The sequence below is a fragment of the Triticum aestivum genome, chromosome 5B (assembly GCF_018294505.1).
Source record: "Triticum aestivum cultivar Chinese Spring chromosome 5B, IWGSC CS RefSeq v2.1, whole genome shotgun sequence".
In the NCBI taxonomy this organism is placed as follows: domain Eukaryota; kingdom Viridiplantae; phylum Streptophyta; class Magnoliopsida; order Poales; family Poaceae; genus Triticum; species Triticum aestivum.
Window position 1 is genome coordinate 443,295,315 of NC_057807.1, and position 64,406 is coordinate 443,359,720.

The 64,406-nt window shown below is 45.3% G+C and overlaps 3 protein-coding genes and 1 pseudogene across 3 annotated transcripts in view; 3 read left to right on the plus strand and 1 right to left on the minus strand.

Annotated features, from left to right (window-relative positions):
- The window catches only part of LOC123114853 (glutamate receptor 2.8-like), an 11,109-nt gene extending 8,188 nt beyond the window's left edge, over window positions 1-2,921 (plus strand). Inside the window, exon 5 of the mRNA XM_044536241.1 lies at window positions 2,490-2,921. Coding sequence (XP_044392176.1) covers window positions 2,490-2,921 — 432 coding nt within the window. The remainder of the gene's footprint in view (window positions 1-2,489) is intronic.
- A 7,977-nt stretch (window positions 2,922-10,898) lies between these two features.
- Window positions 10,899-24,720, plus strand: LOC123114854 (glutamate receptor 2.8-like). The gene is made up of 5 exons (XM_044536242.1): window positions 10,899-11,163; window positions 20,448-21,790; window positions 22,159-22,456; window positions 23,008-23,402; window positions 24,310-24,720. The coding sequence occupies exons 1-5, from the start codon at window positions 10,899-10,901 to the stop codon at window positions 24,718-24,720; spliced, it is 2,712 nt and encodes a 903-aa protein (XP_044392177.1).
- Window positions 24,721-33,512: 8,792 nt separating this feature from the next.
- LOC123114855 (glutamate receptor 2.8-like) lies at window positions 33,513-46,085 on the plus strand (annotated as a pseudogene).
- A 574-nt stretch (window positions 46,086-46,659) lies between these two features.
- Window positions 46,660-56,426, minus strand: LOC123112346 (vacuolar protein sorting-associated protein 52 A). The gene is made up of 19 exons (XM_044533303.1): window positions 56,180-56,426; window positions 56,010-56,067; window positions 55,734-55,829; window positions 55,254-55,355; window positions 54,724-54,807; window positions 54,322-54,402; window positions 53,559-53,702; window positions 52,824-52,912; window positions 52,008-52,089; window positions 50,816-51,001; window positions 50,016-50,131; window positions 49,880-49,938; window positions 48,813-48,913; window positions 48,307-48,357; window positions 47,944-48,123; window positions 47,682-47,816; window positions 47,520-47,594; window positions 47,288-47,345; window positions 46,660-47,178 (listed from the first exon to the last, which is right to left on the minus strand). The coding sequence occupies exons 1-19, from the start codon at window positions 56,284-56,286 to the stop codon at window positions 46,877-46,879; spliced, it is 2,106 nt and encodes a 701-aa protein (XP_044389238.1). The 5' UTR covers window positions 56,287-56,426; the 3' UTR covers window positions 46,660-46,876.
- Window positions 56,427-64,406: the final 7,980 nt, after the last annotated feature.

A 64,406-nucleotide genomic window follows, 5' to 3' on the forward strand; every position in this document is an offset into this window, starting at 1 on the left:
CTGCTGCCGCCGACCGCACCCAGCGCCTCCACGCGCGGGCTCGCGCTCGAGCCACCCCGCCGCCCCGCGCCGGACAGCCATCGGAGCGCCGCCGTCGGACTAAGGCGCCACCCTTCCCTCCTGTCCTTCCCTCCTCGCCCTCCAGTTCTATCTCTCACCTCCCTCTCTCTCTCTCTCCTTCGCAGCAAGCCATGGCTGCCGGGCCTCCATGCCTCCACGAGCTCGCCGCCGGCCTGTGACACAAAGAGAGGGAGACGACGAGAGGAGGTCGAGGCCAATGCGGGAGATGCTCCTGCTGACACGCACATGCAGAATCGCGATGGCGGGCGTCGGTGAAGATTCTGACGAATGACGCGGGCATGACGACGGGAGTTTTGAGATCTGGGCAGCGCCATTGTTGTGGTGCTGACACGCACATGCAGGATCGCGACGGCGGGTTTCGGTGAAGGTTCTGAATGATGCGGGCGTGACAGCGGCAGTTCTGAGATCCATGGGCGGCGCCATTATTGTGCCGGAGTTGCTACGTCCTGCTCGAGAGAGAAGAGAGGGTGAGAAGAGAGAGAGGAGACCGGGGAGAAGCGCGGGAAGGAGCTGGCTCACCAGCGGGGTGCTACTGCAGATCGCCGGCGGGAGGGTTGGCTCGACCCATTGGGCATTGGGTTCGCTGCGGGGGAAAAGGGCCCTTGAGAGCTGCCTCCTTCATGGACGAGGGTGCGAGGAGGCGCTCGATCAACTCACTCAGGTTCGAGCTGCGGGAGAGGGGCGCCTGCTCGTGCCTGCTTCTTGGACGAGGGAGCGAGGAGGCGCTCGCGCTCGAGCACGGCGGGCGATCTGTGGGAGGGATTCGGTTGAGATGGGGAAATTTGCTCTAATCCAGCTGACTATAAACAGCCGGGCCACGCGTCCACTATAGGGTCCCACTCCCACACACCGCTACCTCACCTCTTTTCTGGTCCAGTCGTTTCCTGCAACCGATCCCTTTCCACACATGACCTTATCTCCCCCACCATAGCACCCCGTACACATCAAGTGACACACAATTTTTTTTTCTTTTTACAGGGAAAGGGCCCCAAACGCCCTGGAAGCTGCATTAGATAAGACTATGGTGATACAGGTTACATGGAGGTACTAAAAAAAGAAAAATATGGCAGAACCATCAGATTTTACTAGAAAGACTCTATCATAAAAGTGGGAAAAGTAACTAGGTCCTCTACCACCAATCTTGAACTGCAGCTCCTGAACACGGACGACCCCGATGCTGCGAGGAGCACCACCCTGCAGGCCTATTCAAAAACTATTTGTGAGTTACAAAATAGTTTATATGTTCATAAAATATTTTCTTATTCAAAAAATGATCATGCATTTCAAAAAATGTTCGCTAAATCAAAAAAGTTAGTGGATTTCAAAAATTGTTCCACCAATTTCCAATTAAATACTCGTCGAATGTAGAAATGTTTGCCCATTCAAGAAAATTGTTTAAAAAATGTTCACAACTTTAAACAAATGTTTGCAAATAGTATAAAATGTTCATGTATTCAAAAAATGTTCAAAAATTTGTAAAAGTGTTCATGAACTTTACGATGTTTTTTCTCCCGTTGCAACGCACGGGCCCTTTTGCTAGTAATAGTAATTCGCTTATAGGAAGTAGTAACGAAGTTACCATCACTATTATAGGAGTAGTAACTAAGAAGTACCAGGTAGTGTAATTGGGCCTTTTTTTAGGAAAAGTAGTAATTGGGCCTAGTCGTAACACAATTACGATCACTATAATGAAGTTACCGTCACTTTTACAACTGTAGTAATTGGCCCTTTTCTAGGGAAAGTAGTAATTGGGCCTAGTCATAACACAATTACGATCTACTGTATCTTACAATTAAAATAGCACAGGTAGTAAACCGTTACTACATATCATTCTGGTTTTACTAGGTTTACCAAGCGCCAGGATTGAAGCATCTCTTTATCCGTTGGTAAATTATTTTCTTTCATTACCATACACTCTTTTCTTTCTCTGCTTACAATTAGTGAGGCGTAGTAAATTGTTACTACCTATTAGGCTGGCTTTTATTAAGTCCAAGAGCCGAGGGATCGAACAGTCCATTACTCGTTGCTTCGTAAAGATTTTTCATCCATTACCATCTTTTTTATTTCTATTACTATCAATGATTAGTGCACGCCGAGGGATTGAAAAGTCGTGGAACACGAATGATAACAGAATTAAATCCGTTACTTTTTTTCTCACCAACCTTTATGCTCAACTAATTACAGCGGTGGAGAGACTTACTTCTGCGGCACCACCTGCCCACCTAAGCAAGTATGCGACCATATAGATGAAACTAAGCCTGAAAGCATTTGTTAGGAGGAGGCGATATCTGTTTTTCAGGCTTTGATGCAGTCAGATATTCATTATTATTTTTTGAAAGGGGATATTCTTGGTGGAACATTATATGTTAACACATGCAGCTTATAACAATGATCTCTTTGCTGATTAGGCGCTTCCCAAGAATTCTACGCTACGCGCTGACATGTCGACGGCAATACTCAACATAACAGGAGGAGATACTATCATTCAATTTGAAAAAAAATGGATAAATCAGGGCAACCATCAAACTAACAGCGTGCCCGATGGTTCAGGTGCTATCAATTTCGAAAGTTGTGGGGGGTTATTCCTCATAACTGGAGTTGTGACAACCGGTTCCCTTCTTGTGGCCATGCTGATGAACCGCTACAAAAAGCATCGACAGAATGCAGGGGACAAAGAAGATGACCAGAACGAACGCGGACATGGCCAAGAGAATGAGAACATGGATGAGCAAGGCGATCAAAACAGCGATGGAGAGGGAACTGAATTGATAGAGAGCCAAACAACACTGTCGGTGCCTCACAGTTCGCACGGAGATGGTGACCAGCTTGCCAGGCAGTAGATGCTCACACCCAAAATAACAAGGCAACCATCACGGACTCATATTGGTTCACAGATCATTCATAGGGAGACAAAAGTGGTACGGTTACTTAAATGGCTCAAGTTAGTTCCAAATCGACTGCGGCCAGGCTGAACTAGGGTGTGTGGAATTTTCTATGCACACAAAATGCAGTACATTTTCAGTTCACTTATGCTTCAGTCCACCTTTCAGGCATTACTCGGCCGACAGCCCGGAAAAGCTAGCCGGTCATACCATGTACTCCCTCCATCCCATAATATAAGAAGTTTTTTGACACTACACGAATATCACAAAATGTTTTACATTGTGTGAAAAGAGCAATGCTTCGGTACACCCCCCCCTCACAAAACATATAAAAGGTAGTATGGACTTTTCACAAATTGTACTCACTTTTCTACGTATACGTTGTAGGTTCGTATAATACCCGGCGACTCAGCCCATTTAGCTATTTTAGTTTTAATCATCAAAAACGGATGTCATCGGCTGGATTCGAACTACAGCACTCACGCACTACATGTAACCACACAAACCATCTGGGCTAGCACATCTGATATGCTTACTAACCTTGTTTTCTTCTTCTTGTTCGAGAGACACAATGCCAAGAAAAAAAAAACACAGCACCTTCACTCTTTGGTTTATGTTTTTTTGCACGGTTTTTGTTACGGTTTCTAGTTTTCCTATTTTGTTCATAAAAGACTAATATTTGTTTTTTTAAAATTGTGCATAAATTTCAAAAAAAATGTTCATGCCTTTCAAACTTGCTCAGAATTTCAAAACACAAACAGTTTTTTTATAAAATAACAAAATTTTAAACATGTACATTTAAAAAAAACAGTAACGAATTTGGAATTCCAGAAGAATATGAAAAAAAATTGAATTCCGAAATTTTTTAATTTATGAGAAATAGAAACAATAAACAGAATAAACGAAAAGTCAAAGAAGACAAAAAATGAACAAGAGAGAATATAAAAAGAGAAAAAGAAAAAACACGGTTCACGACCTTCGAGAATGTCCCAAAGCCGGAAAAAAATGGCTGGGAAGCCAAGGTTCCCAAAACCGAGAAAACCTTTTGGCAAATTTCCTTAGTGAACTTTTTTTTGAAAATTTTCAGATCCATGAATATTTTGTAAAAAAATTGATGAACTTTTTTCAAATCTGTGAGCTCTTGGACCGGGCCCACACGCGCCCGACGAGAGCAATGTCGTCGCCTAGTTAGGCCAAGGCCTAAGCGTTCTATTTTCTTTTCTATCTTTTTCATTTCATTTCTTATTTTACTAATTCACTTTTCTCTCTTTTTAATACCAAAATACATGTTTTAACTAACTTTTTAAACTAATGGTTCCAAATTATTTTTTCTTTTTTTTATTAAATGCTTTTAAAAAATACTTACAGTTTTCAATTTTATCCCTTTGTATTTATTAGTTGGGGTCATTTTAAGGATGTCCAAAAAACACCATGTTTAACGGAGATTATTCGGTAAGGTCAGAATGGTTCTTCTGAGAGCACATTATTTTTCAATATCTTTGAAATGGCCCCAATTTCCCCAGCAAAAAAGAAGAAGTAATGGACCTAATTTTTCCCATGGCCTTTTATGAGCAATTCAGGGCACCATGCCAAGTTGATTTGGTTTTTGACAAGTTCTGCATTTTCTGGAGTTTTCTTAGTAAAAGAAGACCGATAAATGGTCGAACATGTCGCAACTTACATATGGTGTCGGAAATTGTTAAACCTAGCATGGTTGCCTACCATGGGCATGCCCATCCGGGTGCACCCTCCATTGAACATGGTCTAGTTTTGAAAAAAATTAAATGACCCAAACTTTTGCAGGCAGGGGGCATGCCCGTGGTAAGGATCCATGCCAGGTTTGAACGATTTCCGACAAAATATGCAAGTTGCGACACGTCCTATCATTTAGCTGCCTTTTTTAACCGAGACAAGTCCAGAAAAGATCAAATTTGTGGAAAACCAAAACAACTTGGCATGGTGCGTTTAATCGATCATATAAGATCATGAAAAGATTTAGGGTGAGTTAATGGATGCCGCAAAAGCATGCCCTCAAATGGACCCTTCTCGCTTACCTGAACACCCTCTGTTGAACATGATATATTTTTGGACATGCATGAAATGACCCCAACCTTTTCCAGTAGGCGGGCATGCCCATGGTAGGCATCCATGTCAGGTTTGAATGAATTTCCCACAATATATGCATGTTGTGTCACGTCCGGCCATTTATAAGCCAGTTTTCACCGAGAAAACTATAAAAAATGCAAGAATTATCGAAAACTTAAACAGCTTGACATGGTGCCTTGATTTAATCATAGAAGGAGGTGGGAAAAATTAGGCCATTTGAAGGATGTTGAGAAACAATGTACCCTCAGGTAGAATCTTCTAGCCAACCCGAACATCCTCCATTAAACATGGTCTACTTTTGGACATTCTAAAATGAACCCAACCTTTTCAACCTGGTGGGCATGACCATGGTAGTCATCCATGCCATGTTTGAACGATTTCTGACACAATATGCAAGTTGTGACACGTCCACCCATTTATCGGGCGTTTTTGACCGAGAAAACTCTGAAAAATGCAAAACTTGCGGAAAAGCAAAACAACTTGGCATGGTGCCTTGAATTGATCATACAAGGCATCAAAAAAATATGGGCCATTTCAAGCATGTCGGGAAACGACGTGCTCTTATATGGAGCCATCTCGCCTACTCGAACACCTCTGTTGATCATGGTCTAAGTTTTTCTTTTTCCATCTTTTGTAGTGCATCAAATATAACACTGAAAAAAGACTCTGGTTTTCCTTTTCAACCGGGCTGGTTTTTTCTTCGGTTTTTACATGGGTTTTTATATTATTTTGTTTTCCTTTTCTTTTATTGATTTTGAAAAAAGTTCATAAAAAATCAAAATAAGTTTATCGATTTTGAAGGAAAGTTCATTGATTTGGGAAAAAAATCACAAATTTGAAAAAAAAACATAGATTTAGAAACAAAGTTCGTCAATTTTATAAAAAAGTTCAACAATTTTCAAAAACAAATCGCCAATTTGCGAAATAGTTCATGAATTTGAGAAGAGACCTGATCAATTTTAGGGAAAAAAGTTCACTGATTTGGAAGAAAAATTCAAGAATTTGAAATTTTGTCGTCATTTTCGAAAAAAGAAATCACTAATTATAAAAACTTCACGCATTTAAGAAACAAAAAACAAAAAGAAAATACCAAACAGAAAATGTTCCGCTTTTCCAGTGTCCTATTTTAAGCATTCAAAAATATAAACAACATGGGACCTCCTGTTGCCGAGTTGGTTAGTGCGGGTGTGCTAATTCCTGGAGGACCTAGGTTCGAATCCTGCAGGACGCACAATTTTTTGCGGTTTCATAAAAAAAGAAGGCTGAATGGGCCAGCCCGCGGCAGGGTGTGCACGTCCGTTCTTGTACAGTGTATATGTGTTTGTCAAATAAATTATGACTATTCATGCCCTTATTTATGAAGATATTTATGAAGAGGTATCGGTTAATCTGAGTCGTCTTTGTATTTAGGGGGGTGTACCGAAGCAGAAGTGAAAAATCAAAGTTTGCTATGAACTAATGTAGGATATATTCTCCCTCATGAGCTTTTGTAACGATCTACGGCCAGGCTGAATGGGCCAGCCCGCGGCAGGGTGTGCACGTCCGTTCTTGTACAGTGTATATGTGTTTGTCAAATAAATTATGACTATTCATGCCCTTATTTATGAAGATATTTATGAAGAGGTATCGGTTAATCTGAGTCGTCTTTGTATTTAGGGGGGTGTATCGAAGCAGAAGTGAAAAATCAAAGTTTGCTATGAACTAATGTAGGATATATTCTCCCTCATGAGCTTTTGTAACGATCTACGGCCAGCCCGCGGCAGGGTGTGCACGTCTGTTCTTGTACAGTGTATATGTGTTTGTCAAATAAATTATGACTATCATGCCCTTATTTATGAAGAGGTATCGGTTAATCTGAGTCGTCTTTGTATTTAGGGGGGTGTACCGAAGTAGAAGTGAAAAATCAAAGTTTGCTATGAACTAATGTAGGATATATTCTCCCTCATGAGCTTTTGTAACGATCTACAAAAGGTTGCGTTGCGTTGGCATTCTAACAAAAACCATGGCTGCAGTACGTACCAAACTCTAGTAGTGCTCCATGGAATTTGTTAGAATAAATTTAAGGACTCCGTCGATCATTCGAGGACCAAGCAATCACATGAGATACAATACCGAGATTTGTTAACGAGGTTCACCGATATGACTACATCCCGGGGCCTGACTATGAGCGTCCTCCCCATGACACCGCTACAATACCACATCTGGTCGCCCTGGACGCCGGCACATGCCACCGGCTTTCCCTGTGTTCGTGTGCTATTATGCTATCATATCTAAACACAATACAAGTCAGAATTCAACTGTAACGTACATTGTATACAATATTCGACACAACTCTAACAAAATTCACAATCTGTCTGCCCTGCACCAACATTCGGGGGGCATGTAGTGCAGACAGCATGGGATCAAATTCAAACCAACCCAGCGGCAGCTGGAGAAATGCACAAGTCGCCAAGCCCCATTTCACCAACAAAATCACTGACTTGAGCAAATAAATAAATGGTGATTGATTCATCGTCACCTCGTTTTCACGAAATAGGGTTTCCCCCCGCTTTAGATTATAAAGCAAACACCACAACATCATCAGGCAACAACGGCCAACAGAAAGGTCCAGCCAAGAAAAACAAAAATAAGTACCACAGTGGCATCACAAACTAGAGTGCAACACAGTACGGAGCGCTGGGGGCACAGCCAAAACAACCCCAAAATATGGATCAAAGTCTAACTAACTAATCCAGCTCAGACGCAGACGCTCAATGTCGGTTCACCTCGTTTTTGCTACTCGTCGCCGTGCACAACCTCATACCCGGACGGCTTGGAAGTGCCAATGAAATGTTAGACTCGCAAGTGCCGAGCAGAACAGGAGGATCAGTGGCGGAGACAGAAAAATCGGACAAGGAGAACCGAGTATTGTTAAACCTTGTTGGGGCGGGCCAATCGATAAAAAAACACCATTTTAGCAACAACAATCACTGTAACTATCATACTAGGCATAAATCAGTGATGTTAGGGTGGGGGACGGGGGCAGAGTATAGCTGGCCAAATGGGCCGGGCTAACCAGGCCGGCCCGTGAGCACGCCGGCACGACACGGGCTAAACGGGCCGGGCCCGGCACGCGGCACGCCCTGGGCCGTGCTTGGGCTGCTAGCCCGAGCACACGGGCTGGCACGGCACGACCCGATTACGGTTTTTTATACATATCTATATGGCCGAACAGGTAAAAATAGGCAAAAAATGCCCAGTGTGTCAAATAGCAGACGAACTAGCGGGCCTGACATGCCGGTGGGCCGGTCCGATTAGTAGCTGGGCCGTGCCTGGGCTGCGACGTCCCGCCCGTGGGTCGTGCCGTCGCGGGTCGTGTCGTGCCAGGCATGTTTACCGCGAGCCGGGCCATGCCGGCCCGTTTGGCCAGGTATGGGGCAGAGCCCTGGCCGGCCCCTGTCTCCGCCGCTAGGAGGCATATAAAACTATAATATTTGGAGCAATTTTTCGAATTGTTGAGTCTTTGTTTGATCTCTAAGTAAGAATAACCTTGAGAGTCTCTGTAGTACCAGAAGAAAATCTACGAAATTGTGAGGGCTTAGAGATATTTATACAAAAATTGGTGAAGGAGTGGATTTTGGATAACTAGGCTTTGGATCTGTTCTTGAAATTCAAACAAAAATATTTGCTTGTGCCCCTCTTCATAGTACAATTGTTCTATACTGAATTCACTAAAGAGTTATAAAGTAGATACTAGGACGTCATTTTTAAACAGCACAGACGCAGACGCTCATATACATAATTAAACATGCACACTCATCTCTATGAACGCACGCACGCACACCCTCTCTCTATGGGCATCTTTGAGAGACTGGGGAAGCACATTGTCTTAAGATTGATGAAGTCGTCATAGACGTATTCGTAGTCAACAGGAAAGTGTCCTCCCACTGAACGCACATCGTCGGGAGGCCTGAAATAAATCCAGAAAATGCTAAGTACAGAACTTAAGCCATGATCAGCCGGGAATATCACTGTGCTCCTAACCATCCAACCACAGATTGGTTCACAAGTACTCCCTCCGTTCCAAAATAGATGACCCAACTTTATACTAACTTTAGTATAAAGTTGGGTCATCTATTTTGAAACGGAGGAAGTACATACTATGACCTTGATGAAGACAACTAGAAAAGTTGTTTATTTGTAGGGGTCACCAATCATATCCCACTAGTGACCAAACCTGATACACAATGAGATCACATCTTATATTTGAAAAAGTTCTATAAAACAACTACCGATCGGTAAAGACAATAGCAAGTCACGGAGCCGTCAGATGTAAACGGACATGCCACGTGGCATCTCTTTGTCGTGTAGTGCTCTTGGCGTCTGTGCCGTTTACCGGATGTGCCTTCTTCGCCGTGTCCTCTGAGGGAGTCCTGGACTAAAGGGTCCTCTAGCATCCGGTCTATTCGATATGGGTCGGACTGATGGACCGTCAAGATACAAGGAAGAGGCCACCTCTCGTGTCCGGTTAGAGCTCCCGTATGCGTGGATGGGAAGTTGAGGTGTTCGGATATACTATTTCCTTTCTGTTGAACCGACATTGTACAACCCTAGGCCCCTCTGGTATCTATATAAACCGAAGGGTTTAGACCGAAGGCAGGATCAGAATATTGATAGGCTAGCCAAGTTAGGGTTTAGCCATTACGATCTCGAGGTAGATCAACTCTTGTAACCCTATATCCATCGAATATAATCAAGCAGGAGCAGGGTTTTACCTCCATTAAGAGGGCTCGAACCTGGGTAAACACCGTGTCCCTTTGATTATTGTTAGCATCGATCGCAGACATACAGCTTGGGCCCCCTATCCGAGATCTGCCGGTTTTGACACCGACATCTTCCTCTCAGCAACATCACCTCGTTGTCATGAACCTGTGTTTGCCTAGTACTACTCTCAGCGTATATGTGTTTGCCGAGTGCCCGTGGTTTTGTTCTTGGCAAAGAGCCAGCCACTCGGCGTATAAAAAAATTCCAGTAGTGCGAGTGGAGCCCTCTCAATGATGTTTTGTCATAAATAGTCAAAACAAACTAGGGTTATATGGAATGCACTTTCAGTCATGGATATCTCAACTGACTCTGGATATCGTATTGTATGGAGAGGCTTGTTGTGATTGATATTAGCTTAATGTTAATATATAACTTCTCCGTAAAGAAATATTAGAACGTTTAAATTATTAAAATAGTGATCTAAACATTCTTATATTTTTTCATAGAGGAAGTACCTTATACCAAAAACTGAAGAACACTAGTTTCGGTTCACGAATGACCCCCTCTTCCTCTAGAACAAGATTCCACGAGCTAAAAAAATCGTACTAGTACTCTCCTGTCTGAAAATATAAACATTCATTTTTAGTCATTTTTACGACAAGTATTTCCGGACGGAAGGAATACATTTGTACAGACAAATTAAAGGATCATAGACGCGCCGGCACGGCACGGCACCCAGGTGTCAATACGCGTCGATTCTCTGGCCGGGGATAGATTCCGTCAACACTCCATGCAGTCATGCACGCATCTTGTTTCCTCTCCGTCTCATCCGAATATTCATTTAAGCAAGCGGAGGGAACCCCGGTAGAAGTTGACTGTATTTTAGCTGCAAAACGAACACTAGCTAGATCCTAACGAGGAAGAATAAACAACTGAACCTGTCACAAACCAGCGAATCTACCCCGAAACTTCCTGGCCGACCGGCAGTATCATCAATTCATCATCACCAACCCTGGAGGCAATATATATGCCTTCGACGAGTGGAGTCCTACACAAGAGGGTGCAGACTTAATGCATCTCAGCGCTATGGAGAAAACGCGTGGAGCCATCCTCCTCCTGCTACTCGTCGCCGATTTCGGCTTCGGCGCGGCCCAAAACGCCACCACCGGCGAAGCACATGGATTCCACGTCGGGGTGATCCTCGACCTGGGATCGCCGGTGGGCAAAGGGGCGCGGACCAGCGTTCTGCTGGCCGTCCAGGATTTCTACGCCGCCCACCAGAACTACAGCACAAAGCTCGTTCTCCACATCAGGGACTCCATGGGCAGTAATGTCCGGGCTGCATCAGCAGGTACGTATGTCTGCAGAGTGCCGCACTGTCAGGATTCAGGAAAAACAATGGCGGCGGTGTCTGCAGAGTGCCATCCTAAACTTTCACCTCGTCTCCACATCATAGGTGCACATAGGTAGTCAACAAAATGTCCAAAGCATGCAAACTCGAACAAACACGGTAAGAGTTTTAGAGCAGCCAATCTGACCCCTCAAATGCCCACCGGTCACGCCTTATATTTGATGTTATAGGTCTCTCGTATTTTATGATTTTATCCTTTAGATACATACAAACCATGCAAAATAAATCTACGTAATACGATGTGGATGGGCGCATAGGAGAGCTCCTCCTCCTCCTCCTCCTCATCATCATCCATATATGCGAGCATCTCGTCGACTTTCACGGTGTGCTCCGCCTCCTCCTTCTGCTGACGATGTCGTCTGGCCACCGCCTCTGACTCCGGCCGGAGGGAATCGAGGATCGTCTGCTGCTTCCTCTGCAGATCCGCATGCCAGCGTCCCCCACATCTTCCTCCGGCTCCTCCTCATCCATATACGCGAGCATCTCGTCGACTTCCGCGACGTGCTCCGCCTCCACCTCCTGCCGACGACGACATCTGGCCTCCGCCTCCGACTCCGGCCGGAGGGAATTGAGGATCGCCTGCTGCTCCTTCTGCAGATCCGCATCCCCAGCATCCCCCACATCTTCCTCCGGCTACTCCTCATCCATATAGAGAGCATCTCGTCGACTTCCATGGCGTGCTTCGCCTCCACCTCCTGTCGACGATGGCGTCTGGCCTCCGCCTCCGACCCCAGCCGGAGGGAATCGAGGATCGCCTGCTGCTCCATCTGCAGATCCGCATCCCCAGCGTCCCCTACATCTTCCTCCGGCTCCTCCTCATCCATATGCGCGAGCATCTCGTCGACTTCCGCGGCATGCTCCGCCTCCACCTCCCGCCGACGATGGCGTCTGGACACTGCCTCCGACTCCGGCCGGAGGGAATCGAGGATCGCCTGCTGCTCCGTCTGCAGATCCGCGTCCCTAGCGTCCCCCACATTCTCCTTCTGCTCGTCCTCCTCCGACTCCTCAATCTCATCCTCCCCCAAGTCCTCTTCTGGATCCACCATGTCTGAAGGTAGCCCCGCGGTGATCCGGGCTTCGCGCCTTGCCGGGATTTTACTCAAGGAGCTATAGCTGGTGCTGCAGCGTGGCGACGTGACTATTAGTGGTGACGGACGGCGAGTGGAAAGTAGCGCCGATGGGAGGGGGAAAATATGGACGGATAGGGTTTCATGCCGACGGTTGGCTTAAATAGCCGGGGTAGGCACTACGCGGCCCGCCGGAGTGGCGCCACGTGGCGCCATCGGTCCGACGGAGGAGACGAGCTTTGGACCACTGGGTCTCAAAATGTTTTCCTGTGGGACCCCATTGTTAGTCCGACATGGCGGATGCACCCAGGTGCCCCATATCCGCCCCAGATTTGGGCTAGATATGAGGGGTGCCGGTCAGCTCGGGCGTTTGAGGCCCATTTAAAGAGCCCGTCTAGGTATCCTTTTTGTGACCGGACGACCGGTCCGTTCGCCCGGGCGTTTAAAGCGGGTTTAGGGCATCCGCCTATAGATGCTCTTAGAATGCTAAAGATAAAAATAAATCATGCTTGGATGTATGCATCATGTTATGCAGAATCCTCTTTTTTTAGAAAGAAGGAAACCACGCCACTGGAAAACTCAACATGTCAAAACGCTACGTCGCGATCCACTAAGTTTTCAGTGGTGTACTATTTTTATGCATATAATTTATATTTTATTAGTTAAATTTAAGATAAAATTTGACCTAAAATGTGAAGGACGCTAATAAACCTGAATTCTATCCGTAAAAGAGTCATCTTCACTAACTTATTTATTTCAACATTCAAGCATGTCCATCTCATCGTACAATTATGAATGGAATAAGTTCCGTCTCAATATGCAATTATGCATGGAAAAGACACACCATAACATTGAACCATGCATGGGAAAGTGTTTTTCTTATTTAATTGTTCTACTTAAATAAATATTGTTACAAATATACATTATCGAACATAATTAGTCATATGTATTTTAAATTTCAGTTCTCATGTTATCAACCTAAACTTTCATTAACTGATTTCCGCAACAGGGTATTCTCTAGTTTAGTTAATTCCTGGCGCATACCATTATCATTGATTAATTTTAACAACCAGTTTGTCAAGAGACTGGCATATCCTATTGCAAGGTCTTGGATGTCATGCACCTTGATCTGTGGGCATGTTGACACTTCAGACATTGTTATTTCCTTTTAATTATCGCTTTTGCAGTAGATTCTTTTGAAATAGGCTCTCGCGTTCCTTTATGGATAAAGAACAAACCAAAATACGCGGTTGAATGACACAAGGTAGTGAGAAAGCCTCCGTACAAAGCAGATCTCAGGATAAACGTACAACACAAATGTACGTCATTGCGTTTAGCACATGCAGGCATGAATACAATGCCACGACATGTCCTGGGATATCTAAGCTCCACATCAACGCCCTCAAGAGAGGAAGCATCGACCACTGTCAAGTCTGAGGCATACAAGGGTCTTCATCTGGAACCCTGCACGGAGAGGAGAATCACAATGAGGTCCTCAAGAGGAGAGCGGCACCCGCGAGTGTCACCGCCATAGGTGCCAAAGCATGGAGCTTTCTTTCGACAGCTCACCCGTGCCACCACAAGGCACCCAGGACACCTGTGACGAGCATAGACCTCCAGGTCTAGATGTTGCGACTGCAGGACCAGAGAGCGAGCCCGAGACACCCGCCACTACACCCCTTGCCACCCACACGGCCAAGAGGCATAATCACCACCGTCGTGATGGCCACCGAAGAGCCATCCAAGGCCACTGCCCCCGTCATCCAAGACTTGAGATGCCACCCTACCATCCACATCCCAGTTCACCAACCATGGTAGGAAGAGCAATAGGCACCTTCTTGCACTCCTAGCCCGACATCAGCCACCAAGTCGGCGTCCATGCCTCAACGGTGAGAAGCGTCCCCACCCATTCCTGGTGAACCGGTGGGAGCACTCCTCGGTGACCGCTGAAGACTTCCACTGAGCAAGCCCTGGCCATAGCCTACTAGCCTTGGCCCAGGCGAGCTCGGAAGTGCCATGCCCATAGCCATTAGCACTGATCCAAAAGACTGCACATCGGAGCCAGGACGCCTCGTGTCACTCGAGTGAGCACGCATGCCGCAACGCTGGAGTAGCATGCCCAAGCATGCTGGGATGCAAAGTCACACCGCCACCACAAAACCCGCCCGCTGCCCAGTGTCGCTCGCCATGCCCAATCTCGTCGCCGCACACCCACCCGCATGTGCTTCGGGACGCCGATGTTCGTCATCAAGCACCCGACCAAATCTAGGTTGAATCCCGGCCACCACCATGCTACCCTATCGCACCGGCGGCAAGCTCTGCACCGCTATGAGAACTACCACTATGACGCCATAGAGAATCCCAGAGCAACACCCTAGTAGGGCCACCACCGCCACCACCCTCCCGCCCAAGCGAGGACATCATGCCAGATCTGACGCGACACCACCTCTCCATGCGACCGACCCGAGCAGCCTCCGCAGCCTCGACGTCATCATCACCGCTTGGGAGGGGGGAGCCCCGCCGCTGATGTGTGTTAGGCTTTCACCAGCAGTGCCTTTTGTTGATACTGAGGGGGAGGGGGATAGGGAGTGAAGGTGGCCGGGCTGGTGGCTCGCCAGCCGCTGCTTGCGAAAGCGATGGGACGAGAGGTTTTCTTGAAGTCCAATCGTCTTTCTTAAACTAGGCTTTCACCCCGCTTTATATATAAAGCAACATAACAAAGTACACGTCTGAATGATACAATATGGTGGGGAGGCTCCCTTACAAAGCAGAACACAAGATACAACATAAACCTAGAATGAATCTAACACCTCGCCACGGCCCGGCAGTAGACTCCTGAGCTCCACGACAACGCCCCCAAGAGGGTGACAACACAAAGCGTCGCCGTTTCCGAGTCCGATTAGACAGAGGTTTCCATCTGTTACCCTGACACAAGGGTGAGCCCCACAATGACGTCTTTAGGAAGCAAGCGACACCCACAGGCGCCACCATCGCCGGCGCCAAAAATGCGAGCTTTCACTCGGACACTCGCCGCCACCACCAAGAGAAATCCCAATCACCACCTCGAGGGTCAATCCATCCCCACCAGGTCTAGGCAAAGCCAAAGCCTCTCGACACTACACCCCTTGCCGGAAAGCCACCCATGAAGCCCGCCATCCGAGACCACCGCCCCTGTTGCAAAACACCATACACCGCCTACTTCTCAGCGCAACCAACCACGGTAGGACAAGCAGAGATAACCCTCTAGTCCTATCCTGGCATCAACCACCGAGTTTGGATGAGCGCCTCCACCATAGGAGGTACTCACGCTCGAGTCCCTAGCCAATCCCGGTGTACTGGGAAGGACCCGACTCCGTGACTCCCGATGGCCGCCGCCGAGCTCGTCCATCGCAAACTCGAACGACGCCATGTCTGTGGTAATTGACACCGATCCGAGCGACGACGCACCAATGCTACGAACACCACCACAATCCACAATGCCTGCGGGAGGAGCAACGGACCCTCCGCGGGCACCACCCAGACCGGCCTACCCCATCTACCCGGAGCAGAACCTCGGACCCAAAGCTGACCTGTTCGAGCACGAGCCTCGGATCATCGCCACCCCCGCCACTCGAGCAACCCGTGTGCTGCCGATTCAGACCTAGGAGAAGACATGGCACTACCACCAACCGCATGCACCCCGCCACCGACCACAAAACATCACCGCCAGGGCAGTCACGACAGCACCGACGACTTGTGCAACCACCTACAGCCACCCCGCTGGACCTCCATGCCACCACACGAACGGCGGGCCACCATCAACTTGTCACCAATGTCCACTTCAACAGGTCGTCGGCCGCTGCTTCCTGCTAGACCTGGCAGCTCCAAATCCAGCGAGGACTTCTCAAGACAGCCATGCGCCGAGATGCGCCACGACAGCAGCCGACGCCCTCCAGATGGGCGCGCGCAAGAGCCACTAGCGCCCATGTCCGCTATCGGCCACCTGCGCACCACTGCCCGACCATGGACCCAGGGCGACGAGGACGTCCGCGCGGGCGCCGCTACGCACCCAAGGCACCCTGTGCAGCCACCGCCACACCATCGCGCACCCGAGCCGTCGTCCCAGCTGCGCGCACAGCCGCCGCCGCAGCCCCCGCTGACGACCCCATGTGGGGAGGAGTAGGGTCCTTGCCGCCGCCGCCGCCCAGGCTTTGCTCGGCAGCGCCCTCCGGCAACGGCAAGGAAGGAGGGGATGAGGGAGGAGAGGGAGACCGCGAGAGCTAGGGTTCGCCCAGCCGCCTCCAGCGGGAGCGACGGGGGCCGAGGGGGAAGCCCTCTAGCAGAACAGTCAATATGGTTGAAGTTCAAGTCCAACCGTCTTTGACGGGAGTTTCTAGTCCTGAAATAATCTATGTCGTTCTAGAATTCCTTTCAGGGTCTGAAATGGAAGAACTTTAATATCAATAACTTCCACCGAATATGAACTTCTCCACCCTCCGGTAAAAGTTACTAGTGTTTATAGTACGCCTCTCAAAATAAATTTTTAACTTGCCCCTCCCATCTTTTTTGCTGAAGCTCATGAGGAATTAGATCCCCTTCGAGAATGTTTCTACCATTCATGATGCCATTTGGGTTGGCAGAACCACGTATTCAACAACCTGATTAATTGTATTTCTTTCCACCTTAGTGAATATACTCAGAAACTCATGTTTAATCCACACATCATCTTTACATTTTGGGAAAATTTAATCACCTCAAAGTTTAGATTATACAGTGGTAGGTTAATGGTATGAAATGCATGGAACAAATCCATCAAGTTTTCTTTGATTACCTCCCAAAATACCCGGTAAAACTCTACTGAAAACCATCCAGTCCAAGTGTTTTATTACGTTCCATCAGAGGGATGGCCTACCTAGTCACTCTGTGCGTTCGGTTTATTCGGTTTGCATAATTTGGTTTATACGGTTTTCCGGTTTGTATGGTATTAATACTTTGGTTTATACGGTATGATATTAAAATATGGTTCGGTTTTGGTATATACCAAATTATTTTGGTATATTCGATATATACCATAATAACCAAAGTTGTCGCGAATTTGAAAATGACATACTATATTTTACAAACTTATAAATTCAAACAAATACTTTTTAATACAAATGGTATATAACTTTATATAAGTATATATGCATGCCTCAATTCATGCCTTGAAAGGTTATGGACGACGTGGTTAGCATTTTTGCAAGAGAAAAATTACTACGCTACAAGAAAAAATGGATGTTCTTTGCAGGAAATTTTACTCTTATACAAGAAAAATGACTACTTGTATCGTTGCTTGCCTCAAGAAATATATATATATACACACACACACATTTCAGTTTATTTGGTTAACCATTCGGTTTTTCGGTGTATACCATAAAAACCGAAATTCAAAATTGTATGAAAAGTTCATACCATATCGAAACCAGAAACCATAAAACCCGTGAATTTGGTTCGGTTTAGTTTATTTTCGGTATGGTTTTTCGGTTCGGTTTTAAAATGCACAGAGTGACTACCTAGCATCCTTTCCATGAAAGGATCCGTGAGGATTTCCTTTTCCGCTGCTAAGGAATATTTTTGGACGATTATATCTGTCACATGTGTGGCACGGAGGAGGCGCACCACAGGTCTCTAAAGAAAAAGACAGATTGCCACGTCACCGCATGCATGCATGTGGGAATCTTTTTGGATTTCTCCGTTTTAAAATGTTTTATCTCTTAAATGAAAAATCCAATTAAAATCAGTTTTCACCATTAAATCCGTCGCGACGAGATCTTCAAAACTAGATCTCATATCAATATGTTTTGATGGCTTTTTGTGGTTAAAAGTTGTCAGGTCTATTGCATATAAATTGCCATGGTGTTTACATTGAAGTTGTCATGATATGTTTCAACTACCTTTTCTTCTATGTTTAAAGTAAATTTTGACATATTATAAAAAGCAAATTAAGAAACTAAATTTGTCATGGTGAATTACTAAACTTTGCCATGATCCATGAAATAATTTTGACATGGTCCGTAATTAAAAAGAGATCTGCCATCAATTACTTTAAAAGCGCATGATCAATGACTTAAATTTTCCATGAACCATAAAATAAAATTGCCATGGTGAATTACTTAAATTTGCCATGATACATGCACTAAAATTTGACATGGGCCATTCAAAAAATAATTTTCATGGTCAAAATACTAGAATTGCCATGCTCAAAATACTAAAATTGTCATGATCTATAAACTAAAATTGCCATATAAACTAAATTTGCCATGTTGAATTACTAAAAATGACATGATCCATGAATTAAATTTGTCATGGTTAATTACTAAAAAAATCCATGATCAAAAAATTGTCATAAAAAGTAGTTGAAATACAATGGTAGCTTTAAATCTAGAATTAAAAACTAGATCAAACATGTCATGACAACTTTAGTGTAAACACTATGGCAACTTTAGTGTAAATATCATTGCAACTTTTGGCTAAAAAAAGTCATCAAAACATATAAATATTGGATCTAATTTTGAAGATCTCGTCGAGACAGATCTAATGGTAAAAATGGATTTCTAATCATATTTTGTATTTAGGGGATAAAATGTTTTTAAGCCTGAAAACCAAAAAGATTTCTGCCAATGTCATCTGTTTTGACATGGCAAAATGAATGGTAAAAGAGGCATTTAGGACATGTTGCTTCGTGCCACACGTGTGGCACTTATCATTTAGGATATTTGTTCCCGAAAGTTCTGGACATGCAGACAAATAAACCCTTATAATAGTTTGGTGATGTCCCCTAAAAAAATAGTTTGGTGATGTGCTCTTTGGATTGAGCCACACCCACTACCGGTTCATCATCCCTCCCTAATTGGATATATGTTATTTTCGATGCTTCCCATTTGTTGGGAATACCTGAGTGACCTCAAACCAAACGCAAAATGCATGAATATCACAATGCAGAAAAAGGAGGTTATTTTAGTCGAAAACACATTCCTGTGTGACATATTAATTTCCCCAAATGAGCCCAATCAAGTAATTCCCTACTATAGTATGACCCGAAAACTGAAACTAAAACATGCACGTGAAGCTTTCCCTTCTCCCAGGCCATAAGCAAAAACTACAAAGTAGTCATTCTTAATGACCATTGAAACAAGTATTTAAAACCTCCACAAGTCAATGATAAATTCCATAGGAATTAGAAAAATACTACCTCCATAGCAAAACACTAGCCATTTTTCCCTTCCCAAATACATACATACACAGACCAAAATTATATTCAAATGGAATTCATATTTATATTCAAATGTGCTTCTTGTGATTGTAATTTTGTAAGTATGAAACTATCAATGGAATATCTTATAAGAAACTTATTGTCAAAGTTCAAAATCAGAAAGTCAAAATACATGGTACCCAACATACACAACAAGCTAGAAACAGTCGTCGGATGAGACATAACAATAGATACAAATTCTTTCTATCAATTTGTTGAGGCACCATCCTTGCATTTTCCTGAAAAGGATAACTGGGCACATTTTGCAACAGAACAAGTACATTGTACTGATAATATTGCTAAGAGTTAGAATACCTCAGAAATTCAACTCCGACATTTTTGAGTGGGTGGTTAATATTTCAAGCCCTGTATCTCATATTGTGAACGCAATCACTTTCTAAGTTGTACTTCATGGATGAGCGTTATACAATATAACATAGGAAGATCCTCTATCCATACAAAGACCAAAATGGTTTTTTATTTAGTTAGGATTTTGTTGTGGCAACATTGTGGACTCAATCGGCTTAATCTCTCCATAGCATTACATTGTTACCCTTACCATTTTAATACATGTGCAGGTATGTAACAAACAGCATATGCTCTGCCTTCTGTGTTTGCTAATTGTATTTCCTTGCACATGAGTGTTGTGTCAAATATTCTTCTTGTAGCGTCACTTGGTTCTTGTAGCATCAAATATTCTAGGGAGCACAAAGGAAAGGTTGTATTAGAGTATGGATTAATAAAACAAGAAGGCGAAGGCCCAAAACTATGTTTTTCTTAACCTTTTTTGAATCATGAAAGAACCAGTTATGATGTTGAGTGCTGCGGATTATTATTTTCAAAACTATTATTTGACAAGTATTTGTTTTCCTTTTGCCCTTCTGAAGCTATTGAATTATTGAAGGATTACAAAGTTCAAGCCATCATTGGTCCCCAGAAATCATCTGAAGCTGTGTTCATATCCAATCTTGGAAATGTAACCCAAGTCCCCATAGTATCGTTCACAGCAACAAGCCCCTCTCTCACTTCTGATAGTATGCCATATTTTTTACGAGCAACATTAAATGACTCAGCTCAGGTGAAGAGCATTGCCTCACTTGTACAAGCATATGGATGGAGAGAAGTGGTGGCAGTATACGAAGACACTGACTATGGAAGAGACATTCTACCATACCTCATTTATGTACTTCAAGAAATTGATGTCCGTGTTCCATATCGCAGTGTCATCCCTTTGGCAGCAACAAGTGAAACCATTCTACAAGAACTCAATGGATTGATTGCAAGGCAAACAAGGGTGTTTATTGTTCATATGTCATCCACTATGACTACCCTTCTTTTTATGAAGGCAAAAGAGTTAGGGATGATGAACAAAGGGTTTGTGTGGATCATCACAAATGGAGTGGCAAACATCATCGACTCACTCAATCCAAGTGTCCTTCAGGCAATGAATGGTGTGCTAGGAGTAAGGTATTATGTTCCTAGATCACAAGAACTTGATGACTTATCCATAAGGTGGAATAGAATGTACCAACAGGATAACCCAGATGCATCACCATTTAATAAACTAAACATTGTTGGTCTATGGGGCTATGATACGACATGGGTATTGGCACAGGCAGCAGAAAATGTTGGGATATCAAGTGCCAGAAATAAGCAACCATGGTACATTAAAAATTCTACATGTTTGGAATCCATGGATATTTCCATTAAGGGTCATAAACTATTAACATCAATTGTACAAAATAAGTTCAGAGGTTTAAGTGGTGACTTTGATCTTACAGACGGACGACAACTTAAAGTTTCTGTGTTCCAAATAATAAATGTGGTTGGGAGAGGTTGGAGAGAAATTGGGTTTTGGAATGTGAAAAGTGGACTTTCACGGGAGTTAAAGCAAGATTACTTCAAAAAGACAGGACCAGCTTCAATGCCTGATCTAAATCCTGTAATTTGGCCGGGAGAGTCGACCGAAAAACCAATGGGCTGGGAAATTCCTACAGATGGTAAGAAGCTTAGAGTAGGTGTGTACTCAAGCGAAAATCCGGAGTTTATAAAGACATACAAAGATCCTGTCACTAAGGCAACAACAGCAAGTGGCCTTTCAGTTGACATATTTGAGGAGGCAGTAAAGAGGCTACCTTTTCCAGTTTCATATGACTACATAGAATTTGACACAGGTGATACAGCAACTTCGGGGAGCTACAATGATTTTGTTTATCAAGTCTATCTTCAGGTAAGAAATACTTCATAAAAGGAAATTTCTCTGCCATGTGCAGAAACTAGAAATTGCTTACATTTCACTGTTAAGAAAAAACTCTAGTAGCTTAACATTTCACCATGTACTATGAATGCTATTCCTCATCTCCGTACAACGTTTTGTTCTGCTTTCAGACTGCAATTATTTCATTTCGTATACATTTAAAAAAAACACAAAATGATGCCAACCAGAGAAGATCTATTTTTTTCTCAAATCAAACCAAAAGGCTATTGCTTGCTGAAATATTTTTCTTTGATAACCAACTGAGCTTATATTGTTTAATAAATCTTATATGTATCTATGTTTTTTTCTCAAATAGATAGAGCTGACTAATGCCATTGCAGGAATACGACATAGCGGTTGCAGATACTACTATAAGATACAATAGAACATTGTATGTCGACTTCACTGTACCATACACAGAATCTGGAGTAGGGATGATTGTTCCGGTCAAGGAAAACTTGAATATGGACATGTGGCTTTTCTTGAGACCATTAAGCACTGCGATGTGGTTTGGTAGCATCATATTCTTTATGTACACAGGATTTGTTGTCTGGCTTCTAGAGTATCTAAAGGACAATGAACATGATCCCTTTTCACTCGAACAACTGGCGATTACAATATTCTCCATTTTTGAAGAGAGTTGAGTAAACATTCCAGTTTCTTAGATATTTGTAAATGTTGAGCGGCATTTCAGTTGCATAGACAGAGCATATGTTGCACTATATCAAAATAAGAAGAAGCATTGAAAGATTCATGTGTCAAAGATTACTACATTGATCTGACTAAGCATCTCTAGGCAGTAGAGTCTGTTGTAGTTTTTTTTTCTGCAAAAATTCCACAAAGAATAACTTGGATCTATCTAGTTAGTAATGCATAACAAACGCAGTATGAAGAATCAAAGGGAGGAAATGGACTAATCCCATTTTCTATCTTCTGCAAAAAAAAATAAGCAATGCGTCTGTTCTTAATTGCACTTCACTACAGAGAAAATCTATCTTGGCATCTGACGTTATCCTCTGTTTTAATCAGTTAAAAACTGATGGTATGATTTGCATTTATTATCATATAAAGAAATTGATATCCTGTGCCTGGTATTCTTCTATTCCCCGAGGGGCGTATCAATCGCGTGCATTGCAGAGCTTTGAAATTTCATTGGTGTCTTAATGAAATCTTGATCTTAATTTCTGCAGAGGAGGAGCTGAAACACTTTCTGGCTAGAATTGTTCTACGTGTATGGAGGGTTGTTCTTCTGGTACTTGCAGCAAGTTATACGGCAAGCTTTGCATCAATGCTTACTGTACAACAGCTTTCACCAACAGTGACTGATGTTCATGAACTACAGAAGAATGGAGAATACGTAGGGTTCCACCAAGGTTCCTTTGTAGAAGGCCTACTGTTGGGGATTGATTTTGATGCATCAAAGATCAGGGGCTATGCTACACCTGACGATTTCTATAGTGCTCTTTCCAATGGAAGCATTGCTGCACTTGTAGACGAAGTCCCATACATCAAACTTTTTCTCGCAAAGTACAACAAAGGTTACACGATGGTGGGGCCAATTTATAAGAGTGCAGGTTTTGCATTTGTAAGTTTTAACTAAACTCATTATTCTCTTGAAAAGTTTGCTAGTGATCCATGCAAATGATGTGCATATGTGTTTCCTTTAATTTTACGTACCATGACACCCTAAGATTGTAGTTCAAAAATTCAAACTTAAAATATATAAATATACGCTATGAAATGGCGTCCCGGTGGCATGATGCAATTTTATGACAAGAAATTTCTGCAACCTAGCTTCCGTAACAACGCTAGACAAGGAAATAAATAGCAAAATGAATAGAATACACTTTTAATAAATTTATCTACCATACACGACCACATATATACAAGAGGCTTGGAGAAACCATCACATAACAACATAGATCCACACATTTAGTGTCGAATCTTTAACATGAGCTAATATTTCCAATTAATCATATTGAGGCTCCGTTGCAATGGTTTATGATGAATAGCCTCTGATGGTTGGTTTACTTTTAGATATATAGGTGTGTGGCTATCTTTCTTTTTCTAAATCAAGTACATAGCATATTTGCATTTGAGAACATATGAGATCTCATGTGGAAGGCCAGCCATCGATAATACTTCATCTAACTCGAATTTGATTTACCAAACAGACCAATAGACTTTTGACAACCTTCTTATAACAACTTTAAAAATGACTACATACATCATAACGCTGCACAACCATCACAAACTAAGGCTGAAGTCTTTACTACTAGTTCTTCTGTGCTATTTAAGCAACTTTTGGCTTAATTCTCTGTAGGGTACCCTACTGCTAAATAATAAAAAATAATTCACATTGACCATACATATGCTATTATATATAAGGAAAATAATAATCTTTTTTCATGCTATTATAAGGTCAGATATTGTTAGTGGAACATTATGTGTTAGCACGTGCAGCTTATAACAATGGTCTCTCTGCCTATTAGGCGCTTCCCAAGAATTCTCCGCTACGTGCTGAATTATCGAGGGCAATACTCAACATAACAGGAGGAGAGACCATCATTCAATTTGAAAAGAAATGGATAGGTCAAAATAGCCATGAAAATGATGGCACACTTGATGGTTCAGGCGCTATCACTTTTGAAAGTTTTGGGGGATTATTCCTCCTAACTGGAATTGTGACAACATGTTCCCCTCTTGTAGCCGTGCTGATGAGGCGCTACAAAAAACAACAAGAAAATGCAGAGAACAAAGGAGATGGCCAGAATGAATCTGGACCTGGGCAGGAAAAGGAGAAGATGGAAGAGCAAGGAGATCAAAACAGCAATGGACAGGGACTTGAATTGATGAAGAGCCAAACAACATTGTCAATGAATGCATGCACACACCCAAGATAAGAAGACCTCATTACCAACTCGTTCGTGCGCAAATCATTCATAGGTTACTCAAGTTAAAACGAACAACTGCGGGGAAACCGACCAGCTAGGCTGGACTTGGGTTCGTATAATTTGCTATGCATGCAGAATCAAGTAAATTTGCTTCAGCCTTTCAGGCATCGCTCGGCCGACAGAGCAGCTGAAAAGGCTTAGGCTATGTTTGATAGTAAAGCATTGTACTATGTACAAATCAAAGTATCAAAAAACTACAATAATTTAGTCTGACAGTTATAAAATACCGTGGTCTTTGACAAACAACAGAGTATGGTGTGAGGGCCTTTATCCCTTGCAGGCGTTGCTGTGAATGAAATCAATTTAGTCGTAGGTGTTACTTTCATCTCTTTTGCAATGGTTGGTTAGTGGTTGTCTTTGTTCTATGCTCTGCATATAATAATCAAAAACGAATTCTTGTCTAAGCCACACTGGCTGCATCAGTCCCAGCACACGGATGGCTGTCTTAAGCCAGGCCATGGGGTCCCAGAAATCTCAGGATAACTAACATAGACTGTTGTTGCAAAATCACATTACAATCAAGTAACCTTGATACATTGATACCACCCTGTAAACAAACACTTGGCAGTATACCTATAACCGCGGAAGAACACATGGCTCTGTACTTACAAAGGGGCGAAACCCGACGGATGTTCTTTTTTCAAGTAGCATGGCATGGATCAGAGTTCCATTTCAGTGTGTGTACATGGCAGGGCAGGGCCAGGGATGGAGCAGTGACTACTACTAAAAGGTCCTAGAGTATTTCTTGATCTCGTACAGGATGGAGGATATGGAGACCAGGTCCTTGTTGAGGGCAGAGCCACCATTGACCCTCTTGACGCACTCGGTCAGCCTCGTGTAGTACAGGAGCAGCTGCGTGAGGGCCGCTTTCAGGATGTTAGAATAAACCCGAGGCACTTCGTCGATCATCCGAGGACCAAGCAATCACACGAGCACGACACCGAGATTTGTTAACGAGGTTCACCGATGTGGCTAATTCCCGGGGCCTGACTATGGGCGCTCCTCCCCATGACACCGTCACAATATCGCACACCGGCCACCCGGGCGCCGGCACACGCCGCCGGCTCCCCCTTGCGTGTCTGTGCTATTATGTTGGCATAGGTTACATCGTGTGTCTACCCTCACTATATATGAGAGGCCTAGGATACAAGTGTTCTACTAGGACACGACTCCATATCCTATCTAAACACAATACAACTACAAGTCCAACTGTAACCTACCTCGTACACTATATTCGACACAACTCCAACAAACTCCACCTTGACGAATATACTTCACCATCCTGGATTTGTCCATGCGTCAAACTTCCATGTACATTGAACTTGAGCTTATCCCATGAGTACCGCTGCTACTCCAAAGACTCCATGTGACTCCACCTGCAACTTGTAGTCCCTTCTTTTCTTGACCACAGTCAACACTCGAGCAAAATTAAGTTCCTTATTACTCTAGCTTGTGCTCCCAACTTCCAGAGTATCCGTTCAATGCCATCACACACCGATCACTGACCTGCATGAAAGTGAACAACTCATAATATTGGGTGTCACACATAAGAGTTACCTGAACTCAACATCACCACTCCTTTCTTGACTGTCTGTCTGAAACTTGAAGGAATTTCACCGTTGCTTGTAATCATCCCGAGTCAAATTCGCAGTTGTCTCACCACATGTATGACCACCAGAGCCCTGGCCCGTCTCCATGTCCCGTGCATACCGCACGCCTCGCCGCTATTACCGCGTCGAGCCTCCGTTGTCCCGGTCGAGTCTCAAGGGTCGTGAAACCACACCACTCAACCCCCACTGCAGAGTACCACCGATCATCACCGACCGATTATGAGTTTCACGCTTCCATCAGACCACTGGGCTCCAGTCCGAACTGCATGTCACTCGCTTTTCCCGCTGAATAGGCTTCGAGTCTTTGACGTCTTACGCCGTAGCCCCTCAATCAGCATTGAGTGAAGTCCTCCAGACTCCAGCTCCACCTTCAACATGACTCCATGGTAGATGATCAGTCCACCCTCACGCCCCGTCGACTTCAAGATCACATGCGTACGCCATCTTGAATCAACCCCACGCCATAGTCTTGTCGAAGCCGCACAAGCACTCGGGCCTGTGCCACGTGTTTCCACGCCCCAGAAGTCGGTCACCATAAGCATCACGCACCTATGGCATCGCTGATCCCACCACCGTCTTCTGTACCAACCGACATCCATGTCGATCCGTCAAACTGTCTTGTCTGACCCAGGCTCCCAGATCATCTTCCGTGAATTTCCATCCATCACATGATAATTCCATCTTAGCTAGCTTGGCTTCCTGCAACAACGCCTTCAAGCATCCCTGTTGTGCCAACAAATCTTTCACCCTTGTCTGCCATAACCCAAAGCTTCCAGTTCCGTTGAACTTTTCCACCTCAAACCTGGTACCCGATGGCGCCATGATTCTTTGTATGGCTGACCCTGCGAAAAATTATCTGACCTATCCCCGCGACGCCGAAGTACACTAGCAAAAACCCACGTGGTCTCGCCTCCGTGCACTAGTAGCAATCCGCCAAAAAAAATTGCTCTGATACCACTTGTTAGAATAAACCCGAGGCACTTCGTCGATCATCCGAGGACCAAGCAATCACACGAGCACGACACCGAGATTTGTTAACGAGGTTCACCGATATGGCTAATCCCCGGGGCCTGACTATGGGTGCTCCTCCCCATGACACCGTCACAATACCGCACACCGGCCACCCGGGCGCCGGCACACGCCGCCGGCTCCCCCTTGCGTGCCTGTGCTATTATGTTGGCATAGGTTACATCGTGTGTCTACCCTCGCTATATATGAGAGGCCTAGGATACAAGTATCCTACTAGGACACGACTCCATATCCTATCTAAACACAATACAACTACGAGTCCAACTGTAACCTACCTCGTACACTATATTCGACACAACTCCAACACAGGATCTCCATCCCGAAGTTGCTAAAGGATGTGACGACATCCTTGCGCATCCGCTCGATCGCGGCCTTCCGTCGGCTCGCGAAATCCTTCACTAACGGCTCCACGTCACCAATGCTGGCCCTTATCTGTGTTGGGCTAATAAGCCGTGGCGACGGGTCGGACGCGTCCGACACGTGTATGGGCGCGCGCTGGGTTCGTTGGACGCGTCGGGACCGCGGCGGGGTAGCGTGTGTATAAAGCCGCGTAGTGGACGTAGTAACAGCCTATGGAGTGAGCTCGAGTTCGTACTCGAGGGAAAACAAGCCGTCTGTGCGGCAGGCGTTCGTGCGCCGGAACTCCACCGTGTCCCCCTTCACCTCGTGTCTTCTTCTTCCTCGCTTCGGTTCGGCCTAGGGCGAAGTGAGAGAGAGAGAGAGCTAGGGTAGAGGGAGAGCTAGGGCAAGGTTTGCAACAACGGTCCGAACTCGAGGCGAAATCCTTCACCGACGGCTCACAAAATCACTTGTTTAAGGCTAGTCATAATGGAGTAACTTAGATTAGTAACATCCATATGTTTTTTTCGCGAATACGCAAAGCTTGCGTATCTTCCATTGATAGAAGGAGTTGAAATGAGAATACAGAGGGGGTACATCGGATGACACAACCAATAATGATGTGAACATGGTGCCCAAGCAGAGAGACATGTGATGCTCAGCCTAAACAGGAGCTACAACACAACACTAAACTACCCAGACCAACAAAAACAACCCAACACTCGGAATCTAGTACCAGACACGGCATAAGCCAGCAAGATGATGCCTTCATGAAGGGGAAAGATGCCGTGACGCCGCCGTTGTCCGATCCACGGAACTGGATCTGGGGTTTCCCCCGACGCTCGAAGAGGGGCTCGGAGAATAAGCCATGGCAGCGCCTCCAGGAATGGTACATACGGCACCCGCAGGTGTCGCCGCTGCCAGCATCAAGCAGGGATTTCGCCCTGGCCAATGTCCGAACAATCCCAAAGCTATCGCGACTAAATCCGAAGACAGGAACATGTCGTAAGCTGGAGTCGCCATCGCCCGAATGGGAGCTTTGCCACCGGAATCGCAAGCATTGGACCTGGCGGGGGTGGGGCGAGGCAAGGGGTGGCGGTCAAGGTCGGAGAGGCGACGACATGGTGAAGAGGAACCAACACACGGGATGCAACGGCAACCAGCATGTCGACGAGCCAGGATCCGGAGAACGCTGACCTGGATCGACGAAGCCGGAGCCGCCAAACCACCGACGAACCCAGGAAGCCGGAAAGAGCGCAACCTCCAGAGAACCGGGGCCAAAACCGCTACTGGAGGAACTCCAGCGAGCTGGACCTGGAAAATGCAAGTTCGAAGCCAACCGGGACCGCAACGGCAAGGGTGAATTCCACCATGTGCAGGCCGCCGCATCGAAGATGAGAAGAACCACACCACCCCGAGCAGAATGGCTGCAGCCCCCGGTGGATCCAGAACGGGGCCACCTGCAGCACCAACGACGGAGAATCCAACAGCGGTAGGCGCACCGCGCATGGCCATGACTGGTCCGTGTGCAGGCGGCAAAGAAGAGGGCGCCCACGCATGGCCAGCGCGCCATGCATGCACCCGCAGAATGTCGCGCCCCCCAGGCTAGATCCGTCGAGCACGCACTAGTAGACAGGAAGAGGATGCCGTCGAGGACGGTATAGCCAGTCGGAGAAGGGTGGCGCCGCCGCGGTACCGCGCTGCGCCGACTGGAGGCCAGGCCTCGCCTGACGACGCTGCAGGAGGTAGGAACGCCCCGCCGCCACCCTCCTTGGGCACGCACGGACTTCGTCGGTGTCCCCTCCGGCGGCGGTGAAGCTCAGGGGTGTGGATCTAGGGTGCAACCGGCGGCGCGGGGGAAGGAGGGTCTTCATTTATTACTTTGTAGACTCATTTTGTATTGGAAAGCGGTACGTAATGGTAACATATTATGTTACTTTATTTGCCTTCCTCGTTATTAACTATTCCCTCCGTTCCATATTACTCGTCGCTGATTTAGTACAAGTAATATGGAACGGATGGAGTACTTGCTACATCACCATTTTTACTTATGTGGAATCTATATTACTACCTATGGTACTCTCATTATGACCAGCCTAAGATTTGCACATTGTTCGCTCTGAGGAGTGTGCCCCACGGGAATCGTCATGCTGTCATGCATTGAGCACGAAAGCCGGACGCACCGCAGGTTGTTCGCTGAAAGAACCATTCCCCGAGAACGATCTGCTCGTTATCATTTTCATAAATAATAAAATCATTCATCTGCGCGAACAAATTAAGGGTCCAAGACACGTCGGCACCCGGCCCTCGGAGATGTCAAAACGCGTCGATCGTGCGGGGATAGATTCCATCGACAGCGTTCGTCATCTACCTTGTTTCCTCTTCCCGTCCCATGCATGCAAAGGATTTATTTATCCAGAGGCAACTCCGGAGGAAGCTCCAAAGTCCAGTGAGGGAGAATAAACCAACTAACTAAGCCTGTCACAAATCTGCGAATCTACCTCGCAGCTTCCTGTTCATCCCTGAGAAGCAACAAGCTGAGTCATATAAGAGGACACGCGCAGTGCATCCCAGCACAGCACAAAAGAAAAGTGTAAATCCTTGCAGGCCCCAGGTAATGGAGAAGGCACGTCGAACCATGTTCTTCTTGTTACTGCTGATGGTTGCCGATTTCAGCGGCAGCCCAAAACACCACCGGCAAAGCAGATGAATTCCACGTCGGGGTGATCCTCGACCTGGGATCGCTGGTGGGGAAAGTGGCGCGGACCAGCGTTCTGCTGGCCGCCCAGGATTTCTACACGGTCCACCGGAATTACACCACAAAGCTCGTTCTCCACGTCATGGACTCCGCGGGCAGTGATGTTCGGGCTGCATCGGCAGGTATGTGTGTCTGCAGTATGTCAACGCTGTGAGGATTCAGGGAAGGACTTTGTTTGTTAGTACTAATTCCTAATATGACTATACAGTTTCAAATAAAGGTACAGTATTTTATTTATTTATTATATTGGGCTAAATGTAGGTATTTATTACTCCCTCCTACGCTGATGTAGTTAAACTGCAAAAACGTCTTATTTAGTGTCCAGAGGTAGTAGTACTTTTGATGTTTGATGTTGAGTAGTAATTCTTTCTACAAACTTGGTCAAACTTAAGGAAGTTTGATTTAGAACAAAGTATTTTGGAACAGAGAAGGAGCATTTTGGAAGTTTTTCCTTCAAGTTTTTCATAGAAATGAGATCTCACTTTTATCAAAAAAATATTTGAACGCAGAAAATTGATCGAGTGTGACAAGCAATAGTTCCTGGTTTGTTTTCTTTGCTTTCTCGATGTCATGACCTACAAAGTAGAATGGTATCATCCGCCTGATGTAAAATAGATAATCCGTCATCCACTAGATGAAACACCATCTCATTGATAAGATCCTCCAACTTGGCTCTCTCGATCATTACTGCCAGCATTTCGCTACCTTTGTTAAAGACAATACAGACAAAGGATCCCCATAGAGGCCTTCCTTTGTTTAGAATTAGGCCAACTCCAACGCACGACCCTAAACGGACGTCACGTCCATTTTATCCGGATTATGTCCATTTGGGTCAGGCAAAGAGGTGGTGTCCGGTCCTTTCTACATTTGCACTGGCCGTGCGTCCAATGAGCGGAAGCATTTCATCTGGCCTCCTGGAATTTTTGTAGAGGGAATGGAAACTGAAATTTTGACACCGCGCCCGTAGTTCATGCCAGCGGCCATACTTCATGCCGGTCAGCACATGCCGGCCAAGAAATGATCAACCCCCAAGTTTTCACGCCGGCAACAAAGCCAGCGGCCGGTAGACTTGACAGCCTACAAAAAAACGACCATAGTTAATGTCTTGCGGCCTCCCTAGCTCATGCCGGCACACAAGTCGACTCAACAATCTTGGTTGAGCATCTCCTTTTACTTCTTCTCGAACTAACTTCTTCTCTTCGGGGACATCTTGCTCAAGTCCACGATCATGAAGTCTAGCGCCACCTCTTTTGCTTTGGTGTCGACGTTGGTGGCCTCAATCGTGAGCTTCTTCATTTGGACGGCCTCCTTCATGTCGAGCTTCTTCGTTTGGAGCTTCATGTAGGCCTTCATTTGGTCCTCCTTTTCTTGGCGCTTTCTCTCGCCCCTTACTTCCTTTTGGGTCATCATGCCTTGCAAAGTTTCTTGCAAGGCGAAAGATGTCGTATCACGCTTCTCGTCCACCTTCGAGTTGGTCTTGCCCCTCGGCCTTTTCACTCCATCTTCATCCCCAGCCATGGCCACCAGCCCTCCATTCTTCTTGACAGTGGCATATTGATCTTTGAACTTGGGGCAATCCTTGATGAGTGTCCAATAATGGGTGAGTGTGAATGGCTTGTTGGAATGTCGGGCCTTGAAGGCTTCCAAAGTTTGGAATGCCTACACAATCAAAGCGAAGGCCACAATGTAATAGCGAACGACACATAATGCAACAAACATGAACATGGCATAGGAACAAAGAGAAGAAGTTCATACCAAGTCGCCCACGCATTGGCCACTCACAGGACGGACGTCAACGCTCTCAAGCACGGCACAAAACTTGATGCATTCTTGTTGAATAAACCCCCATCTCTTTTGGATTGAGTTGATGCCACGGGTGCTCGCAAACTTGTAGGGGGGGGGGACTTCCTACGTTCATGAAAGGTTTTATGAACTCTCCCCCAAAAGACGACACCTTTTTTCTCGTCGCCAGTCTTGGGATCTTTCCCTATCTCCTTCCAACTCTCGCAAATCAACATATCCTCATCTTTGGTGTATGATCCCGTGCGAATGCTTTGCTTCCTCTTTTGTGCTTTGGCCCTTGTGTGAGCTCATCGATAAACAGTGGCTCCTCATCAATGTCTACGACATCTTCTTCCTCTTCCTCCTCGCAATAGATGTCTTCATACTATGAGTTGCCATGGTCGTCCGCCTCTTATTCTTAATGGCCATCAAAGTGTCGGTACTATCTTGGATGCGGCCATCTTGGCTTTGGGTCTCGTCAGGATCGAAGCCTTGGCCTTGGCCCTCAGGGTGGAAGGCTTGGGAACGGCCCTCGTTGATGACGTTCTCCATGAAAGCGCTGAAGTTGGAGTCATCGGCCGCTGGCGTCGGGTTCGGTGTTTCATCAAATAGGTTGCGGACGTCGGGAAGGTCGGCCGTAGGAATCGACCGCGACTGCTTCCTTTGCATCCCGACAGCTGGCTGGCCAACGCCACTATACCCAGGCATGACGTTTAGGTCAATGACGGCCACGGGGACGGGGGCGGCCGGAACGATCACACTGTCGTCCAGCGATGTGGAGAGCCAGTTCGGAGCATGCTCCCGCACCGAATGGACACCGGTCGTCTGCGGTGTTATGGAGGAGCTCGGCGACTGACCTAGTGGAGGGAAACGGTCGATGAACTTGTGCTCGTCGCGGCCATGGTGGTGGCGGAAAGAATAGCCGACCCGGATCAGCACAACCCTAGCATCAGGAGGGTGTGCATCGTCGCTAGCTGCGTGGCCTTGGCGATGAGGACCTCATTGTCCTCAACGGCGGCCTTGTATTGCGTGGAGGCCTCGAGGGCGTACTCAACAGTGGCTTTCCTCTCCACCTGAACGGACCACCGGGATCTCCTCTTCGTCGATTCTCGTCCGACTCGCTCGACCTCCGCTGGAATGAGCAGCGACCTCGGCTTCTTCGCCGCGAATGGGCGGAGGTGGTGGCCGGGCCGACGGCAGCGGGTTGCTTCGGGGCGCCGGCCATGGAGGAGGGAGGACGAGATGGTTTTCGGGGAAGAGGGGGGAATGGCAGCATTGTGTCCCTGGCGGGCGGGCTAGGGGAGAACAAGGGCGCGGAGCCCGTCCTTCCGCGCGATGTCTGTTTCCACGCAAACGTGGCCCAAATTTGGGTCAGAAGTGGGTCGACGGCGGACAAAAAATGGACGCTCGTCTGTTTGCAGGTGGGTGTTGGGCCTTGATTTGTGTCTGTTTTGACCCAAACGGGCGCGGCCGGACAAAATGGGGTCGCACATTGGAGTTGGCCTTATAGCCCTACATTATTGTTAACTTCTATACCAACACTTTCATCGGATGTGAACTTTTCTAGCCACTTGCATCAAAGAGGTGAAAATCCTTTCATCCTGATGGTTTGAAGAAGAAAATGCCACTTAAGTTTATGACACACCTCAAAATAAATTTTGAAATGACCCCCCCCCCCCCAACACACACACACACACACAAACACACAAAACAATGTTACTTATGCAACTGGTGAACAGTCTCATGAAGAATTAGAACCCCTTTGAGAATGTTTCTACCCTTCATGTACACTGTTTGGGCTAGATGAACCACGTAATCACCTAATTTAATTCTATTTGTTGTCACTTATTGAACATTTGGAACTCTTCATTAGTGAATACTTTTGAAACTCACATTGTTTAATTGTCTAAAAGTTGAGATTATACAATAGTACCCCCTCTATTCCATAATTCATGTCATGGAAAAAAATTCATGAAGAATTATGGAACAGAGGGAGTACTTCACTGCTATGAAATGCATGGAACAAATTCATCATGTCATCTTTGGTTGCCTCCCAAAATACAAGGTAAAAGTCAGCCGGGAATCCATCCCGCCCGGGGGTTTATTATGTTCCCTTCAAGAGCTAGCCTCCCAAATCCCCTTTTGCATGAAAGGATCAATGAGGATTTCATTTTCCGTCGTGGGAAGCTAAGGGATATCTTCCTCAAAGCTCTAGACATCAGAATATCATTGTGCTCAAGAGACAAGACCAAATAAACCCTTGCAATAGTTTTTTTTTGCGGGAACCGTTATAATAGTTGGTGATCTGCTCTTTCAACTGAGCCTCACTCACTACTAAGCCATCATCTATACCCACTAATAAAGGGAGGTGATATTCTTAGTCCGTCATGCTATTTTGCAAAAACTCCGTGATGTTTCTGGTAATCAATGTGTTGGCCCCTTTTAAGTCAGATTTTCGTTTTTGCAGAAAACCTCCTAATGTTTCTGGTAACAACCCGCGGATCAGTGTTAAGTTAGATTTTTGGCTTTTGTAGGAAACCCCTAATATTTAGATTAATCAACCTGCATCACATATAAAATACTTTTTAAAAAATATTCATATATTTTATACCCTTACTCCAATTTAACATGTTATATATAGAATTTGATTAGAGAATTTGAATATGATGTTATTTTACTAGTTAACCATTTTAGAAATGCTATTTAGGGTGCAACCTTAATCTATAGCACATGATATGTATTTATTTCATACCGGTGTCGATCGGGATTGGAAATGAACACCTAAGCCAAACCAAGATTGAAGACAAAGAAACCATCTATAAAAAGCATGCACACCTCGTCAAAATCTCACAGGAAAAAAACAAAAAAATTCATCTTATGCCGAGAGAGAGACGCCTTAGGATTGACAACATTCAAATGTGTTATGATTGTGTGAGCACTAAGGCCACTGTCGGTGAGGCTGGAAAGGAGGATAAGTGGCAATACAGATGGGATGCCATGTGTTGAAATAAAGGACGTGGACCTATTGAGGTCTTGATTTATGGTTACTGCATTAATGTGCGGGCTCTTTTGCTAGTCCCTCTCTAATTGGAAAATAGGTTGCTTCCTATGCTCCCCATTAGTTGAGAATGCCTGAGTGACCTTAGACCAAGCAAGATGTATGAGAATCACAATAACGAAGAAGAAGGTTTAGTTTTAGTTGAAATCCTGAGGGTTACATGCATCAAATGATGCAGAGGCCGTTCTAACCCTATTTTTGAGGGGGAAAATCAGTTGAAAATCCATTCACAAGTGGCATATTAGTTCCTTGTAACATGCCCAATCAAGCAATCCCCTATTATAGTGGTCTCAAACTTCTAATTATAACGTACTTTCAAGCTCTCCTGTCTCAGCCAATAAAAGTCACAAAGTCATCATTCTTAATGCATCATTGCAACAAGTATTTCAAACCTCCACAAACCAATGATAAAATTCCACAGGAAATAGAAATATACTACTTCCATGACCAAGCATACGACATATTTGGCATGTCCAAGAAAATTCGATCATGGACGCTTTCAATGTTGGGAATATCGCTTATCGGAAGCTTATTGGTCGACCCAAGATAAGGATAAATCGGTCGATTTTCGGCATATCACTCAATTTATCTTATCGGTCAGACACGTGTAAGCGATAAATCGATCAATTTATCAGCCGATTTATCTTATCAGTCAGACACGTGTAAGCGATAAATCGGTCAATTTATCAGCCGATTTATCTTATCGGTTAGACACAGGTAAGCGTTAAATCGGCCAATTTATTGGAATATCGGCTGATATCTTGAACAGTGGTGCCGCACTTTTATTGGCATGTCCAAATACATGCACCGACCCAATAATTAATCCAATTATATGTGATTATGTTATAACTTAATGCAATGGGAATTTAGATTCGTATTCAAATGCACTTTCTTGTGATTGTAATTTTAACTATTTTCAATAGAATATCATATAAGAAATTCAAATTATTTCTATCAATCTATCAAGACACAAGCTTTGCATTTTAAATGCACTCCATTTTGAAATAAAGGAGTGTATTTTTACAAGAAAATAAAGGAGTATATTGTACTCATGACATTCCATATAAGTTTTCTAAGGCTAGGATGCCTCGGAAATTCAGCTATGATATTTCTAAGTGATTGGGTTAATATTTTTGGCCTTGTATCTCGTATCATGAATGCAATCTTCTTGTAAATATGTGTTCATAGTGTTACATGGTTACCCTTAAAATCTATATATTTAACAAACAGCAGGGCTCTCCCTGCTATGTTCCATAATAAGAGGTCAATTTTGTATTTCCTTGCACATGTGTGTTGTGTCTTCTGTCAAATATTAGCTTTTTGTAGCATTACTCGGTTGTTTTTTATGTCAAGGGAGCATAGAGGCAAGCCTGAAAATTAGAGTATTGACTAATAAAACCGTAAGGTCCAAAACTAAGTTTTTCTTAACCTTTTTCCTATCTTGAATGAACCGGTTAAGGTGTTGATACTGCAGATTATTCCACATATATTATTTGATAGTAACTTTCTTGTTCCCTTCTGAAAGCTATTGAATTACTGGAAAGCTACAAAGTGCAAGCCATCATTGGTCCCTAGAAATCATCAGAAGCTGTGTTCATATCTAATATTGGAAATGTAACTCAAGTCCCCATAATATCATTCACAGCAACAAGCCCATCCCACACTTCTGATAGTATGCCGTATCCAGTGCTATAGATAAGCAACCATGGTTCACTAAAAACTCCACATGTTTGGAATCCATGGTTATTTCCACTAATGGTCCTGAACTCTTATCAACGATTGTACAAAATAAGTTCAGAGGTTTAAGTGGTGAATTTGACCTTACACACAGACGCCAGCTTAAAGTTTCTGTGTTCCAAATAATAAATGTGGTTGAGAGAGGTTGGAGAGAAATCGGGTTTTGGACTGTGAATGGACTTTTACGGAAGTTAAATCAAGATTACCCTAAAAAAAGGACAAGCATCAATGCTTGATCTAAATCCTATAATTTGGCAAGGAGAGTCGACCGAAATACCAATGGGCTGGGAATTTCCTAGAGTTGGTAAGAAGCTTAGAGTCGGTGTGTGCTCAAGCGAATTTACAGAGTTTATAAAGACATACAAAGATCCTATCACAAATGCAACAACAGCGAGTGGCCTTTCAATTGACATATTCGAGGAGGCAGTAAAGAGAGCGCATCGTCCGTTTTCTTATGAATACCTAGAATTTGACATTGCTGATGCACCAATTTCCGGAAGCTACAATGATTTTGTTTATTTGGTCTATCTTCAGGTAAGAAGTAATTAATAAAAGGCAATTTCTCAAATTGTAAAGAAAAAACTCGTAGCTCAAACATTTTTGCAATGTCTTAATTTTCTTCCACATTTCCATCCAGTATTTTGTTCTGCATTCAGGCCACAATATTATACACGAAAATGATGCCAACGAGAAAGGCTCATTCTAAATTTTTTCTTTCTCAAAGAAAAGCAACTCAAAAGTTTATTGCTTGCTAAAATATTACTCTTTGTTGAACAACTAAGATTATACTTGTTTAATCAATCTTAAAATGTAGATATCCCTTTTTCCTTAAATATATAAAGCTGGCTAATTTCGTTGCCGGAATATGACATAGCGGTTGCAGATATTACTATAAGATCCAATAGATCATTGTATGTCGACTTCACTGCACCATACACAGAATCTGGAGTAGGGATGATTGTTCCGGTCAAGGAATACGTGAATACAGACATGTGGCTTTTCTTGAAACCATTGAGCACTGAGATGTGGTTTGGCAGCATCGTATTCTTTATCTACACAGGAATTAGTGTCTGGCTTCTAGAGCATCTAAATGGCAATGAACATGTTCATGTTCCCTTTTCACTCAAACAGTTGGCGATTACAATATTCTCCATTTTTGAAGAGAGTTGAGTAAACATTACTTTTTCTTGGATCTTTGTAGAATTTAGAACAGCATTTCAATTGCATGGATAAAGCATTTGTTGCACTATATCAAAATAACAAGCATCGAAAAATTCCTACAACAAAGATTACTACATTGATCTAACTAAACATCTCTATGAGACTATTGCAGTTTAATTTTGTCAAACAACCTGTCAACCTGTCACGTTGTATCTCCCGCGCCAGGAGTCCATCAGGAGATATGCGCCGCACCAGGAGTCCACCAGGAGATAGGCTAGGTAGTTAGTTGATATCTATCTATTGTAACCTACTCTATCCCTTCTTCTCCAAGTCTCCTGTACGATCTCATGTATGCGCTACAGGGTTGTTGCGCCCCTGCCTATAACACGTACCACGCCCCCTCGCACCGAGGACAAGGCGTTTCCGCATATCGCACATGGTAATCAGAGCGATCCTCTCCAAAGCAATCTAGCGATCCAATCTCCAGCCATGTCTTCCTCCGGCGCTTCCCAGACCAACCTCAGCGGCCAAGTCACGGAGAAGCTGACCCGCACCAACTATGTCCTCTGGCGCGCGCAGGTGACGCCGCAGCTCAGGGGCGCGGGAGTCTTAGGATACGCCGACGGCACAACACCGGAGCCGGCCAAGTTCCTCACCACCAAAGATAAGGATGGGAAGGAAACCTCTGCGCCCAACCCTCTCCACCCTTTCTGGGTCCTGGAGGACCAGCAGGTGCTGGGCTATCTCCTCAGCACCCTCACCAAGGAGGTCCTGCTGCAGGTGACCACGATCACCACGGGGAGCACGCTCTAGACGACGCTCGCAGGTATGTTCTCCTCGCAGTCTTTCAGCCGTGTCAATAACATATGCACGGCCCTGCTCAGCACGCAGAAGGGCTCCCAATCGGTCACCACCGTCTTCGCCCATATGCGTGGCCTCGCCGATGAGCTGGTGGCCGCCGGCAAGCCCCTGCAGGACGACGAACTCATCAGCTACATCCTCCACGGCCTCGACATGGAGTACCAGTCCTTGGTCTCTGCCCTCGACGTCCTCAACACCCCGGTCTCTTTCGATGAACTCTTCTCTATGTGAGTAACTTCGATCAATGGGTGGCCATGTACCAAGGGTCGGGCGGCTTCAAATCTTCCGCGAACGCTGCGACCCACGGCCGTGGCGGCTCCTCCTATCGCTACCGTGGCCCTCCTCGCTCCAAGGGCAGGCCCGGCGGCAGCGGTGGCAGCAACACCAGCGGCTCCAACTCCCGTGACGGGCGCCCCTCCTCCAACAACACTAGGGGTCGCCGCAGCGGGAACAGCAAGTCTCGCCCGGATGCCATGCGTTGCCAGATCTGTGGTAAACTCGGGCACTCGGCTAAAGACTGCTGGTACCGTTTTGAAGAAGATGAGGCTTCGTCAGAAGATGAGGAAAAGGTTGCTGCCGCTGCTGATGGTGCCTACGGCGTCGACACAAACTGGTACCTCGACAGCGGCGCCACCAACCATCTCACGGGTGAACTTGAGAAAGTAACCCTCCGTGAGAAGTACCCCGGCAAGGACCAAATTCGCACCGTGAGTGGGGCAGGTATGAGGATCCGTCATATTGGTCATTCAGTTATACATACCCCTCATCGCAAAATCCACCTTAGAAAAAATTTGCATGTCCCTAGTGCCAACAAAAATCTCCTTTCTGTCCATCGAATAGCACTTGACAATCATGTCTTCATTGAGTTTCATCCTTTTTTCTTCTTGATTAAGGATTAGGCCACGAGGAAAATCCTATATCGAGGTAGATGTGTTCGAGGGCTCTACCCATTGCTTCCGGAGTTCAGCAGATTCAATAAACAAGCCCATGGTGTTGTCAAGCTTTCCTCCACATGATGGCACAATCGTCTAGGACATGCTTCTTTTTCCTTAGTAGAACGTTTGCTTAGAAAGAATAAGCTCCCGTTTGTTGGTGAGCGTTGTGTTGAAACCATTTGTAATTCCTGCCAAAGAGCAAAAAGTCATCAATTACCGTATCCTATTTCTACTAGTGTTTCTACTCAGCCTTTACAATTAATTTTCTCGGATGTTTGGGGTCCTGCCCCTAGTTCGGTTGGTAGACACACATATTACGTAAGCTTTATTGATGACTATAGCAAATTCTCGTGGATCTATCTTCTCAAGAAACGATCCGAGGTTTTCCAAGTGTTTCAAAACTTTCAAGCACTCGTTGAAAGAAAGTTCAACAGCAAGATCATTGTTGTACAGTCAGACTGGGGAGGGGAATACGAAAAACTAAATTCCTTCTTCCAAACACTTGGTATTTCTCACCATGTGTCTTGTCCACATGCTCACCAGCAAAACGGCCCGGCTGAGCGCAAGCATCGCCACATTGTTGAAGTGGGTCTAGCTCTCCTAGCCGGTGCCTCTATGCCTCTTAAGTTCTGGGATGAGGCTTTTCTCACTGCTGTACACATCATCAACATGCTTCCTAGTCGAGTCATTCACAATGAAACTCCTATAGAAAGACTCCTTCACACCAAACCTGATTACAAGTCTCTTCGAGTTTTTGGTTGCGCCTGTTGGCCTAATCTTCGCCCTTATAACAATCGCAAACTCATGTTCCGCTCGAAACAGTGTGTCTTTCTTGGGTATAGTGCTCAACACAAGGGCGTAAAATGTCTTGATGTGTCTACTGGACGGATCTATATTTCTCGTGATGTAGTCTTTGATGAGACGAAGTTCCCCTTTGCCGACCTTCACCCCAACGCCGGTGCTCTTCTTCGCAAAGAGATTCTCCTTTTACCGTCACATCTAGTCGGGTCTGATCAAGGGGGCAATAACTATAATGATTCAATATTGACTGACCCTCCTAATACCTTGTGTGAGCCTTGTGATGATGCAGGAGACTATACAGAAAAAAACAGAAGTCAAAACAATGTGGAAATACCCAATACAGAGCCATATTTTATGTGCTCCAACCAGGGGAACAAATCCCCCTCGGGATATGCGTCGCCAGATACGTCAGGCAGATCGTCTCCGGGATCCGGGCAGCCAGACGCGCCAGACTGGCCAGGTGGATCTGCACCAGAATCCGCGTCAACGGCCTCGCCAGGCGCAGTCGGACGGGGGCCAGCGCGCGACTTCTCCGAGCCAACCACGCGGCGTCCCGCGGCTGGGGAGGAGGCCTCTCCCGCTCCATGCCAATCAGACGCTGACACACGGCGCCCTGCGGCTGGGTCCTGGTTGCCAACTCAGCCGCTCTGCTACAAAAGGCGCGACCTGCGCCGCCCGACAGGTGCGGCTCCGACAGGCGCGAGATCACGCACTGATGGCCCGCTCTTGCCATCATGCGCCCATGATGAGCTCCGCGGGGCGGGATCTTCTGTGACCGCTGCAATGCATGCGTCTTCACCACCTGCTGCAGAAGATCCAGCTCGCACAGATCCCGCTGTTGCTGCGGTTTCAGGATCTGCTGCGGGATCGTCTATGGCACAAACTGTTGCTGCATCATCTCCGCGCCATACACGTTTGCAAAAAGGAGTAATACAGCCTATTGATTATAAACATGTGACTAAATATGGCATGGTGTGTTCCACAGGTGAGCCGCACACATTTGAAGCAGCACTAAAAGATGAAAAGTGGAAGAAGGCTATGAATGAAGAATTTATAGCATTGCAGAAAAATAAAACGTGGCATTTGGTTCCTCCAAGACAAGGTAAAAATCTTATTGACTGCAAGTGGGTATTCAGAATTAAGAGAAAATCTGATGAAACAATTGATCGTTACAAAGCTAGACTCGTTGCAAAGGGCTTTAAACAACGATATGGCATAGACTATGAGGACACATTTAGTCCTGTTGTGAAAGCTGCCACTATTCGTCTTGTTTTGTCCATTGCTGTTTCCAAGGGCTAGAGTCTGAGACAGCTAGATGTGCAGAACGCGTTCCTCCATGGGGTTCTGGAAGAGGAAGTGTACATGAAGCAACCTCCTGAGTTTTTGAGAACAAAAATAAACCTTCCTATGTGTGCAAACTTGACAAGTCACTGTATGGGTTGAAACAAGCTCCAAGGGCATGGTATTCACGCCTCAGTCACAAAATGCAAACACTTGGCTTTGCTCCTTCTAAGTCTGACACCTCACTATTTATTTACAACAAGTACAATACATACATATTTGTACTCATATATGTTGATGATATTATTGTCACGAGTTCATCAGATGAGGCAATTACAGGACTGTTAAAGGATCTCAGCACTGAGTTTGCTCTTAAGGATCTTGGAGACTTGCACTATTTCCTAGGGATTGAAGTAAAGAGACATGATGATGGACTTCATCTCTCCCAAGAAAAGTATGCAGCAGATCTGGTAAAGAAAGCTGGTCTACAAGGTTGTAAACCCTCACCCACTCCTTTGTCAAGTTCAGAAAAATTGTCCCTTACAGAAGGGCAGCCTCTAAGTCAAGATGATAGTACAAGGTACATAAACCTAGTAGGTGCACTTCAATATTTAACACTTACTAGGCCTGATATTTCTTTTGCTGTCAACAAAGTTTGCCAATTCCTTCATGCACCCACCACAGTTCATTTGACTGCTGCAAAAAGGATTGTTAGATATGTCAAGAACACTCTTAATGTTGGTCTCAATTTCAGTAAGTCACCATCTACACTTGTGAGTGCCTTTTCAGACTCTGATTGGGCAGGCTGCCTGGATGATAGGCGGTCTACTGGTGGTTTTGCAGTCTTTTTTGGTCCCAACTTAATATCGTGGTGTGCAAGAAAGCAAGCTACAGTCTCTAGATCCAGTACAGAGGCAGAATACAAGGCACTGGCAAATGCAACAGCAGAGATTATCTGGCTACAATCCATTTTGAGGGAACTTGGTGTTAGAGGCACTCAACCTCCATGTTTATGGTGTGACAATCTAGGTGCTACCTATCTCTCTGCTAATCCAGTTTTTCATGCCAGGACAAAGCACATTGAGATAGACTTTCACTTTGTGAGAGAAAGGGTTGCCAATAAGCAACTTGAGATTCGTTTTGTGCACTCCAGAGATCAAATTGCAGATGGGTTCACAAAACCTTTGCCTACTAGAAGCTTTGAAGATTTCAAACATAATCTCAACTTGATGAAGTTGTGATTAAGGGAGGGTGTCAAACAACCTGTCAACCTGTCACGTTGTATCTCCCGCGCCAGGAGTCCATCAGGAGATATAAGCCGCACCAGGAGTCCACCAGGAGATAGGCTAGGTAGTTAGTTGATATCTATCTATTGTAACCTACTCTATCCCTTCTTCTCAAAGTCTCCTGTACGATCTCATGTATGCGCTACAGAGTTGTTGCGCCCCTGCCTATAACACGTACCACGCCCCCTCGCACCGAGGACAAGGCGTTTCCGCATATCGCACAAATTTATCTTCAAAAGTAAACTAGATCTATTTGATTAATAATGCTTAACAAATGCAGTATGGAGAATTAGAGGGAGGAAATGACATAATCCAGTTTGTACCTGCTTAAAAGAATAAGAAATGTGCCTTTTCTTCTTCTTTTTTTGTGGGAGCATTCATGGCGATTTTATTGATTATAGAGTAAATTTACACTGTTCGATAGTATCCCGCGAAGAAAATTAGGAGGGTCCTCTTGCATCATAATCAATGAGGTACCCTCCACGTTACGAGCAAGGGCGTGAGCCACTATTGTTTTCCCTAGGAGAATGAACAAACGGAATAGAAGCTATGACATAGATGCGCCATTTCTTAATTGCACTTCACTAGAGAGAAAATCTATCTCGCCATTCAACAGTGTCCTTATTTTTTGAGATAGAACAGTGTCCTTATTTGAATTAGTGAAAAACTAATTATCACCTAAAATAATGAAAACTAGTGCTATGACTTGCATTTATCACCTAAAATAATTGAAATTACATATGCTTTCTAGCAAGTCCTGGAATGGTGTGCATTACAGTATTCCACCTTTGAAATTTCTTTAGTGTCTTAATAAAGTCTTGATTTTCATTTCTGCAGAGGAGCTGAAACGCTTTCTAGCTAGAATCGTTCTACGTGTATGGAGGGTTGTTCTGCTAGTACTTGCAGCAAGTTATACATCAAGTTTTGCATCAATGCTTACAGTACAACAGCTTTCACCAACAGTGACTGATGTTCATGAACTCCAGAAGAATGGGCAATATGTAGGGTTCCACCAAGGTTCCTATATAGAGGGTCTACTGCTGGATATTGGTTTTCATACATCAAAAATCAGGCCCTATGCTACACCTGACGATTTCTATAGTGCTCTTTCTAATGGAAGCATTGCTGCGCTTGTACATGAAGTCCCATACATCAAATTTTTTCTCGCAAAATACAGCAAAGGTTACACAATGGTAGCGCCTATTTACAAGAGTGTAGGATTTGCATTTGTAAGTTTAACTACACTCACTATTCTCTTGAAAAGATAGCTACCGAGGCATGCAAATGCTATGCTTATGTGTTCCCCTTGATTCCAGTACCATATGTCACCACAAGATTGCATTATAAAAATTCAAACATAATATACATACATGTTCTGAAAATCAATCATAAATGGATATTAGGGCTATCTAATAGCGTCCCGGTGGAATGATGCAATTTTAGGACAGACACGGAAAGTAATAGCAAAATGAACACAATCATTTTTTCTATAAATTTAACTACCATACACGACAATATATATGCAAGAGGCTTGGAGATACCATCACATAACAACATAGATCCATACATTTACTCTCGAAAACTTTAACATGAGCTGATATTTGCAGTTGATCACACTTAGGCTCTATTTGGAATTGCATTGGATTATGATAAATAGTCTCTATCGGTTGGTTTACTTTTAGATATCTAGGTGTTTGGCTATCTTTTTTTTTCTAAATCAAATAGTATATTTGCATTTGAGAACATATGAGATCCCATTTGGGAGGTCAGCATTGATAATACTTCATCTGACTGTAATTTGATTTACCAAACAGATCAATAGACTTTTGACAACCTTTTTACAACAACTTTATAAGTAAGTACTCCCTCTATAAACTATTATAAGAGCGGTTAGATCACTAAAATAGTGATCTAAACACTCTTACATTAGTTTACGGAGGGAGTACATCATAACGTCTGCACAAAAATCAGAAACTAAGCCTGAAAGTGTTTACTGGATTATTATTTTTTGCTATTTAAGCAACTTTTGGCATGATTCTCTGAAGGGTATGGTACTACTAAGTAATAAAACCATCATACCATGTGCTATTATATCAAGGGGGGGGATCTGTTTTTCAGGCTTTTATAGAGTCAGATATTGTCAGTGGAATAGCATGTGCAGCTTATAACAATGATCTTTTTGCTGATTAGGCGCTTCCCAGGAATTCTCCGCTAGCTCCTGAAATGTCGAGGGCAATAGTCAACATAACAGAAGGAGATACTATCATTCAATTTGAAAAGAAATGGATAGGTCAAAATAGCCATGAAAATGATGGCACACTTGACGGTTCAGACGCCATAACTTTTGAAAGTTTTGGGGGATTATTCGCTCTAACTGGAATTGTGACAACCTATTGCCTTTTGGTAGACATGGTGATGAGCTGCTACAAAAAATGTCGACAAAATGCAGGGAACATAGGAGAGGTGGCCAAAATGAATGTGGGCATGGGCAAAAAGAAGAGGAAACGGGAGAACAAAGGATATGACCAAAGGGAGTATGGACATGGGCAAAGGAAAAATAGGAAATGGAAGAGCAAAGAGATCAAAAGAGCAATGGAAACGGGAACTGAATTGATAGGGAGCCAAACAACACTGTCAGAAATCGTCACCAGCTACCCATGTCAGTGCACAAATTAGTCACGGGGAGTCGTTATTAGCTCAAGTTAGTTCCAAACTGAGCAAAGTTCACCTTTCAGGCTCAAAGATGAACAAATAATTAACCGCGAGGGAAGCCGGCTAGGCTGAACTTGGGTATGTGGAATTTGCTATGCATGCAGAATCAAGTAAATTTTCAGTGTAGTTATGCTTCGGTTCACCTTTCAGGCATCGTTCAGCCGCAGCTGAAAAGATCTAACCGGTCACGTTATATCATGTACTTTTCCTGGAAAAATCAAAGAAAGTTCACTACGAACCAACTAGGCTATATTCCTCTTCAGTAAGAACATTTCGTTAAAAATATTTTACATCTGATCTAACCCTACGCACTTTTGTAACGATCTAGAAAAGTTTGCGTTGGGTTGGCATTCTAACAAACACCCTAGCTGCAGTAACCCAACAGTGCATGGAATTCATAAACTGTCTTCCCTGCACCAACATTCACGGGCTCGTACAGACAGTAGGTGATCAAATTCGAACCAACTCCCAGGGGGAGATAAGTCATGGACTTTTGCAGATAAATAAAATGATGATTGATTCATCGTCACCTTCGAAGAAGAGAAGTCGGGCCATGGGGGGTCTCAGAAATCTCATAAATTCACACATTGCAATCGAGGAACCTTGATACATACTACTGTTTATGTATCTGTAGAAAGCCCTGTTCTTTTTCCAGTAGCATGGCATGGATCAGAGTTTCCATTAACAGCGTAAGGATACATACACCACATCCCTCCCCTCCCCTCATTTTAGTGTACATGGCAGGGAGGAAGTAACTAAAAGGTCCTAGAGTATTTCTTGATCTCGTACAGGATGGAGGATATGGAGACCAGGTCCTTGTTGAGCGCGGAGCCGCAGTTGACCCTCTTGACGCATTCGGTCAGCCTCGTGTAGTACAGGAGCAGCTGTGTGAGGGCCGCCTTCAGGATCTCCATCCCGCACAGGAAGTTGCTGAAGGATGTGATCACATCCTTGTGCATCAGCTCGATCGCGGCCTTCCATCGGTTCGCGAAATCCTTCACCAATGGCTCCACGTCGCCGATGTTGGCCTTGTCCGAACTCGAGGCAGGGTCTTCCGCTAATAAAAAATTTCAGGCAGTCATTTCTTTGACATAAAAAATTCAGGCAGTTATTGTAAAGAAAGAAAGAAAGACAACACAATGTTGTACCAGAATTCTAGTACTTACATGTACGCGTTTTAACAAACTTGATCAAATCACTGAAATGCTCCAGAAGCACTTCCTCCTGCAGAAATGTTTGTTCATCAGATCAGCCTATGCTCCATAAGAAACCAACACCCAACAACATTGCTGGCGTCTATTTGAGCTCTAAACCCGGAATGAAATCAAGAAAATGTGGTGAGCAGTATTTCTCTGGCCACAAAGAAATTCCGTGCCATAGGTAAGACAAAGCGCATACCACATATATTGCAATGTTGCTCTTAAGAACCTCCTCGAAGTGAAGTTGTGTTTTTCCACCCTCAGTGCCAGCTTCCTGTATGACAAAGATCACAACAGATTTGGAAAGGCAATGCATACGGTATTTTTGTATTGTAACTGATGCTAACTCAAAAGTACCAACCTTCAATATGGCAATTGTTAAATCATAGTTGTTTATCAGGAAAACAGTTTGCATCTTTGGTTTAGGGAACATCTTGGCCAACTTAACAAGCAAGTCTTCAATAGCCATCCGTAATCGCTCAAGATTTAGATCAAGCTGCAAATGTAGAAACCACTTCTTAATTCCCATAGGCTACAAAAAAAAGGTCTTCCTATTGCATGGCAATGTGGTGAAGAATTCCAGAAAGGTGAATACTGGGTTGACCTGGATGTGATCAACTAACCTGACCATCCCCATATTCAACATTGAGATGAACAAGAGACGCTGTAAATTCAGCATATCTTCTTGTTACATAGTGAGGATGCACATCATCCTCCCAAAGAGTCTTAATATTAGCATTCCGCAAGCTGCTCAAATGCAAGTCAAAGACCATCTTGAAGCGAGGCCAAAGTGACATGTTAACCTGCCCATTGTGCAACATGAAAGATGATTCAAACTAATTTTGGAATGTGGAACAGAAGACAAAACTCTCATCCAATTTAGCATCAGCTTTCCTAAAGGTAACTCCCACATTGACAAAGGTAACTCTCAAGTAAAGTTGATTTAAAAGTTGGAAGGAGCAAACAAGGAGGGAATCAGAACAAACCTTGTCTAGGTAAGAGTCCAAACATGGAATTCGCCGCTTAAACATGATAAGCTGCACAAACATAAATTCCATTCAGATTTATGATCCGCATGGGTCATGTAAGCTTTGCCACACATTCAGTTACCAATTTACACAGGGTTGCGCCACTTTATGGACTACTTGAAATAATCTAACATACAGAAATCTAGAGATGCTCTTGCAAATAATTTATCAGCTAATCTTTAAGGAATAAAATAACATAAGGGGGAGGGTAATTTTGGCCAGTTTCTGGTGAAAATCAACCAGAATAATCTAGCAAAATGACAATTATCTCTTGCTGCCTTGCCTGTTTAACAGTAAATATTGGACTAGAACTAGTTTATAAATTACAGGGATATCCCTCTACGGAACATGAAAGGCTGCAACCCTGCAACCACTTTCAGAACATAAGCTTTCTTAAGTTTTACTCCTACAGCAGGAATAAATCTTTAACTAGTTATTCCTTCATAAGATAAAATGAGAAATACCTGGTGCTGATGAATTATCCGAATCATAAGCATTATTCCTATTGCATCGTAGCAGTTCAGAAGTACAGCATCGAAATATTCATCGACAACTTGAATTGGTCCTGAATAAAACAATCGAAACTTTCAAATCATTTGCCTCCACCATAATTATGGAAAAAGATGGTAAGGTCAATGCCAACTTCACCAACATAGTGGCACTTTTATTATGACAAGGATAAGAATATAAGGTAAGTGTTTGTTGGAGTAACTCATAAGCTCCTCAACCTTTCTAAACTATTAACTTAACATGCACGCTACCATAGTGGCTTTACTGCAAAAGAAGATCTAACCAAGAGTGGGCTTTTAAGTTTACTAGCTAAATACTCGTGTGTTGCTATACAAGTTCTCTTAAATGCCTAAGTTATTACATTTGTCATCCTAGTCCCTAATTTGTGCAAATAAAAATATATCTCAAAATATATATTAAACGAATCAACTATTGGAAATCGTGATACATCTGTCTACAACAGAATGTATGATAATTGTGGTATGGCAGATCTCTGAAGGTGAACGGGCCGTCGCCAACTCAGATATTTATAGAAGTGAAGATGAAGATTTGTCTAGTTTACACTACGATAATTACGAAGCATCTGAACCAGAACTGACATCAACCAGTTGTACACTCATATAATCCAGAATAGTACAACCAACAAATAAAAACATGCATACCAGTTTTTGTTTTAACATGCATATTGTTTTATGCTGACACTGGGATTTGTCAGGCAAGCAGACAATAGCAAAGCAAACAAGGAGAGTTTTTAGTGCAAATAGATCTTTGGGTGCTAAAGTGACAACTGACATGTAACTGTGAGTGCCACATGGACTCATGCACAGCCGTTTCACAAATAACTGAAATCCCATCCAGTGACACGGTGGGAGTTTACATGCTGGCACAACCAGAAGATGGGTTTACACTAGGTACCCCCCCCCCCCCCACACACACACACACAAAAAAAATTTATTATTGCATAAGATACAACATGGTATGACAAAGAAAACAGGAAATGCAAGTACAGGATGGAACAAACCAGCAAATATATCTTGGAATAAAGATTCTTCACCAAAGAAATCATCCGAGAAAAGGTACCTGTAGCCAGTTGATATATCATCAGGCTGCCACTGATTCACTGTATGAATTTTAAAACAAGGAAATAACAATCTTACTCAGAAGTAGCTGTATCAATCAGAAGTTTTTGTAAGCTTCTGAAAAGAACTTCATATGGATACTTCTGTGACTTGGCTTCAGATATATGAGGTATCAATGCAGGCTGCTCAATATCCTGATATACCAAAAGCAGGGCAAACAGAAATTACACCATTGAACTTGTTACTTGATATAGAGTAAATTAATCATTCAGCAACAGTAAGGAGTTAGTTCAAAATTAATTCTTTAATTGTGGATCACTTTCCACCAAATTTTCAACAACTAGTAGAGGCATTACAGCATGTTAAAATAACCTAGATCTGGTTCTATGAAATTTGCAACAAGAGAATGAACATGGCAAAGACAACAACAACCAAGCCTTTAGTCCCAAACAAGTTGGGGTAGGCTGGAGGTGAAACCATAAGATCTCGCAACCAACTCATGGTTCTGGCACATGGCAAAGAAATTTCATTTAATTGGCTAGATTTTTTAGTGTATACATAGACTAGAAAAAAGCATGTCCTCGAATTTGTTCAGAGACTTGTCTCGAAATTAGCCATACTTATTCTGTATGTATGTCATGAATCAACTAATCAGCTATGCTCATGGTGTATGCTAGACTTATGTGGCTTGTTTTTGTTATCATTCAAATATAACTTGTTGGTGTTACAGAAATTCATACAAGTTACCAACAACCCTGCAGATCACACAGCCCAGTACAGATCCGGGCTCCCATGTATTGCTTGAGTCACAAATTTCAAAATCATGAACTGATTGATGAATTAAATTACATTATAGTCACTATGTCATTAGTAAATACCTTTAAGACGTTTATTCTTTCACCAAGAGCAAACACCGAAGAACGGGCTTTCAGAGGTTCCTTTCCAATGGAGAAAAGGTATCCTGTACTTCTAGTTTCAACTCCAAGTAAGTCAGTGGAGGTTGCTATATCCAGCTGTAATTTCTCTAAAGCTTGTATATAGGCACGAAAATGTGCACTCAGAACCTGAAAATTGGAAGTGATAGTAGAAATGTTATCAGAATAGATATAATTCACGGTAAGATATCCAAGAAATAAATGAAGGTCTTTATGTCTATATTTGCTCGTATAGCCCAAATAAGATATGAACCTTATCACAGTAGCTAGCAGTCTAAAATAATCCTTGCAGGAATTTTGAAGATGTCAACATACACTACATATAAAGGTAGGAACTGAAATTGCACATAGCAATAAGAAAAACTAGAATAAAGCAAAGACAAACAGCAGGAATTGCAACACAGATGTGTCTTTGGATACTCTCATTCTCAAGCCCTCTATGTCTAGCACACTATTTGTTTCATAGTAAATGTCCCCAACCCACCACCATGTGCACAGCCTTAATGAGAACTGACCAGTGAGCATGCATACCCTCATTATTGACAGGCTGCAACAAATTAATCTCTTTTAACACATCAAAAACATTACACTAACACAACTGATTCCCTCAATGTATAGTTATTACAAACGTAGACTGCCGAGTGCCAAGGACGGTTATTGAAAAGGAGGGAGTACAATGTAGTGCTGAGCCATAAACTCTACATTTTGGCCACATATTACGTTGATAGTATGGTACTATTCTATACATCTAGAATATATAAAGGTATAATACAACAAATATACAAATCAAATATAGTATTGCCATATCATTATGGAATATTAAACACAGTATTTACAGAAAGAAGTATATGTTCATTGGGAAAGAATCAGTATAGTTTTAATGTGGAATTGGGATCCACCAAGACAGAAACAAAGCATTGGTCAAACTCTTCTTTCAGATTAAGATAGTAAGTGTTCATAGCCATTGACTAATCGAAAGGGTAGAAGAATAGGACCTAATCTGGGACATACAATGAGTTACAGGTGTACGATCATTACCCTTCCCGTTATTCTATTCCAATTCTAAATGGAGAAAAAACTAAAGGCGGATGAATGAAAGAAGACCTATTCAAATCACATTCACAGTAACACTCACCTTATTCATAGTATCAATGTAAGCCGTGCGAACTTCTGCATATATCTCCTTAGCATGTTCCTTGAGGAAAACAATTGTGTATCTACAGTGGAGAAGACAAATGAAACAAATTGAGCACTTGGAAAGAATGAGAGAATAACACAGACACTACAGATAAGCCGACCAACAATAAAATGGCAATTTAATCCTATGACCATATGCTATAAACTAAGGTTTTAAAGAGCGGTAGAGGGAGAGCTCTCACCGAGGAAAGCAAGGTAAAATAACTGTTCTCCTATATGCATAGTTCAATAGTTTAAAGCTCGTGGACCTTTATAATAGTCTTTCCCGTCAACAGGAATACCACTCAGACTCGATAGCCCAGCCAACTGGGACATGGACTCTCATACTTGCGTCACTAGGACTCAATTCCCTGACTCAACTAGGACTCCTATGGTCCCAATTCAACTCTTGAAGCTCACCACAGATTGTCTAGTGAAGGCTTATATAATTCTAGTTTTCTGGTTTTTTTTTTACCAAGGGGGCTCTCAATTTCATAAAGACGATAATGCCGAAGTCATCAATTTCATTAGAAGTACTGATGTTACATTAGCAATAGTTAATAAAATATGGCTGTTCATGTTTGGTAAACTTGCCCTCAGTAACACTATGCCAAAAACCATGAATCCTGTATGTCCACTGGTGAGGATTACAAATTAAAGAAATATGGCATAAAGAATTTCTCATCTAGCACATTAAAATGTGAAGCACTGCAGATATTCTACAAACAGGGGTTAAAAGTGGAAAACAAATATCAAGGCAAGAGAGTTGGCATACTTGTATTTAAGGACACTCTGCTGTAGAATCTGAATGTTTGTTTTTGGTTTTCTCAAGGCATAGAACTTTTGGATAATAAACTCAAAAATCTGCAAGAAAATTATGAAAGCATAAGCAATAGAACTCTGTTGTAGCTTTATGATGTCAAATTGGCTAGATAAACATAAAAAAGCGCGCAAGAAACATAGCGGATGCATTTGTTGGTTGCAGGTACACTTGTTCATAGCTTCCATGAAAACCACCGTACCATATTAGGGCAAGCTAACAAAGATCAGGTTGATTCCTTATTTTGTAAGGAAATAGCAACCAGTATAGCTAGTATACTGGCAGTGGCTGACAACATTATTCTCCACTAGTATTTGACACAGTTGCAGCATTTTTTATGCCATCAACCTCATAAAGCACAACATCAGCCTGAACAATAATGATGAATATCATGTAACCCTTTTTCATAATAAGCATTCAGTTCTAGCAGATAATCCTTGACGCCTTAATCTAAATTATTGTAGCACATGCCCAACTGTCTGAACATAATTATGCAAGCGAGAGGCATGGCACATTATCCTCGACTCCGCATTAGAACATTAAACATAGAGGACATAATGTTTTACATCAAATAAGCACATATGCAGATGAAACACATGCTACGCATACAGGAAGACGATCTACTAACATTCTTATGAACATAATAGTTTGAAACATTAGAAAGAAAAAACCAGCAAACAGTTTTCAGACCTTTGATACTGCTTTCTGCCGAAGTCTCTCAACCTCAGGCTGAACATCTTTGAGAGCCTTTGATGTTTTAACCATCGAATCGGCTTCAATGAATTTGATTTTTTTGCTTAGAATCTCAAGTGTTTTCATGTATTCATCGTTAACCTGTGGGGTTGTTGGATAAGGAATTATCAGTGATCCCATAAAAAATACATTTTTTGAGAAACACCCACCAAAGAATATTTTACTGAACAGCTTTAACCGCAAGAGAGCGGTACTGATAATGATGGTACATCAACAAAGAAACCTTTGTGGCATGTAATATATCCAATCAAACAAAATAAAATAATTTGGAAAAGAAGACATGGATTGAACAAATGAATGCATCCAGAACGAAAACATGTAATCAGAATGGATATATCACCGAAGACAGAATATAGTGGCAAATGAAATAAATAATTAACAACATGCTGAAAGAGAAGAAATTACATAAGTAAACATAGTACTCCCTCCGATCCATAGTAATTGTTGCAGCTTTAGTACAAAGCTGCGACAATTAATATGGATCGGAGGGAGTACCACAAATAACAGAAAAGTATGTACTTGGTTTTAACTTCAGAAAGAAGTAATCAGTGATCACATGTTCCTGGCTGTAAACAAAGAGGTACTAGGTCCAGAAAGGAGTAACTGACTAACTGTATGGTATATTAAAGTAAATGGACATAGTATAGACACAATAATAAGGTAAAGAAAGTTGGTATGAAGATAGAATGCAAGTAATGACCTCTCCATCAACAATTATATCAATCATTCTTGGAGGTACTATTATATCCTCAACAAATTTTGACAGTTTTGATTCTGCAGCCTGCAGAAATTTTCCAAACAGTGAATTAGCATAGATATTCAGCATGAAAAAGTAGGGAATGACATGCATTGAAGTTATGAATATAATGGATAGGTTCCAACAAAGACCAGTCAACTAATGTTGAAAGGTGTGTTATGGAATAGAAGTTATGTTGCGGGACAAAGATACATAAAATAGTACTTCCAAGCTCTAACTTGATAAAGACTAGTGAGGTCAATGCATCAGTATTTTACTGCCTGGTTATAAGATGTGGGTACAAAAATTAACCAAACACCAAATGTATGGAGAACATAAAAGATACAGCAGAGAAACGAATCAAACCTTACGGTTTCTCAACTTTAATCCCATGTCCATAGATTTCTCCTGAAGTACCTTTATCTCTGAACTTATAGAACCAATTTCTGTCTAGCACAGAAATTAAAAGAATTGCAATATGATTTAGTAACATGAAATGAACCAGTTAACTACTGTTTAAAGGTACAAAATTACATGTAGATCTAGATAATAAATATGAACGCCTAATAAGTCAAACAAAATGGTGCCACTCAAATACGACCATGGAGTTGTAGCATGGAGCACATAAATAAAATAATAGACCACTTGTATTAAGCTTAGATTGTGGTATACAAAACGTTAAACTTCCAACCACTCCTGGCTTTGTTCATGTTATGCTATGTAAAAGGATGAGTTGGAAATGCAGAGATATGCCATTTCTGGATGGTAGTTCACACTTCACAGTGGGCAGCATTTGTTCATGACAAGCAATACCCATCCAGAAACTCTTTCAGGCATCCAGTACGACAAGAATGTCATGAGTAGTGCCGTCACAACAGATGTGAATATGCAATTACCTGGAATCCAGTTAGAACGGTTTCCATTTGTGACAGAATATTATCGCAGTCAGAGATCTGATCATGCAGCAACACTAGGTTTTCACTTTCTGTAATGTAATCCTACAAAAGAAAAAGGAAGACGGCATTGCATAAGAAAAACATCATAGGCACGGGTAATTTACATTTAGGCAGCACAGCACTAATAGAAGGTAGACCCATCATAACTCCATGTTTTCCAAATAATTCATCGCGCCTGTGCAATTATTTGATGACTCAACTTAATACTGATGATAAGAATGGAGGGATGAATAAATTAGCCAGCCATACGAAAGAAGTTAATTAACTCTTATTTCCAAAGTATAAGGACCACAATACCAGATGTGTTGACTGTTTACTGCTAAGCATCAGGTTCACATTGGACTCATAGGGAAAAAAACAGCTCTAAGGCAGTAGAGCCATGGCTGCTTCGCATATCTGAGGCCTAGCACAAGCAATTACCTGTATAGAATCCAGCTCAACTTGGCGTATGCTGTTCTCGACACCTTTTGTGTAATCACGCATCTTGATGCCATTAGCCAGGATGTTTGCTACTTCCTGCAGGCATGCAGGAAAATTTAAAGCAGCAGAAATCGTCCAAGGAAGAAGAATGGCCTACTGTTCTTGCTCCGAAATGTTACAGAAATAAAACATAGCAGGATGAGGAAAACCCTCGAGCTTTTGAGAAGGCCTTGGTAAGCTACTGATTAACGCAAGAATGGTACTGTAAATAAGCACCTGGTCGTTCTTGCAGTCCTCGAGCTCCTGCTGCAGCCCCTCCAGCGACTCATTGTCACTGCCAGACAAACCACCGAGCATAAGCTTAGGCGCAGAGAGCGCGTGAAGGAGGAGAGGAGATGTTGTTGCAAGGGGGGAGGGGGGAGGAGCTGGTGGCCGGACGGACGGACCTGGCCGCGTCGTCGTCGTCCAGGGGGAGGTCGCCGACGAAGACCCCGAGGTCGAACCTCTGCTTCTGCCCGTCGTGCGCTGCCGCCGCGGCTGGGATGACCTCCATGTCGGCGTCGGGGGGATCGGGGGTCGCCGGAGCGGGGCTCCGATCCAGATCTGCCACCGGTGGCGGTGGGTGTTTGGGATCGGAACGGAACGGGTGTCCCCGGGAAATGGAGGTCAGAGACGAGAAGGGGGTTGGAAGGGGAAACGGATTGGGCCTATTTTCTCGAGGCGTGGAAGTGTCTTGGGCTGGGCTGCTTGTTAGTGGGTGGGCCGGGCTGTGCTGAGATTTTATACTGCACTCAAAAAAAAAACTGAGATTTTATCTCGATCCAAATATCCAGAGCATCAGCTTCATGTGTGTTTTGATTGGAAAGACAAAGAATGTGATGTAGTGCTACTCCGCTCCAGTCAATTCTGCCTACTTTTCATTCGTTGCATTGCTTCCCCTGGTGTCATTTCGCGATTGTCGACGACTATTGACCAGAGGAGAACTTGCAGTTGGGTCATATTATGAAACAATGAAGCACGGGCTTTGATTTTTCAGATTCTCAATCTCTTGTTTTTCCTTACTTGCACCTTCTCAAACTTGATGGGAAGCAGCGCTCATTACAGTACAAATTACAAAATAAGAACACACGAAGAGTGATCATAAAAACCTGGATGCAGCTTAATGTTTTTCATCAGACACATATCAGGTGCCAATTACTGACTTATTAGACATTTGGATCGATAACAAACATATATACATAACGGCACAAATCAGTGATCTATTGGATATATACACCGACCATCTACCACTCTAGCTAAGCCCTAATCCATTCATAACTTATAAACCCTACTCACTACTCAGCCCCTCCCTCAGCAGAGGAGAAAAAAGCCACAAGAGAAAAACTATACTGCTACTAACTAATGCTCTCAAGGGTCAGTCTGCCATTCATTTGGCTCAGTCAGCTGGACTCCAGACTGAATGGCTGCAGCAGCGGACCAGACCTTCGCCTCCGTTTTCCTTCAGGGGTCAACCTCGCTGCGACCTTAACCGAAGAGACCTTGCCATTCTTAGGCGCATTCTTCTTCAGTTGCACCTGAGACGGCTCGCCCCCTTCATCACAACTTCGTCGTTCAGGGGACTTGACCCTCTTGCGCGTGAAACATGCCTCCATCTCTGGCCTACGGTTGGGACCAATCAGCTTTACATGGAACGGGTTGGCAGCCGTGTAACACACCAATTCGTTCATGACCTGTCCTTTGTCTAGATCAACGCATCTGCCGTTCACCTGAAATAAGAATACCAAGGTCAGAAATGTTTGGAGCCACGCCAAAATGCGATTGGGAGGATAAAGGGGTGGTGGTTACCAACTGGAGAAGGGCGGAGAACGTTCTAGCAACCTCGTACTTTGGTTTGCCGCTAACAATCTGACTGAACGATGCGGTCCCTGTGTCGGTTCTTGATGAGAGTGTGTCAAGGATTTGCTCCCCGTATAAACCGACATCGAACGGTGGACTTCTATCCTGGATAAGGTATGAATTGTAGCAGTGATGAGTGTGGAGAAAGTTTATGTGCAGAGAAAGCTGGCAGCTTTAACACTACAGCCAAACCTGCTCTTCCAAGGCATGCTCGATCCGCTGTGTCCATATTGAAACTCGTGCATCCAGCTCGCTTTGTTGTCCCGCCTCAGCTATCCTACGAAGGAGAGCCTTCTGCAAGAGGTGGTATCCACGTTAGTTTTGCAAGTTGAAGAGCTAAGATAAAATTCAAAAGACAATACCACAAAATTGGCCAGTTATCAAGTGGAATCTGTTTCTTGAAAACAAAACAAAATTAAAAAGATGTGCTTTCGTGACATATGTTAAAAATATGTGGAAATGTATCCATCACCAGAAAGCAGACAACCCTGAAGACATGAAGCGCCGTTTGGGGGTAGGGTGGGGTGGGGGTTGGGAGGGGGAATGGTTGAACAAACAGCACTGCTGCTCCATCGCTCGGTCTGAGCACGGATCGGTCTGTGTGCGGCCGCAGCTCCCTCTGCCAGCCAGGTCAGTTTCCCCTTCCCCCTTCTCTGAGTTGCTGCACTCTGCTTACTTTTGCTTCTTCCCCTCTTAAGGTCAGCAGAGCACCGGCAGTGGTTCGGGTTCTGCGATTGGAACTGGAAGCTCAAACTCCAATGCAGGCAGTGGAGGACTAAGCGCAGTTCAAATTTTGAATGCTGCTCGTGTGATTCCTCCAAATGAGGATGCTCAGTCACCGCTCTGGAGGTATGCTTAGAAGATCGAGAAGACTGTACAAAGCCAAGGAGGGAATACAAAGTTCATATGTAGGCTTTGGGCCCATATGTAGCCAAGGAGGTATGCTTAGAAGATCGAGAAGACCTCCTACAGCTTCCCATAATCTCCAACTTGCCGCTTCTGCAGGCCAAAGCAATGCTGAGAAAACCGTTCCATGCGATCAATCTGGCTTCTGTTTTTTACATGGGCCGACAGCCCAGGAAGGTGGCAGGCCGGCCCATTCGGTGCGCAGCCAGCCAGGCCTCTAGCCAATTTCGGAGGTGGCAGAGCCATGGGCTGCAGGCAGGGGATGGAGGTGAGCTCGGAGCTCGAGACTCGGCGGACCAGGAGCTTCGGGCGAAACGGCGGCACGACATCGGGGGAGGCGTGAAGTTGGGGAAGGGCGACTAGGGCGCGGTGTGGTACGGCGTGCTGCGGCCAGGGTTACAGATAGGCCTATCATGCGAGCTCAAGGGGATGGGGTTGTTCTTTTTTTTCCTTTGTGCCTGATACGAACCGGTATGTAGCTTGGAAGTGGCATTCCCGATGTAAAATTGACGAACTCCGTGATCTGCCGTTTCGAGAAGCTGGCTTTCAGCCGGTTCATCGTTTGGTACATTCCCGTTTGTAAGAGTGAAGTTAATGGGAGCTACTCAAGAGTGAAAGCACATCCTACGAAGTGGCCAAATTATGGTGTCGAGCCATGTCAGCATGTCCAAAGGTGAATGTTTATGTTCTAATTCAGCTCAAAGGTGGACATGACAGGACTAAAGAAATGGCTGCTAACATGCCTGAAAATATTATGCTGCCAACTGCAACTGATGGCATGAGTGGGAGGAAGAGAAGGGGGTCATCGGCTAATGAAGCAGCAAGCTTGATGCTTTGATTGCTAGGATGTTCTATACTGCTGCTCAGCAATTTACCATTTTCAATGTTTAATTAACCATTTGCTAGGATGCTTTGGTCACTTACTTATTATTTTATTTCCAGGCCTGTCTTCCAATGTTGCAAGAAACCCTTGGTTTAGGAAGGCTTTAATGTTTGCTTCCAACAACAATTTGGATGGCTATGCCCCTCTAAGCTACAGAACGCCCTTCTTGTGCAAGAGAAGACACATGTTGAGCAGCCCATCAAGACAACATAGAACAGCAAAGGTGTGACTTTTTTTTTAGAAAAGCAAAGGTGTGACTATTGTATCAGATGGTGGTCCGGTCCCCAAAGACGGCCCCTCTTAAATTTCTTGGGTGTGACAGAAGATGGACCCATGTTTTTAAGAGCAATCAACACCGAGGGAGAAGTAAAGACCAAGGAGTACATCTATTAAAAGATGTTGGAAACCATTGACTTTATTGGAGCTGCTAATGTTGTACAAGCGGTCACTGATAATGCACCCAACTGCAGAGCAGAGGGGCTGCTGGTGGAGCAGAAGTTCTTTTCTGGACCCCATGCGTCGTCCATATTTTGAATGTTGCGTTGAAGAACATAGCTGCGGCCAAGATTGAGGAAGACTCTCAGTATGAACATTGCAATGGATCAGTGATGTTGCAGCAGATGGCAATATGATAAACAACTTCATAATGAATCACTCCATGAGGTTATCTATGTTTAGTGAGTTCAGCAAGTTGAAACTTCTTTCTCTTGCTGAAACAAGATTTGCTTCTATAATTGTGATGTTGAAGAGATTCCATAAGATCAGGGAAGCTCTTACTTTAATGGTTCTGAGTGGTCTGATTATAGAATCCAGGCAGAGCACAGTTTGTGACAGAGAAAGTTCTTAATGATTTGTGGTGGGATAAAGTACAGTATATCCTTGACTTTAGCGAGCCTATTTATTCTATGATCCGTGCTGCTGACACAGATAAACTATGTCTTCTTTCACATATGAGATGTGGGATAGTATGATTGAAAAGTGAAGAGGACAATTTATCGTCATGAAGGAAATGAGAAAAATGAAGAATCTGCATTTTGAAACTCCTCTCGAGTGATGGCTCCGCTCCCACCCTCTAGCCCCTCCGAGACGCCCCAGCCCGCCGCCGTCGCTCCCCGCCGGTAGGCCACCCCTAGCCCCCCCCCCCCCCCCCCCCGCACCTGCCATGGAGGCCCCAGGCGCCGCCCCTGCCGACCGCCGGGTGACCCTCTCCGGCGAGCGCGTGTCCTCTGGAGAACGCTGGCTCAGCTCGGAGAGCGAGTCCTCGGCACGGTCATACCCCACCGGCCCCTGCTGCGCCGCCGGCTGCCAGAGCTCCCGGCCGCCCCTCGCCGGCCGCTCGCGTGCCCGCGTGCCCGCCAGGCAACGCCTTGGCCCCCGCTCGGAGGTGCACCGCGTTTCCGGCGGGGCCGTGCTCGACGCGGATGGGTTCCAACAACCGCGGCGCAGGAATCGCCGCCGCCACCCGAGCCAGGACGGCACCGCCAGCCGCTCACCTCCTCGCCGTCGCAGCCCGTCTCCGGAGGAGGTGGCTGGGCTGTGCTTCAGATGTCTCGACCACCGTCACCGGGTTCGCGACTGCACCAACGACGTCCGGTGCAGGCGCTGCCTCACCTTAGGCCATGAGTCTCGCGACTGCGACGTCCGGCGCACGTCCTCGCTCTGACGCCCCTGGTCGTGACGCTCCTGCCCCGGCTCCCCCCACGCATCGTCGAGCCACCACCCCGTCGGCGCCTCCCACGCTCCCCTCGCCGGCGCCGGCCCCTCAATCGTGCCCTGACGTGCCCGTGCGGGTCATCATGGCGCAGTCCACGGAGATGGAGGAGGTCGAGCGGGTCCTTGGCCGCGCTATGGTGGCGTCCATCACCGGCAACAGACCTCAGGTGGCCGCAACCGAGGTGGCCGAGCTGCTCTACCGCTCCCTCGAGCTCTCCGAAGGCGACTTCACCGTGCACCTGCACCACCCCGAGGACTTCCTCATCCTCTTCTCCTCCCTGGAAACCATGCGGCGTCTGAACGGCGAGCACTTCATCAGCTCACCACGGTTCGCGTTGTCGCTGCGGCCCTGGTGCAAGCTCGCGCACGCTGGCGCCGGCGGGTTTGAACACCGAGTCGAGCTCGAGCTCCGCGGCATCCCCGCCCAAGCCTGGCACCTTTCCACCGCCGAGCACATCCTCGGAGCGAGCTGCTGGGTCGAGCGGCTGCACCCCCGCACGCGCTCTCGCGAGGACATGGCCGTCTTTCGCCTGTCCGCCCGCGTGCACGACCCGGCCGACATCCGCCGCGCCGCGATCCTGGAGATCGTCGAGTTACTGCCGGCCCGCATCCCCTCGAGGCGCCAGAGGTCAGGACGCTCACGTACCCTGTCTCCATCGCCCTCGCACGATCCTTCCCGCTCTGGGCGCCTCCTCCCGGTGCCCAGGCTAACGACGACCCCGGCAGAGGCGGCGACGGCAACGGGCACGGCCAAGGCCAGGGCACCGGTCATGGTCGGGCAAGGCGCCGTGGCCGGAAGCGTAGGCGTACCGATGCAGCGCCGGCCGGCCGGGCGGATGGCATGGCCATGGATGCGCCTGCTTGGCACGCCGGCGACCGCTCTGGGCGGACTGATGGGCTGAACACGGCGACCGCCTAGCCCCGGCCAGCAATGGTCGCGGCGGCGGCGTCTCCAATCCGGCCACCGCGGGACGACATGTTGGCGTGGCCGGGTCAGCTGGGCCCGGTTCGCTCTCGTCAACGAGCCAAAAGAGGAAAAAGAGGGAAAAGAAAAGGCCCACAGCTGCAGGCTTTGGCAGCAAATCCTACGCGAGCGGCTGTCGCTCCCAATGACGCCGCGCGGTCGGCTGCGCAGGGGCCAGCTGGCGCACTATCACCGGTCGTTGTGGAGCCGGAAGGCCCGGGAAGTTCAAACTCGGGCTCCTCCCACGATCCCGAGGACGATTCAGCGGGGCCCGCCTCTGCCGCTACTGATCCATCTTCGTGTCGGGATCTTGCCCTTTTGAGCCAGATCCCAGACTCGCAGCCAGTGGCGCCAGGAGCTTCAGTACGGCCAGGATCGCCTGCCGCCTTGTCGGGGCAAAGCAACGACTCGCGTACCCATGACGGTCCCACAGGCCCTGACACCACAGCTGACCGGTCATCAGTGTTTCCCGCCCCCACCTCGGCGGCTCTGGCGGGAGGAGACGCACCGGTTGCGGCCCAAACCGCCATCGCACCAGCGGCCGTGGGCCCCTCCCCCATCTGTTGCGCCACTGATGAGCCCGATGGGCCAAATGGGGCTGGGCCACTCCATGCTAGCATGGCCGAATCTCCAACCGCGCTCCCACTTGCAGCTGATGTCGGGCCGGCCACCACTGGGCCGCCGGAAGCCGGGGCCCAGAGGCCAATTTCCATCCTGCAGAGGCCAAGAGGATCCTCCACGCCAACGCCTAATGATGTTCAGAGATCGCCTGCACTTGCACCTGAGCCCCGCTCTCCGGCATCGGGACGGTTCGCATCGCCACCGATCATGATGCGCCGTTCACGCAGCCGTGCGACCACGCAGCAGGCCTGGACGCTTGGCGAGTTCCTGGCCGCGGCCACGAAGCACATCAACGCGTCTCTGCCGACTCCAGGGAAGAGGCCACGTCGTCCCCTCAACTTCGCCCCACGGCGTGGCCGCTCCGCGGCTACGGCCGCACCCGCGGCGGCGCCGCCGACGGCAGAACGAAGGGCCCATGTGCAGATCCTACGCACACTGGGGATCGTTGGCACCAACCAGAAGATCACCGCCAGCGAGATGAAGGCCTACGACGACATGTTCGCGGCGCCGATCCCCCTGTCCGTGCTCAAGGCCATCGTTGCCCTGGTCGATAGGGAGATCCCAACGTGCTTTGCCTCTCCCACGCGCACGGCCGCTGCCGGCGACAGTTAGGACTGCCGGCCACTCATCGTCGACCCTTTGTTCATGGATCACGGACTAAAAATCGCTGTTTGGAATGTACGCGGCCTCAACTCGCGTGCCCGTCGTACTTCCATCCGCTCCCTGTTGGGCACTACCGGAGCCTCCATTGTATGTCTTCAGGAAACAAAGATGGCTTTGATTTACTCGCCCACTGTGCTTGACATTCTCGGCTCCGAGTTCGACGACTTCACCTACCTGCCGGCTGATGGCACGCGAGGCGGCATTCTCTTGGCATGGAAGAGCAGGGCTGTCACGATCTCCGACCCGCTGCTCACGCGGAACGCGCTCACGGCCAAGGTATCCCTGGCCTCCGGGATGCCGTGGTGGCTGACGACGGTCTATGGACCCCAAGACGACGCGGAAAATCTTGTTCCTCCAAGAGCTGCGCGATATTCGGGCGGCTTGCCCGGCCCGTGGATGCTATGTGGTGATTTCAACCTCATATACCGCGCCGAGGACAAGAACACGGGTGGCCTGCACCGGCACATGATGGGCAGATTCCGCCGTGCCATCAACGACCTCGCCTTGAAGGAGATATAGCGTCGCTTCACATGGTCGAATGAGCAATCGCCGCCCACGTTAGTGCACCTGGACCGCGTCCTTTGCACGTCGGACTGGGAAGATGCGCACGGCAAGTGCCACCTCCGGTGCCTCGCTTCGGTCGTGTTGGATCATTGCCCGCTGCTGCTCGATTGTTCCCCCATGCCGACTGCGCACAAACGCTTCCACTTCCAGGACTATTGGCTCAGACTTGACGGCTTCCATGACACAGTCACCGCGGCGTGGAGCTCGGTGCATGATGACGACCCGTTTAGGCGGCTGGTCAAGCGTCTCCAGGCCACTGCTCGCCGCTTATCAAGCTGGAGCGCCAAGGCCACGGGCAACATTCGGGACAAGCTCGCCATATCCCGCGAGCTGATCATGCGCTTTGACAAAGCGCGGGAGGACCGAGTGCTCTCGCCTCCGGAGGAATGGCTCCGCAAGCAGCTCAAGCTCGCCTACCTCGGCATGGCATCCATGGAGCGCACGATCGCTCGGCAGCGTGCCC

Excerpts from the sequence above, each read along its gene's own strand:
- LOC123114854 (XM_044536242.1), top strand. The coding sequence starts at position 10,899 with ATGGAGAAAACGCGTGGAGCCATCCTCCTCCTGCTACTCGTCGCCGAT. Across the intron at positions 21,791-22,158 it reads TTTATCAAGTCTATCTTCAG|GAATACGACATAGCGGTTGC; the intron begins GTAAGAAATACT and ends ATGCCATTGCAG. Across the intron at positions 23,403-24,309 it reads AGAGTGCAGGTTTTGCATTT|GCGCTTCCCAAGAATTCTCC; the intron begins GTAAGTTTTAAC and ends TCTGCCTATTAG.
- LOC123112346 (XM_044533303.1), bottom strand. The coding sequence starts at position 56,286 with ATGGAGGTCATCCCAGCCGCGGCGGCAGCGCACGACGGGCAGAAGCAG. Across the intron at positions 55,356-55,733 it reads TTGAGCTGGATTCTATACAG|GATTACATTACAGAAAGTGA; the intron begins GTAATTGCTTGT and ends TTTCTTTTGTAG. Across the intron at positions 48,124-48,306 it reads TGGACTCTTACCTAGACAAG|GTTAACATGTCACTTTGGCC; the intron begins GTTTGTTCTGAT and ends CACAATGGGCAG.